Here is a 72,089-nt window from a genome sequence, read left to right as displayed (position 1 = left end):
GGAGCAGCCTCTCGACTCTCACCTCTCAGGCTCTGGCCTTCAATCCCCTTCTGCCCCACCATTACTCAGGGTAACAGATTCCCTCCCAGGCTCAGGGAATCCTGGCCTTTCATGCACATTGCCCTGACAAAGGCAGATGAACAGCCAGGCCTTCTCTGGAACCATGTAGGTCAAACCAGATAAGACACGGGGGGTTGTGGAGCACCATCTCCCCTGGTGGGCAGGGGACCAGGACTCCAGGTTGTCATGCTCAGCTCTGCCACCAACTCCCTCTGTGACTTTGGGAGAGTCATTTGGCCTCTCTGTGCCTCAGTTTGACAATCTACAAAACACGCCTAATACAAATCCGGGGAAGCGTGCTTTAAGGGTCAGCTCCCAGGCAGGAGAGGGGAGAGCCGCATTGAGAAGGCCGGAGGTTGTCGTTCTCTGCAGCAGAATCACAGGGCACAGCAGGGGCTTAGCGCTCTCTAGGCCTACAGGACTCAGACCAGGGGTCATGCTGGCGTGTCTGAGAGCTGACGATGATCAGGAGCCACATGGCTCAGAGAAGCACAGAGATCTCATGGACCAGTTTCCAACTGGCCAGGCTGCGCCTTCACTCTCAGAGCCATGAGCCAGGCCCACTGTGTCACTAAGGCAGGAGTGGGAAAACTTTTTGGCCCGAGGGCCACATGGGCTTGTAAAATGGTATGGAGGGCCGGGTAGGGAAGGCTAGGCCTCCCCAAATAGCATGGCCCCCACCCTTATCCACCCCCTCCCACTTCCCGCCCCCTGACTGCCCCCCTCAGAATCCCCGAACCATCCAACCCCCTGCTCCCTGTCCCCTGACCGCCCCCTCCAGAGACCCCCGCACCCTAACTGCCCCCGGGACCCCAAACCCCCCCACTCCCTGTCCCCTATCCACACCCCGGGGGAGGGGAGGCAGCGGGGGAGGGGCCGGGGATTGGCCAGGACGGTCCTGCGGGCCAGACGTCGTTTGCCCACGTCCTGTCCGGCCGCCTGAGCTCCCAGCCGGGGAGCGAACCCCGGTCCCTCCCCCGCAGCCGCTCGCCCTCTGCCCGCTGCTCCTGCCATGGAGCGTTGCAGCGGCGGGACCGGCTCCGGCGAGCGGGGGCGGGATTGGATGAGGGGCAGGGGTTTGCGGAGAGAGTCAGGGAGCCGGGGGCGTTGGATGGGGGGAGGGCGGTCGGGGGAGGGGCCGGGGCTCGCCTCCTTGGCCGGGAGCTCAGGTGGGCCGGACAGGCCGGTCCCGCGGGCCCTAATTTGCGCATGTTGGTTGCAGGCCGGGACTCAGAAGTGAGGGTTCCGGGTGCAGGGGGAATGGGACTGTGCAGGGGGTCCAGATGAAGGTGGTTGGGGGTCAGCAGGGGAGGCTGGGTGCTGAGGACTCAGCATGAGGGTCCAGGTGCTGGGGGGTTCAGTGGGATGGGGGGCTCATTTGGGATGGTCCAAGTGCAGGGGGCTAGTCAGAGCATGGGTCTGGATGCAGGGAGGGGGAGCTCAGCATAGATCCAGATGCAGGGGGGACTCTGTGGGGGTAGGTCTGGATGCAGGGGGTCTCCATCCCTGCTGAAGGCAGCACAGAAGTGAGGGTGTCAATCCTGCAATGCCCCAAGAGCAGCCTTGCAACACTCCCCCATCCCCTTTTGGGTTGGGGCCCCCACTATTACAACAGCCTGAAATTTCAGGGGTAAACTTCTGAAAATGTGAAATTGTCTTATTTTCAAATCCTATGGCCATGAAATTGACCAGAATGGACTGTGAATTTGGTAGGGCCCTAGTAATAACAGAAAGTTTATCGCTGCTGTACTCAGTCTCATAGTGTGCTCCATCGCAAACGTGATAAAACCCAATACAAGAATACACCACCAATTATGGGTTTTGCTCACAAGAGTGAAACAAGCCTAATCGAGGAAAGCATACACTCATGCCCACACAGCAGTCTCAAATAGATAGATTACTCTGCGCTTCACCCCACATGTAGTGAAGGTTGCCAGACATGTTCCATCCAAGGAACGCCAAATCCCACCCCTTTTACTTCACTACTGGTGGAGGAGAAGGGCTTCCTGCTCAGGTGTTGTCCCTGAATGTTATTTGAGACCTCCTTTGAGGCAAGATAGACCTCCGGCCCCACAAGGCACGGCGCCGTCCAGAAGCAAGCCCATGATGATGAAGCTCTGCTCGCCTTCCCCACGGCACCATCCTCCGACACTATCCTGCTTGGACCACCCTGCCAGATTGGCTGAAGAAGTTAGCTGCCTGGTTCTTAAACTCAGCCGCAGCAGTCGCTCGCTGGGTGCTCAGTGATTCTCTGCCTCCCTGGGCTCAGCTCTTGCCAAGCCCTGCTTTTGCTCTGCTCCTCCACAGCTTCAGCCCAGATCCTGTCCTACACCCAGCCTTGCTCCTTCCTCAGAACAAGCCCTGCTCCCTTCTTCCCTGGCCCCGGTGATCCGGTTCTGACCCTTGGCTCTGATTCCTGACTCCGACTCTCTCTTGATTCTAGAGTGACCAGATATCCCAATTTGATAGGAACAGTCCTGATCTGGGGGTCTTTTTCTTATATAGGTTCCTATTACCCCCCACCCCCATCCCGATTTTTCACATTTGCTGTCTGGTCACCCTACTTGATTCTTGGCTCTGGCATTTGGATTCTGACTCTAGTTCTAATCTTTGGACCTGCTTCTTGGTTTTGGCCCTGTCTCAATCCCTGCTTTTGGCATTTGGACACTCACCACTAGGTATGACTCCCACTCTGACCACTATGCCTGACCGCCTACAACCCGGTCTCCTGGCATGTGTTCAGTCTGGTTTGTGGTTTAACCATCTGGTGAGTTCCATGTAACCTTGTGCATGTCTTTGTGAGGAAACCAAGTATCACCAATAATCAGTGCATGTTACTGCACAGCGGTTCTCAAACTGTGGGTCGGGATCCCTTTTTAATAGGGTCACCAGGGCTGGAGTTAGACTTGCCTGGGCCCAGGGCTGAAGCCCAAGCCTGAGCCCTGGGCAGCAGGGCTGAGATTTGGGCTTCAGCCCTGGGATCAGGTTACAGCTCCCCCCGCCCCCTGCCTGGGCCTGAAGCCCTTGGGTTTTGACTTTGGCCCCTTCTGGCCCGGGGGAGCTGGGGCTTGGGCGGGCTCAGGGTTTGGTTCTCCCTCCTGGGGTCGCGAAGTAATTTTTGTTGTCAGAAGGGGGTCGTGGTGCAATGAAGTTTGAGAACCCCTGTTATAGCAAGTTCTTATCTTTCTCTATTATCGTTTGCCATCCTAATGCCATGTGGGAAGTGGTTTTGTTTTGCTGTATGGGGTGGCTTGCTGCATCAGGGCCTCTAGTGGTGGAGCACGTACGGGCTCTGGCTGGGAGTTCAGATGTGGGAGTTCAGTGGGGACACTGGGGCATGGCCACTAGGTAACTCGAGGGGATGGAAGACCACGAGTGTCGATGAGGCCCCCTCGCACTAGGTCCAGGTGTCCTTCCCCCCCTCCCCCCTGCCCGCCTGGAAGCACTCGCAGCAGTTATGCTGAGGATCTGCAACAATATGTTGCAGAGTCAGACTGCCTGAAACTAAACAAGGCCAAACAGGGCAGATATGGAAGAACAATGCTGACTAAAGCAGCTTTATGTATAGTTTAACAAATGATACAGAGAACAAGGGAACTAGCTGGGAACTGGATTGGCTGGCTATATGGATACTTAGGGCAGCTTGCTATTGGATAGGTATGCTGGGAAAAAGGATGTATAAAAGCCTGTGTAACTTCCTGCTCTGGGTGCAGGATTGGAGATTCTATTCTCCCTGTACCTTTTTGCAGCTGCAAATAAACTTTTCTGCTTCTCCACCCCGTTGTGATTATTGGGTGTAGCACAGCGGGTAGCGAACCAACCTCAGCTGTTGTTTAGCCTCTCGGCACTGGGTGCCGGCAACAATAACAATTATCAAAAAGTGTCATGTTTTCTCTAGTGACGTGCTAACATATTTTGCCACCAGGATAAATATGGACTAATTCCAATGAATTACCACAGATTTACATTGGTGTAACTGAAATTATGCATTCAATATCCTGTTTCAGGTTAGTAAAAATAAAAGAATGTTGTGGGTTTTGCGGACATGTACAAGATACAGATTTATAAAAACAACATGAAAACAGGTAGTTATGCTGGGGAAAGGGGAAGCCTTATTGAAGCTGGTGGGCATACCAGTTGTCCTTTATTCAGGATCAATGTAAAAACAATCAAGCTCTTTTGTGGAACAGATGGCTGACTTAATAGAAGTCACCATCAAGTAAAGTTGGACTAGGAGTTGAGCCATACAGTGGAAGTGGCTTTCACTAGGGTCTGAATGCAAATGCAGGGAGATGGGGTTCGGGCGGGGAGAGGAAGAGAGGGAGTGTGACACCGCAGAAGCACAAAGGAGCCCCAGAGAAGTATTTGTAGTGTGATCTCAGAAAAAGTTGAGAGAGAGAGAGAGAGAGAGAGAGAGAGAGAGAGAGAGAGAGGGAGAGAGAGCGAGCACGCGCGCTTTAGGGTAGACTGCTGGATAGAAAGAGGCTTGGAATTGTGAGCCAAGAAACTATTCCTGCTGTCGTTAGGGAAATAGAACTTTGTGTACATTCTTTGTAAATAAGCAGGATTGTGTCAAAAAAATACCTGACTCCATCACCCATTTCTCCCCCAATGGAAACAACTCACAAGACCCAAAATATTCACTAATTACTCATGTCAAAAGGGATAAGAATATTGTGAATTCTTTTGTTTTCCTGTTCTTCGATAAAGAATAGACCTGCTTCAGTAAAGAACCATAAACACTGAAAATACTGTTTTGTTCTCTCAGAGCTAGCTCTCAGTAGATCTAGAAAATAAGAGTGTTTGTTGTTACACAATCCTTAGAATTCAATTATTTGCACAAATCATTTTAATTTTCCTCTGATTAGGATTTAAAAATAAGCAATTAGATATTCTGTATAGTGTTTAGGAAATTTGTAGGATTAAGATCAGCATGTATTCTGTATACATGGCTTTACCACATATGCAACCTCACATCTACACTTGTAAGAGGACCTCATTTCCTGAAGCAGTTTCACACCACTTCAAGCTAGGACAGTTTTAAGCTACTTTATGTTTCAAATGTGAATGGTGTCCACTGTGTCAATTAATTTTTTTAAATTATGACCATGATCTAAGATCCACATTTTCAGAATTTTCTTACATCATTCATATGCTCGGATGAATAAGGCTGCTTTCCTGAACTGCAGTCCATATTTGGAACTGTCTTTATAGTTTAGACTCATCCACCCTTCTTATACAGTTTGGAAGTTGTTCGATACTCCCTTGGGACCAGATTTACTCTTCTTTACACAGATTTGGGCCCTAGTCGGGGAGCGACATACTCATGTAACGGAGGAGCAGAATTTGGCCCTCATATGGGTTCAGTCTCTCAGTTAGGCCTGTCTTTTTATCTTATCTATTGATATAGCATCCATCCCGAGAGTAGAAGAGCAGCTGTCCCATTTCAGACGAGATACATCAATACCTATATTGATTATTCACAATGTTTTTATCTTTGTTGTACTGTTCCTTTTGAGAAATAAGAAAATAGAGTAAAAGTAAAATGTACTTTTTCTCCCAAATCTATGTGCCATTCCTGATCTTGATTGAACAGGGGAGAGCGTCTTTCCTCTGGATTAAGAATCCAGCTGAGACAACTACCCCAGCCCCACACATTCTACAAGGGAATCCAAAGTCAGAGCAGTGGCGTTCAGTGAAGAGTAGCTGCTCTCTTTGAACATCCTGATAGATGAAATAAAGGACTGGGGGTCATCATTAAAAGTACCTTAAATGGGAGCTCAATCCCCAAAGCTATGATTGCCGAATCAGGAAAAAACAAGAAAGTATGTCGTCTCAGAGATTGGCATATTCAAGTTTACAAGAGAGACGATAAAGACTGGCCATGACGTAGAAAAATCAAAATTCAAGTTTGCCAGTAAGAAAAGAGCCTGAGTAATAGTCAGCTAAAGAATGGAAGGGACCAGTTTACCCAGGAAGTTACAAGAGCCTTTATTAAAATGGAGAACTACTTTTGTCCTTCTGTCTGCTTGCTTCTGGCAAAGGTTGACTCAGGAATAGAGGGGGAATCTCTTGGGGTCCAGCAGCTCTGCTGGCTTGGGAAAGTGTGCACTGCATCACCCACTCCTCCCTGTGTGAGACAATCTCTGTGCCTCTGTTTCGACAGTTCAAAACCCTTAAAAATATCTTTCTTTACAGCTCAATACAGAAATTGCCAGAACCTAGTCCTGTACTTTTTTCTTTAAAAACAAACAATGAAATGGGGATGTTTGCACGACAATGATATGAACCGATGTCTGTATTTTTATATCTTTAGACGCCCAACAAATACATAAAAATCTGCATGAAAATAACAATTAGTAAGTTTGCAAAACTGAGCAATGGAAAGTTCGGAAATGCCAGGATTCAGGGAGTCTGAGTACTGTGCACGTGCATTTTGACACAGTCTTGAATTGCACAATGGTAGTATTTTTTTCCACAGGCCCCTCATTCAGTGACCATTGAAGTGTTGTTTGTTGTTTGCCTTCCGACACTGTGTACATACTTCTGCAACGTGAACACATCAAGTCAGGTTCCAGGTCGCAGTCCTTCTCTTCCAGGGGCTCAGTGGCCAGGGCCCAGTATATCTAAAATATCAGGTAAATCCCTGGGATTAGGGGTGTGGCTGACAGGGCCTATTTCTCAGGCACCATGAAGTGTTCTACTCTAAGGATGAGGCTTGTCTGTGCAGTAGATAGAGCTTTCTCAGGGGACAGTCTGTGACAGGAGAACAAACTCCCATGTCATTCCGAGGCTATTAGAGAGACAAGGTGGGTGAGGGATAGGGTGACCAGATAGTGAGTATGAAAAATCGTGATGGGGGTGGGGTGGGATTGATAGGCGCCTAAACCCCGAATATCTGGACTGTCCCTATAAACTTAGGACATCTGGTCACCCTAGCTGAGGTAATATCTTCTGTTGGACCAACTTCTGTTGGTGAAAGAAATAACCTTTCAAGGACCTGAAGGAGAACTCTGTGCACTCCTTTCACCAACAGAAGTTAGTCCAATAAAAGATATTACCATGACAGATGTGAGTCATATTATTAATGTACTAGAGGAAGCTACTCAGATACTTCATTGATGAGAACAGTAGAAAAACCTAGATAGAATAAAGTGAAGGAGAAAGAGAGCCTCTTTCTGAGATTATCCTTTTCCTTCTCCCTAATGATCCTATTTGCTAACAAAGATATACATTCTTAGTGCTGTTGTGGCTTTGTGCAGAAGTGTGAATTGTCTCAGTAGATTCTGATGTATTTTATCTTTTAGGCAAAGATATCGAAAACAGGGAATACAAACAACACACGTTATGCAAACCCGCACCACTAGGTGGAAGCAGATATTTTGAGTTGTCATTAATTGAGAAACCATTTCAAAAAGCAAAGTAATGTTCTTGGAATTCTGCTTTAAGCCACAAGGCACACAGCTAAGCAGAGTCATCTTTTGAGTGCTGGATCTTTAATTTTTTTTCCATACAAGAACCTGCTTAAAATCCCATTAATAAACTGTATTCTCTTCACTCTCCTATTTGTCTGTGCTGTGACGGAAAAATATAATTGTCTGTCAATAATGGCTTCTATTTGAAGCAGAGAGTTAGAAAACATGTGTGTAAAATGCTTTGAAGAAGAAAATCTCTCTAGAAATGCAAATTATTATTATTGTTGTTATTGGGTCAAATTCTACAGTAGGTATTTAGGCTCCTAGCTTCCACTGATTTCAGACAGACAGACACAGACACAGACCCTTTGTTTTTTCTCCCTCCTCCCAGCTTTTGAAAGTATCTTGTCCCCTCATTGGTCATTTTGGTCAAGTGCCAACGAGGTTACCTTGAGCTTCTAAACCCTTTACAGGTGAGAGGATTTTTCCTCTGGCCAGGAGGGATTTTAAAGGGGTTTACCCTTCCCTTTATATTTATGACAAATGCATTTTCTGTATTTACCAGCTTTGTTTTCTTGCATCCTCAGTCATTTTGGGCCTTGTACATAATGTGTATAAATGGAATATTTATCATCCTCTCTGACTGTAATGTGTTTTAAGTGATGGTATATTGTCAAGCTGCATTCAGTATGGGTTAATCTGTTGATCCTCATTAGTGAGAGAAGTGTATGAATTACGAGCCCAAGCAGGATCCCGCTGCTCATTGCTGCAGCTCAACTTGCACTGCTGCAGAACACTATTTGCGTGTGTGCACAAGGCTTGTGTTGTGAAAACCTTGCCCCCTGTAAATACACTCAAAGTCAACCTCTGATCCAGCTCTTGTCAAATGCAGCCAGTTAACATCACAGTGACCACGGGTGTAAAGCTGTGGCCTCCTCCTTTTGAGGGTCTACTGTTGCCCAAGCTCTAAGTCAAGCTGAGGCAGTGTTGGGGTGATGATGTGCTAATTTATGAGCTCCTTGATGCCTGCACAGTGTTTGTCATGGTTTTGCCACACATACTCTTGTTCTGTTCTTGATCTTAATTTGTTCTGTGGCATGACATAGTTCATGGTGTTACTTGTCACATGCATGAACACTCTTCCCATCACTGGTCCATCCGTAGTGGACTTATATGTGGATGCCTTGCCCGGATGTTAACAGCTGCAATGAGCAAGCATTCTTACAATTATTTATGCTCCTACCTGATGCTGCATTTTTGAAAGGCCCGACTTTATGGAGCCAGGTGTAGACTGTGAGGGGTGCAGAACACCAGCACAGAGACAGGCAAACTCTCTGTGCTGAACATGCCCTTAGCTTCTTGCAGAGCGGCCTGCTGTTTATGTACTAAAAATGGAGTAGGCCTCAGCTGTGTGCCACTGGATACTTTCCATCTTGTGCAAATGTACGAGTCCCCAGTTTACACAATGGCATGGAACAGGGGCTGAGTCACATCAGACCCTAACTCAGGAAGAAAGTTCCCGAAATAGGTAGCACTATATTAGTTATCTGCTGGTACCTGGTCAAAGGGGGCTTTTTGCTTGCTTTATTATCCTCTTGTCTGTTTGTTGTGCTGTTAAGATGTGTTAATTAATTAATGACAGTTAAGGACCATCTTGTTCTCTGTTTGTACAGGTCCTAGCGCAATGGGATCCTGCTCTGTGACTGGGACTGTGAGGCAGTACTGCAATAAAATTAATCACATGCTGATCTCCAGAAATATTTTTATAGCGTGGCCATCCCCACTAGCTTAAGAGATTAGTCACGGTAAATGGAAGTATGTGAACCTGACATCTGCAGTTTAACTCAGTCCCCTTGTCTCCTGCACTGAGTGTTCTTTCTGCTCAATACACACTCAATGGTAGGCATGCCCACAGAATAGGGTTATGAAGATGGGTCTCTGGGAGGCTTTGACTTCCTCTACCATGGGATGCTATTGCAGGAAGGAGGTTTGCTGGGAAGAGATGGGGTCCGTCTGACCAAGAAGGAGAAGAACATCTTCATGCACTGACTCACCAACCTCAGGAGAAGAGCTTAAAACTAAGTTCAGAGGGGGCAGGTGAAAAAAGCCACCAGGTAAAAAAAGGTGGCCTTAATAGAGAACTAGCTGTGTGGGGAGAAGTAGATGTGGAAAATTGCAGTAGAATTACAGGAGAAACAAGAGGGAAATCCATGGGGGCATCCGCTTAACATCTTAGATGTCTGTACACACAAGCAAGGAGTAATAATAATGGGGAATAAGCAGTAAGAACTGGGAGTTTTAGTACATGAATCTTAACTGAGCTTAACTGCATCACAGATACTTGATGGGATAAATCTCATGACTGGACTATTGGTATAGAGGGCTATAGCTTGTTGAGGAAGGACAGGCAGGAAAAAAAAGAGAGGACATATTGCATTGTAAACCTGTTCTGAGGTCCAGAAGGAGGTGAGAAGCAGACCAGTTGAAAGTCTCTGAGTAAAGATAAAAGAGGGACTAAACAGGGGTGAGGTCCTGGTAGGGGGTCTATTACAGACCACCAAATCAGGAAGAGGAGGGAGGCGAGGCATTTCTAGAATGAACAACAGCAATATGCAAAACACAAATCCTGATCGTAATGGGGGACTTTACCTACCCAGACATCTGCTGAAAAAGGAATATGGTAAAACTCAAAATTACCCAATAAGTTCCTGGAATGTACTGGGGACAATGCTTTGTTTCAGAAAATGGAGGAAGTAAGCGGGGGGACAGCCATTTTAGACTTGATTCTGACCAGCAGGGAGGAGCTGGTGGTGAATGTGAAGGTGGAAGGTGATTTGGGTGAAAGGGATCATGAAGGATAGATTTCATGATTCTAAGGAAAGGAAGGAGTGAGAATGACAGGAGAAGGACTGCCAAAAGCAGACTTTAACATCCTCATAGAATTGGTAGGTAGCGACCCATGGGGAAAAAGTCTAAGGCATAAAGGAGTTCAGGAAAGCTGGCAGTTTAACCTCCAGGAGACAATATTAAAGGCACAACTGCCAATGCAAAGGAAAGACAGGAAGAATAGTAAGAGGCCAATGGCTCCATCAGAAGTTTTGTAATGACCTGAAAATCAAAAAGAAATCCTACAAAATGGGGAAACATGGACGAATTACTAAGGAGGAGTACAAAAGAATAGCATGTCCGTGTAAGGGCAAAATCAGAAAGGGTAAGGCACAAAATCACTTATACATAGCAAAGGACACATGTCATTGGAATTCTTTTTCCATATGGTTTACTGCAAAGAGTGTCATCACTCTGAATGCTTTGAAGGCAACATCATCTCCAAAATCAAGTGTGGCCTCTACCTATGGCCATACATATGACACCACACTGTATTAAACACAACAAAAAATAATTTAGTTGATTTGTTTGGCGGGACATGGAAATGAAGAATAAATTTCAATTCATTGTAAAACAATATAAAATCAATATTTGTAATACAGTCCAATAAGATTTCATCAAGCTTTTTAATCAACCGAATTAAAAAGCAAAGGAAACCAACCACCCACACTCAAGTGTCACTGTGCATTGCAACCAACCAATCACACTCAAGTGTCACTGTGCATTCTCCAAGGCAGTTTCTTCTCTTTCTTTGTTCGGTGCTTTTATTTTCTATCCATTCAACCAGGAGCAGATTTTCCAATAAAACCAATATTGGAAAGTGTGGCAAACTGAGAGAGGGACGGAACCAAAATTCAAAATGATTTAGAGCGAATGAGAAATTCTACACTGGAGCAAATTTAGCCACCTATTGGACTGCGTACATGGATGGGCCCAGATATTGAAATGTATTTAGGTTCCTCACATCTATTGATTTCAGTGCGAGTTAGGAGCCTAAATCCCTTTGAGGCTCTTGTCCATGTCATCACAGCACCTACCTGGTCAGCAGCAGTTTATGTGCTATGTCACAGTCACAGCGATGTCATAATAGTGCTTGCATAATCTGAACTGGCTATCCTGGACAGGACAGGACAGCCTGAGAGGCCAGCTGCCTATCAGTACTGGAGCTCTTTGGAGAAAGGACTGGAGGAAGTGTTGAGGAAAGATTAAAACATGAATAAATTTGTGAGTGAGCAGGAGGTAACCGACAGAGGTAAGGGTCAGCATTGTATTCTCTATATCCATTCTATATTCACACACACATTTAGAAAGCATAAGGCATACAGATTAGCTGTAATGTTCTCCTTTTGTATGAGCAGAACCTCAGCTGCTGGAAACCAGTGTCCCTCTGTTGACTTCTTTGTAGCTGTGTTGATTTACACCAGTTGAGGAGTTGGCCTACAGCCTCTGGACCTGGAAACTTTCCTGAGAATCTGAGTTTCTAGGGAATGTTATGGGGGAGGTCTTCCTTCTTTTCTCCCAGTTGTTTTATGTTTGTTATGGGCCCTCATTTTGTGTCTTCTGCATCCATGGAGCCAACTCCATCAGAGAGAGGGGAAGTTAGAACAAAAAAGGCAGAAGGACTTCTCCTCTGGCTGTCTAAATGAAGCTCTGCTAATATCTTAAATGCAAGAGAACAAACCATGGGGGTCACATTTCTTAGCAACACTAGTGCTCCTCATCCCACACGGATGGGCAGTGTAGGTTACAGTTATGATTCCGTTTGCATCTGGGTGTTACAACTGAAGGATGCAATTTGCATAACGGATGGGCAGTCTTTCCTGGGAAGGGGAAATCTTGTTAGTTCCTCCTTCATGCTTGGAATGCTGTTACAATGGAGACAGATAAATACGGCATTTCAGATTTCTTGTGAAATATTAAGTCTCCTGTAGAATTTCTGCCCAGAGCGAAGAGATACATGGGAGATCAAATCCTGGTTTTTTTCATACACTAGCTATTTCATTGTTTCCTAGAGTTTAAGGCCAGAAGGGACCATTAGATCATCTAGTCTGACTTCCTGTATTTCACAGGCCACTAAATTTCACCTAGCAACACTACCTGAACCCCAAAACTTGTCTTTAACCCCAAAACCCCAAAAACATTTCAGTCTGTAGGAGACAAAACTGTTGTGTGCCATCGGCAGAGGACAGGAGAGACTGAGGTTCCACCAATGCCTGAGGCCCTTGCAATGGTCGAGAATTGATTAGGTCAGATATACTCAGATTATCCTAGCAGGTGATCAGTGCCCCATCCTCCCACTCAAAGGTTCCTGCCAATCCGACCAGGGGGAAATTCCTTCCCACCCACAACTCTGGAGATCAGTTGGACCCTGAGCATGTGAACAGGACAGCTAAGGAAACAGATTCTCTGAACCATCTTAGAGCACTGGTCCACCCTACCAGGTGTCCCATCTCCTGCTATGGTCAATCCCTGATGCTTCAGATGAAGGTTGGAGGGACTCAGCCCACCCCACCCCACTCACAGCGTACACCTCGCCAATTGTGCATGCGGGTGGGGGGGGAGCGGGGGAATTCCTTTATGACCTCTACAGGCAACTGTACAGGGGGGAGGGATAGCTCAGTGGTTTCAACATTGGCCTGCTAAACCCAGGGTTGTGAGTTCAATCCTTGAGGGGGCCATTTAGGGATCTGGGGCAAAAGTTGGCGATTGGTCCTGCTTTGAGCAAGGGGTTGGACTAGATGACCTCCTGAGGTCCCTTCCAACCCTGATATTCTATGAACTGGATGAACTCTGTTCCATGAGTCTTCTCTGCAAGTATTTAAACTACCATAAAAGAAGATTAAAGGCTTTCTTCAAAACAAGGGGCCTAAAGTTAGGCTTCTAAATTCATACTGAGCTCTCCAACAGTGGCCTGATTTTCAAGAGATACCGAGCCCCAAAAGTTCCCAGCATAGCCAATAGGTACATCTGGGTGCTCAGGATTTTTGAAAATGGGGCCCTGACTAAGCAAAACTCTTAAGCATGTGCTTAACTTTAGCTCTATTTCTTGGTTTAGAGTTAAATTATTACTCTGTATGCTATCAAAACTCATCAATTGACAGTAAAGAGGGAAAGGAAGATTATTTTACGGGGGGATCTACTTGAAAGGAGCAAATTTGCTTCATTATGATTTCCCCCCAAGCACACTGGGTAGTTCAGCAAACAAACCTGGTCATGAGGAGGAAGGAAGAGGATTTCCACGATTCCCAGGTCTACTTCTCACAGTGTTGGGGCTCCTGCAGAATCTTGACTGGATAGTGAATTAAAGAGGCCAGCACCAATTTCTGCTATCCTTTTATTTAATTTCAGGTGTTTATAATGAGGTTGTCTCCCTCCTGGCACATATGGATGATCAAGATAAGGGCAAAATTGCCCTCAGGATTGCCTTTATAGCCGAGACCAAGCTGGCTATTGTTCTGACAGTTCTGCTCGAGAAACTGCAAAAGGATGAGGTAGGGCAGTTTCATGAAATTACATCCGCTTTCCAGGTGTCCACACCAAATTCTGCCTGACTTCATGGGGGTACAGGGGACTGCACGGGGATAATTCAGTGTAGAACTTGGCTTGGCGCACCATCAGGAGAATCAGTATTCGCCCTTCTGTCCTCAGGCGTAAACTCATCATGCAAAATGCTGTTCTTACAGATCAGGATGATATAATGCTCTATAAAGAGAGCATTGTCCTTTTACACACAGTGGAGTACATGGGCTGTAGACAGTAAAAGTACACGATCGGACTAGCAGTAATCTCTTCTAATAATACTTTGCCCTTCTTTCGCATCTTCATCCAAAAATCTCAAAGCACTTCCCTAATACTAATGAATTAAGACTCACAGCCCCCTTGTGAGAATGGGAAGCATTATCCTCATGTACGGATGACTTGTCACAGGGAATTAAGTAACTTGCTCAACACCACTTAGCAAGTTAGTCAAAGAATGTGAATAAAACCCAAGTGAACTGACTCCCTGCTCTAAATCCTAGCCAACACTCCTTTATTATGATGACATATTATTGAGATTATAGCATTGAAGGGACCCTTATCTATATATTTTCTACGGGGGGAATTCTGCAAGAAAAAAATAAAAATGATGCGTACAATATTTTAGAAGTTCTGCAAAATTCTGCATATTTTGTTTGTCAAAATAATACAATATAATTACACCCGTTAAAATTATTTTTGGTTATTTATTTCAAAATACCTGTCAGCAAGTATGTCTGTTTGAATACAGACAACAAAAAGGATTCAGGAAATGTTTTTTTGACAAACTGATTCCTTACTATGCATGTTAATACAGAACTCAAAGTAATAATTCATTTAAACTCAATACAGAACCATATTTCTTGCACCCCTTAGGCGCAGTGCAAAGGCTTGGTAGAGTCAGGGGTAATGGAGGAGCTGAGGGAGAGGGAAGTAAATTGCTGGGAAGGAGCCTGGGTGTGAACTTGGAGCGTTGCTGGGTATGGGTGGGAAAAGTATGGAAGAGTTTTTTTGGGAGGGGCGGGAAGGAATTGTTAGGCAGCTCCCCCCATGCAGACCCTGTCTGACCCCTAACCTCTCCCATTCAGTAAGGCAATCTGCCCCTGTCTCCATGTGTTCCTGCACACCCGTGGGTCCTGGCACCCCCTGTCCACATGTGTCCCTCCACCCCCACTCAGAAACCCACTCCCGTGAAGATCTAACGGCAGAGCTCATTGCCCCTGGGAGCGGTTGAGGACTTACTGCAGGAGTTGGGTATTTTATATTCCACATTTACAAATTCTGCCTGGAGTGGCTAGAGCAAGGGCAAGGTGCTCATTTTTATTGTTTGTTCTGAATAAATGAAACTAGAGAAGGGGGCAGTGAAGGGCGCTTCCTCTGGCTCTTTTCTCTCCAGGAAGATTAAACGATGTCAGTTGCTCGGCTGCTTCTGAAGCGCTGCTCAATGCGGTGCTTGTGGAGGGCCGGGCACGTTTTACACCAATTAAGCCACCAATTAGGGCAGGGGCTTATTAGCCACATTGCTGTCTGGTCGGCAAGAAAGAGTTTTCCCAATTCTTTTCTTTTATGTTTTGTCCCCAGCAAAACAGAGTAGACATTTACTGTGTCCTGGAGAAAGTCTTACAGCAGGACACCCAGGGCCTGGAGAGAAGGCTTCTGAAGAAAATAATTACACTAGCCTCAAACCACATGAGAGAGACTCAGGTAAGTTAGTTCTCCCGAGATACCAATCAAAGGATCCAAAGCTTTAACTCATTCAAACTCTCTTTTGGGGGGATAAACTATATACTGAAATGAAAATGTATTCTTCTGTTAGAGGCCCACACCTTCCTCCAGACCAAAGCCCAGGTCCTAGACAGCACTTGTGCACATGCATAAGATGGGACAACTCATATGCTGAAAGTTACACATGTGCTGAAGTGCTTTGCAGGATCAGGACCTGAGACACATGATCTCAGACCCAGAGACAGGCCTATGGTGTCTTAAGGAGCAAGTCTTTCCCGAAGTCTACTCAGGATTTCATTATTGATACTGATTTTATGGGGAAGGCGCTCTGATACTGTAGCGATAAGTGGCAGTATAAAGCCCCAAGACAGACAGAATCTGAGCTATCTCCAAAAGAAGCAGCATTGGATTTAGAATCTAGTTTGCCAGCAGGAAACCCCATGGAAAAATCCCTCTCTTGTTCCAAAGGAAGTCAGCCTTCTTTTGGGGGACAGTTTATTCCAGGAAAGCTCTCGGAATATCTTGAAGCTGCCCAGTCTGTGTCTCACTTACCGCCTCAGGGAAGGGCAGGGAAAATATCATGTGACTATGGTGACCAGTCACCCACCACAAGTAGCTAACAGTGAATAGGCTAACGAAGCAGCTTGCAAGGAACTCGAAGGCTGAAAACTGTTTAGCCAAGTGACTCAAGGAATATTTATGACGAATGACTCTACCCTCAGAAAGTTGGGTTGGTTCATTCACAACTTGTGCACAGAAATAAGGACTTGACTCATGTAACCAACTCTGGCTAGTGCAACCGGCTTCAGTCACCTCAGTCTCTCTCTTTTGGTTTTTGTTTTTAGGAAGCAAGAAATGAACTAAAAGTGGCAGCTAGCAACACCTTAGTGACTCTGGCACGCTGCTATTTCAGTGATGTCATATTAGAGCTGATATATCATCTGGAGCTGCCTGAGGAGTTTATTTTCATTACGTTGGGCAACCTGTCATCCGCCTATGGTATGGTCACTTCCCTCTTTTCTTTCAAAGTGATTGTTTTTCATTTAAGGACAGGGGATTATCTCTCTACCTAAAAATGTTACCGCTAAACAGAGCTCTGTTTGAGTGTGTGTGTAGAAACACAAGATTAACTGCTGTTGCTAGTTCTGGCCTCCAGATCATGAGCGATCCAGCCGGAGGTGCAAGCTCTAACTTATGCTCCTGAGTGAAGTACCTGAAGGATGGGAATGAGTGGAAGATCAGGTCTAGTGGAGCTCTTCTCCACCCCACTTCCCATCCCGCCCCAGTGCTCTCTCCCCTTACTCTGGGAGTGAGTTGGGCATTGGGCACAGCTGTACACTTGTGGAGGATTCCCCTCTTCAGGGTGAATCCCCCACTGGCTTTCAATGGCTGCTTTAAAGCCATTCTGCTCTGCTTACGCAGCGCCAATGGCCTCGGAGCCCATAGCATCCTGCCCCACAGTGTTTCTAAGTGTGTTGTAAGAAGGCAGAGAGCAGCTGATTGTCTGTCTTCCTTCTCTTCTGGTCTTTCTCTGCAGCACTTAAGTGTATCCCTTTTGTGGGAATGATCCTGAACGTCATGATCTCCATGTTGGAGTTAGTCGAGGACAGCAGGATGAGACAAGCATTTTGTGGTGGTAAGTGCCAGCACTTCCTGTAGGTGCTCCAAATGGATCATAGAATAGAATATCAGGGTTGGAAGGGACCCCAGAAGGTCATCTAGTCCAACCCCCTGCTCGAAGCAGGACCAATTCCCAGTTAAATCATCCCAGCCAGGATATTTAGGGGGTCTTGGTACAGATTTAAGTGACTGAACAAGTCTGCAAACAGGCCCTGAACTGTGCTCCCTTCCCTGGATTGCACCAGGTGCTGCGTTACTTGGCTCCCGTGGCACTCAGTGAAGTTGAGAATGCTCCTTACTTTGCAGGAGGTGCTGAGCATTTGTAAGTTCAGGCCCTTTGTGACTCACGCATATCGTTTAAAATAAACAGACACAAAGGCTGAAGCTGCCCCTCTGCCAGGAGGCTCCTGGGGGAGGAGGTGAAGGGAGCAGATTTCATTACTGTACATTTAAAAATCCCCTGTTTCCCACTCCTCCACCCATTCTCTCTCCTTAGTTTCTTCATCATCATCATCATCATCATCTCTTTTCACCCTCTTTCTCTGTCTTCTCTTCTTCTCCACTTCTCTCTTCCTTTGCTTTTCAGGTGATGCTCAGTAAGGGGTTAATCCTGTGCCCTTGAGGGAAATGGGAATTTTGCCATCCACTTCATAGAGAACAGGATTGGGCCCTAATTCCTCTTAGCAAGGACACTAGATACACCTACTTTTAGGGCAAAGTGCTCCCCACTACCTTCAAATCCCACTAAAGCCAATGGCAGTTAGGGGCACTGAACATCTTTCAGACAAACTGTAACTCAAGATGAAATCATACAGTGTTCGGGTTGAATAAACAACAACTGCAGAGGACGCGAGTCTTCAAATGATGGTAATTGAAAAAAGATGGAGAGATGTACAAAGCAAAAAGCCTTTTAAGAAACAAGAAATGGAATGGGGGAAAGAGAAATAGCTCCAAATTGATATGGGATTTCAGCATCTAGTCCTGATAGGAGCTGCCATGGAATTGGAGTAAACGATAGGCCTGGGTGTCTTCTCTGAGAAAGCAACTTCTCCTCATTATTACTATGTCCTTTTCACATTGCCTGTCTTCTCTCCTTCCGTGCAGTTCTGGAAAAATGCTCAAGGGCAGTGAATGGATATTTTATGAACTGGGAAAAGTGCTCATTCCCCAGAATGGGTGAATCACGATTCTGCAGTCAAATTCTTCCTTTATATTGTCATGTGACCAGCAACTGGCTGACCTGTGAGGAGCTGGAGGTGAGAATTGCTGACTTTCTAAAGCTTACATTCTGTTCTGATGTTACATTCTGTGTGTCTGGCACTCTTTGTGATGATGGCATTTAATGGTAGGTCCTTTTGGATGGAACAGAGTGTCATGTAAAACATCGAAAACCCATACGTTTATAATGTCACCACATCATGGAAATTCGGTCTGTACCTAGTGTACATGGATTCTAGTTTTGTGCACCTAATGTGCAGATGAACCCGGGATAGTGGGCTAAATTAATTCCTGGTCTAAGTCCATTCAGCCCCAGTGGAGTTACAGCAGGGATGAGTTGGCCTAGAATGCATATTAATCTGGGGAAATATTTTACCTGCTCTAGTTGTGAGGTGCATTAGAATATAATCCTGACACCAACCCTACGAGTCCTGGTTCTTTACCAGGAAATATTGGGATAGGACCGTTCCGACAGTGGAACAAGGGAAATTGCACTCATTAGAAGCAGAAAAGGTGTGCCTATTGGAAGATATTGAATGAATTCATAGGAACATAAATTCTGTGTCTCATCTATGCAGCTCAAGCAGGCCATCATCAAAGCCCTTGGTCCCATGATGGGCATCCTACTACACAAAAAGGAGCCACAAAATCCAATATTTAAGGAGATCTCATGGCTCCTTGAGCAATATAAGGAGGAAATTGATGTTTTTCACGTCACCAAGGTGAGGTACCACTCATTAAGGTAACTGTCTCTGTGTGTGCATGTGTGAACTGCAGGAGGAATTTGCTACCAGTGGGGTTTCCTGGTCTAGATAGTGACTTGTTAGATAATAAATATGCACACAAGTTCTGGCTTTATACACATGGTGACCCAGGCAACAAGATTTGTAGGTAACTGCCTCTGATGAAAAGCATCCTCTGTTTCCTGGGGAGGAGGAGAAGGAGATAAAAAAACAAAACACCTGCACAACAAGATACTCTCTCCTTGTGATTTCCCAAAACATCCTGTCAACTCTGTGTCTCTCTTTTAGATCATAAGCTCCTCAGAGCAGGGGCTACCATATGTTGTCTCTGGTCGGTACCAAGTCAACTGTCAACGGTTGAAAATTAATAACAAGGAGGCTTGAGGGTCATTGCTTTGCACTGCAGAACTAGATAGATATAAACTCATTGCCTGTCTGTTTCATCTACTGTTCTATGCAGTGCTGTTGTAGCCATGTTGGTCCAAGATATTGGAGCGACAAGGTGGGTGTGATAATCTAATTGAAGATATTGTCTCACTCGCCTTGTCTCTCTATTTCATCCACCCTCAGTACCACATGAGCGAGAAGTAAGGGGCCATATTCTGTCTTCAGTGGGGCTACACAGTTGTAAATGAAGTCATGAGACAGCTATAACTTCTTGGTAGTGATATTTACTCACCGTCTATGTTGGTTGAAGCTTTCTAGTACAGAGTATGTGGTCACTTTGGGGGTTGAAATACCCATGATTTGGAAGGAACCAATGTATCATGGACTTGTTTGATAGCATCAGGGCACTACACAACTGTGTAAACATAGTAAAGTATGTAGATGGCATCCGAGACATTCTGGAAACTTCAAGCAGCAACGGAGAAAAGTGTGTTAGATGCAGGAAGGAATTAGATTTTCACCTTTTTTTTAATCAATAACCTGGCAGAGGACATAAAATCATCATCGATAAAGTTGGCAGATGAGATAAAAATGGGGGAGTGGTAAATAATGGAGAGGACAGCTCACAGATTCGGAGTGATCTAGATCACTTAGCAAACGGGGCACAAAGAAACAATATGCCTTTAAATACGGCTGAATGTAAATGTATGCATCTAGGCACAAGGGATTTAGGCCACACATACATGATGGGGGATGCTGTCCTGGGAAGCAGTGACTCTGAAAAAGATTTTGGGGGTCATGGGGCATAATCAGCTGAACATGAACTCATGCTGTGGCCAAAAAAGCTAAAGCTGGGATGCATCAAAAGGGGAATCTCAAGGAGGAGCACAGTGGTTATTTTACCTCTAAATCTGGCACTTGTCTGACAACTGTTGGAATCCTGTGTCCAGTTCTAGTGCCCACAATTCAAAAAGGGTGTTGCTAAATTGACAGAAGAGCCACAGTGACGAAAGGATTAGAAAATATGCCCTACAGAGGGAGAATCAAGGAAGTCAATCTATTTAGTTTAATACACAGAAAGTAAAAGGGTGTGTGATGGGGTTTACCTACCCCGCATTGGTTCAGCAGGGGTTAATCATGCTTTGTGGGCCGAGGAGGTCATGCCCCCTCATCTCTGCTCGGCATGCTTCAGCTGGACCCAGGATACAAAAGAGAGCCGCTCAGCTCAGGCTGGGATGGCTGCCAAAGGGAGCAGAGGCGCATTGCAGGCTCCTGCAGAGAGACTGCCAGTGCTCCAGGATTCAGAGGCCAGCCGGACTGTGGCTGCAGCTGACCCCCAGCCACCCAATGCCAGAGATGGAGGAGAGACCCCAGAATCCCTGAGACTCCCAGCTGCGGAAGAACGGGTGGGAAGCAGCCTAGGTGGATGAAGCATTGATTCAGTTGAGGTAGCAGGCTTGACTCAGCATGCTTTGGAAGGATCCCCGCTGAGTTGGTGGCAGATACCCCTGCGCCCTGGGCTGGGACCCTGTGGAATAGGTAGGACCCAGTGGAGAAGGGCTCACCACTAGGCAACACTACCCTGCCGCAAAAGGTGGTTCTATCGACTCTGGCCACTAGGCCGCATTGCCCTGCAGCCAAGGGTGGGTCTACTGACTTTGGCCACTAGGCCGCACTGCCATCCCGAGAAGGGCAGCCCAAGTGACTCAGGCTGTTGGGCCGCGGTCCCTCACCCAAGGGCTGCTGCACTGATCCCGACCATTAGGCGATGCTGCCCTAGGAGCCCGGACTGCTGTGGTGGCTAGGGAGACTAGGCCAGTTGGGCCGCTCCAGATCTACTTCAATTCCTCCTCAACCTGATACCACCCTGACGGGGTGGACCTATCCTGTGACAGGGTGACTTAATTACAGTCTATAATATCTTACATGAGGGACTCCTATTATCTAATGGGCTCTTCTGTCTAGCAGAGAAAGGTGTCACTTGATCCAATGGCTAGAAACTGAAGCTAGACACTTTCAGACTGGAAATACGGCGTACATTTTTAATGGTGAGATAATTAACCATTAGAGCCATTTACCAAGGGCCGAGGCAGATTCTGAAGATTTTTCAATCAGGATTGGTATGTTTTTCTAAAAGCTCTGCTCTGGGAATTATTCTGGGCAAGGTCTCTGGCCTGTGTCATACCGACCGGAGGTCAGACTAGATGATGGCAAGAATCCGGTCTGGCCTTGGAATCTAGGAATCCCCTGAATCTGCTTCAGTCACTACATATGGCTCCTTTGTGTGCCCACCATCTGACTTTCGCCCTCTGTTGCAGAGTCTGAGCCAGCTCTTGGAGGTCTCTGTTGAATATAAGATCCCTCTACCTAAAGGGAAGTTTCAAGCCATCTGCAGTGCTCTGCACAACCAGGTGAGGGGTGGTTTTGCTTGGATCCCTTGAGCTTAGGCACAGCAGATCTGAAACATATTAACACTAAAAAATCAATGGAATGATCGTGCAGAGCCTGGGGACCTCCTCATGCCTTACTGATTTCTGCAGGCTCAAGAGTAAGCAGGGAGCGGTCTCATTTTCTTAGCTACTATCCAGCTCAGTTTGTAAAGCGATTTCACCATAAGCCGATTACCAGGGGGAGTCAGAGTTGTAAAGTAAAAACTGTGGCTGTATCTTGATTAGGTCAGCTCTGCTGCTCAAAACACTTTAGCTTCTCTTATCTAATGTATTGGTCATTGTCTTGGAGTCTTGCTGTGCATGCAGGACCATCTCCCTGGGGTTCAGACCTCTAGTTGGACAAGCAGGAAGTGGAAGCTTAGAAATGAATTGAACATTTTTCTTTTCCATTGCTTCTGATTAGTTTTTCTTTCACCATTTCCCTTCTTCCCACAGATCTGTTCTCCAGCTAAGCAGCTCAGCATAGAAAACCACCAAGAGCTGTTCCATTGTGTACTTCTGCTAGGTAAGGGGAAGAGACTCTGAGTTACACAGTGGTTTCTTTGTAACTTCCTTACCTTTGTGAGGTACGGTAAGAAGAAGAGTTCTGCAGACAGTGAGGATGTGATTTCTTCCCTTGCAGCCCGTTCTTCTCCTGATGACCTGCTAGCATTTCTACACGAGCAGCTGGAGATTGAGCATGAGGCCGTTCGTGTGGCGTCTTTAGATTTCCTGAGAGCTATTGTTGGTGCTGACTGTAAGTAACACAGGAGCAACTGTGCCAGCTGCCCTCTTGGCCGACATGCTGAGGGTTGAGTTGAGGACATCCAGAGCTAAAAGCTTGAGCTACTAGAGATTGAGCTAAAGAACCAAGGCTTTGTAGGCACGGCAGGGCTGCAGCAGACTCATCACCTCTGCAACTGGGGCACAGAGGCTCTAGAACACACAGTCACCAGTGGTTTGGAGATCCCCTAAGGGACCAAATGCTGCCCTAAGTTACTCCCATATGGCCACACAGAAATCAACAGGTTCAACTAAGTGCTGAATGTAGCCCAAGATATTTGTCAAGGTCTTTTTCAACTTCAAATACAGAAGTTAACTTGGGGCTAATGCATGTTAACAATAATCAGATAAAAATAGAATAATACTCCTGACTCGAGAATCCTCAGTATTATACACTCTAGACTAGATTCTGAGTCCTGTTATGCCGGTGTAAACACAGATTAACTTCAGTCACCTCAGTCTATCAAACTCCTTTATAATATGTCCATCATGGTAGTAGGATGGCACTATTTAGAGAAATGGAATTACTTTAGATTTACATGGGTGCAACTGAGACCAGAATCTGGTCCTATGTTTTCCCCACTGATTCTGTAGAGGAGAGAAGCTTGATAATCTTCTTAACTAGGGCCCTTTGAAATCCAGGATTAATTCCAATGTGGAAAGTGAGTGTGTGTGGAACAAAGAAGCACTGTACACCTCTCCTTATCTTTCAGTGCCTGAGACAAGAGTTAAAAAGCTTCTGATTGTGAAGGCAGTGAAATCCACTCTCCGTGATCAGAATGCTACGGTAAGATTGTGTGTGGAACAGTGAACTATTTCAACTTTTTCAGTGTTATGGGATGAATGGATATCTGGGTGGAGCTTTCATTCCGATCCAGATGAGAGACTGCAGAATAGAGAAGGCATGTCATTCTCCTGCCGGTGTTAAATGTATCCATGTTTCTAATCCAAGGAGACAAAATCAAAAGCATAAGGACTCTCATATCATATCCTAGCTCCTATTTCAGGCAGAAGGGCTAACAAGAAGTGCTGTGTGTAATCTCTACCCTTGCAGGTGAGGAAGGCAGCTCTTCATTTCATCAGGACACTGCTCAGTTCAGGAAGTGTGGAGAATTGTGCAGCATGGGATCTGGTAGCATATGTTTTCAGCGAGTTCAGTGTGTCCGCCAGCAAACTGGTAAGGAGAGTTCTTAACACTTAGGACTCGGTCCTACCATTCTTGCATGCTGATTGCTCCCCTTGACTTCAGTGGGAGTTTTGACTCCAGGACAGCTGGACTGAATGATTAGAGCCAGAATCGGATCCGTTATATTGGTGTAAAGTCAAGGTAACTCCACTGACTTGAGTGGTGTTACTCTGGATTTATACTAGTGTAACAGAGACCAGAATCTCACACTGGGTATTTCCATCTAACAGAGTTATCTATGCTGCTCCAACCTCTGATGAGTCATTGAACATTCAGAAAACACCATTTTTCAGTGAAATGTTCCTGTACAAGGAAGCACATCTTTTTGTTTTAAATCGACTCTCCAAAAAACAGAACGATGCCCCGTTCTGTGGCTGTCAAAGCAGACCTAAACTATCAGCAAAACACTCAGGTTATGCAGGTTGCATAAAAATCTCTTCAATCCGTATTTCTATCCATGGACACAGCCGCGGGCCCCAGACACTTTGTGCTCCATGACTGAATCCGTGATAGGTATGAACATAAACAGTTCAACTTGACAGTAAGTTGTGGAAGATCTTAGCTCTGCCTGGCCCCTTTTCTACAAAGTTGGAGCTTGTGGCAATACACACACACACATCTCTCTTAAAGAAGGCTGCTTTTTCTCATCAGGCCAGTTTTGGTCCCATTGATAGAATCACACTCACTACACACAGGATGACCAAGCTGGTTGGGGCATCAGAACAAAGAGATTGGATCCCCCTGGTTCTGCAAATTTATTTCCCCTGGGCAGAATCGGAATGTTTTTCCTCAGAGATCAAAAGATGAAAGAGTTTTTCAAATTTTAAAAAATTGAACACTGTTGGGGGAACTCTTTTGTGTTCAGTGAATCATTCCCTTCATTTTAGTGTTTTCCTAAGCCTGGGATCTGACCCACCAGTTCGGAGTTTCTATTATTCTCTTCCCTTCAGACGTTTGTGCACTTCCAGTGCAGTATAAAAGCAGGCAGAGGTCAATGCTCAAGATGGCTTTGTAAGAGAAGGACACTGGTTCTATTGCCAGTGTCTTACTACTAGCGAATAAGTCCTATGTAGCTATCTCACAGCAGGGTACAACACTTCTCACCCAGGATGTTGAGGAAGAAAGCACGATCCAAACCCTGTGCATTGACATCCTGCAATGTCTGGACACCTCAGTCAATGGAATGACCCAAGTAAGTGACCTCTTGCTACTGCTTCTTGAAATAGGGACGTTCTTCCTTACGTTCCTTGTACCCCTCCACAAGGAAGCCTTCTGCACAGTCAGCATAATGGAGGATCAGCATGTCACATTCATGTCAGGGATGATGTGACCCCTTCATCATGGAGTAAGCGGTTCACAGTAGAGAAAAGATATAAAGCAACTTAACTGGAAGGAATCATGTTGCAGAGATCGTCTCTTAATTCTTTCCACTGTCTGAGTACAACTTCCCCTTAGATCCCCCATGAATACTTCTGAAACGTAGAGTTGGTGATCCTAGATTTGAAGAGATATTGGGGCTGGGACTGTGCCTTATATAGGTCTGTCAAGTTCTGGGTAAGCTTATGTTACGATCTAAATATCTCCATAATGCTCTAATGCTGGGAAAGAGGATTCATCTCTGGGTGCGAACCCAATTGCTCACTGTTAGGGGGCTTATTCCTTCACCCACTCACTTCCCTGGTCCTTCTCTCATGAACAGAGAGCAACAATACCCAAAGTCCAAAGGTGCAAACAATTCGATGTTTATTGGGGTGAACTTCCAGCAAGCATGATTCCAGTTTCCTTCCTTAGTATCCTCCTTCCCAGCTCTGACACCACAGAGCCTTACACCTGTGTCCCTGTTCCCATTCCTGCCCTTAGCCAAACATGATTCCAATTTCCTTACCCCCATTCCCTGTTCCCATTTCCCCCACCCCCCTACTTCCTGATTGACTGCAGACTATATAGTAAAACTTGAGTTCTGCTTTGCTCTACCTTAACCAATCATGTTCCTGAAATTTAACTAACCAATCCTAACATATTGTAAGATGATTATGTACCCAATGATATCCCACCACCTTAATTAGTTTACAGCCAGCAAAATTAATTATACAGCAGACAGGACCAAGCACAGAACCAGACAGAGATTATACAGACAAACAATAGCAAAGTGGGAACTATAATGGGGGGAGGGATAGCTCAGTGGTTTGAGCATTGGCCTGCTAAACCCAGGGTTGTGAGTTCAATCCTTGAGGGGGCCATTTAGGGATCTGGGGCAAAAATTGGGGATTGGTCCTGCTTTGAGCAGGGGGTTGGACTAGATGACCTCCTGAGGTCTCTTCCAACCCTGATATTCTATGATAATGACAAGACAATACAGAAGTGAGGATTTCACATCCCAGTATTGATAAGTGAGTTCTTGCCAGACAGGATGCTATCAAACTAAGTTTCCTTTTACATCTTCTAGGCCCTTCCCTTTCTCTGGAGGTGATAGGCACTATCAGGACAGGATTGTATTCCTAACAGCCCAATAGCACCTGATTTCATTGTGACTAGTTTGGAATGTGAGGATGTGACTGTTCGCTTCCTGGCTTATGGCTGCCTCTGCTGCTTAGCCAAAGGCCTTAGCCTAAGAAGAGGGCCTCAGACTGTCACAGTAAGAGAAGGCTCTTACACCAGCAGACAGTGATTTTGATTCTTTCTTTTATACCTCTATAACTAGCCAAGTGATAAGAATACACCTAAATTCTTAAAGTACAGGCCTTTGCAGACAGGCCTGAATATCTATATCCTAGCACTCACCAAACAAGATAGTGTCTTTAAAAGACAGAGTGAGGGGGCACCAGACAGGTAGAGTGAGCTAATGGGGAGAGAGAGATGAGGTGATAGGTTAGGGAAGGGTCCGTGAGGAATCAAAGGAGAAGCTACATGGCAGGGAGGGATTCAGACAGCAGGATACTGGAGGTGGGGGAACGGAAATAGCTCCGTACTGAACAGTCTCGCTCTTCTCTGCAGGTGTTATGGCCAAGGCTGCTGGAGTATGTGGTGCCAGCTGAGTACACCGGTACTTTGAAGCCTCTTTGCAGATGCCTGAGGGAACTGGCTGAGAAAAAGCAGCGGGAAGGAGAAGCAGCTGCTTGCCTCGACTCCAGTGGACGAGGTTTATAAGAGAAACTCTTTCATTTCTTCTCTCCAGGCACTATGAAATGAACAGGTTCAGTCTGCTCCAGTTCTCTCATCTGCAATCAGGAGGCTAAAATGAATGAGGGATGGTCTTGTGATTACAACACGGCCATGGGAGGGAGCTAGGAAATGTGGGTTCTGTTCCCAGCTCGCCACCAAAATTCGGATGTGACCTTGGGGAAATCACTTGATCTTTCTCTCTCAGCTTCCCCACTTGTGAAATGAAGGAGTAATTCATGCCAACCTCACAGAGGTGCTATGAGGTGGAATTCATACATGTTTGTAGAGCATTCTGAGATGCTCAGACTGAAAGCACTATGGAAATGCAAATTATTATCAGCTGTATTCAACATTGGTGGGCATGTTGGAAATGGATAGGTGAAGAACATCAGCAGGACTCTCTGCAAAGCCTGGCATAATTAACGCTATTCTGTTTCTTTCCCTAGTGCAACTCCCTACACCCCAGGGGCTGCTGGCGCGACTCCTGGTGAGTAGACCATGAGAATAGGTTTTCTGTGGAATGGGACAGTTAACTCTACAAATTGGTTTTGTAGCTAGATGCTTGACTTAGGCTGAGGAATGTGTATGACTGGGTCTCTCTCTCTCTCCGGCCTCTCCTGAGACACACTGTCCTGCATCCTCCTACTAGCTAGAATGCTTTCTTCTTCAGGAAGGCACTGCAGTAGAAGCAACAACTCTCTTGGATTGTCTCCACAATGAGTCTCTGAACTATTCCCTCCCTCAGGAACAAACTGGTATTGTGCTGACAAAACTTAGCCTGTTCTTTCTCTCTCATTGACAGGTAGTAGCCTCATCCCCTTATGAAAGAGAAGGACACGGATGTGCTGCCTTGCAGTTACTAAAGGCCCTGCACCAAACTGTCCATGCAGCAGTGGGTCAGATGTGGGTAGTAAAGATCCCATCTCTGCTGCAGTACATTGAAGGTAAAGTGTTAGTTAGGAGGAGTGTGGTCCATGGAGAATAGAAGGGAAGCCAGAAAATGCAGCTTCGTATTGACGTGTGTTGTGCCATTCCTGTTGCAGTACGTGGGAACAGTGGGGAATTGAAATGGGGCTTCTAGGCCCACACTTTTCCTTCCTCTGGATAACTGTGAACCACTGAGGCCAATTCAAACAGGGCAGAATCAGGCCAGGAAGGTTTCAGCTGAATGGAAATGTCACAGCACTTTCCCCCACACCTTTGCTAGGTTATTTTTTGGGAAGGTCAATACGCATGAAGCTGGAGGTTAGTGAAAGATTTTGGGGTTACATATAGAGTCTGATTTTGCAAATGGACTTTTTCTGAAAATTAAACCCCATGCTTACTTTCAAGGGGGATTCAATTAAAAAACCCATAAGAAACCTGTGCCATAAAAGCTAGGTTGGCCAAGTGGGTGCCCTAGGGAGAATCTAGGTATTGTGGGCCTAATAATGTCTTTCACCAATTTTACAGTGGTATGACTCTATTGACCTCCATGGAAAAAACCCTTCAGTCAGCGCAGGCTGCGTCTACACGATGGCGTTATGCCAGCAGAGCTCCAGTGACGTAGCTGCACCTGTCTAGTCTCTGGGGAGCAGGACAGACCCTAGGTGCAGCACAAGCCCGCTATGTTTCTCATGAACGTTGAACCCCCCAATGGACAAGCGGGTTTGATATTCCAAAAAAGATTTTAAAAAATGAGCTGTATCTTCCCTCCTTGCTGCGGCTGTACAGAGTCCCCAGCACTACACTGTGCCGCCATTAAAGAAGGCTAGGTTAGAGCTGGACACTCAGAAACAGGGCCAGATTCTCAGCTGATGTAAATCAGTATAATTCCATTGACTTCAGTGAAGCTACACCGATTTACATCCAGTTCAGATCAAGTCCAGAATCTCTGATTCTGCAGGAAAAGTTTGTATTCCTACTAAACCCAGTCTTCTGATGTGCTGAAGAGTTTTGTGAGGTGCTCAGCACCCTCAGCTCCCATTCAAGTCAAGAGGAATTGGGAGTGCTCAGCATCTCACTCCTGGTGGGTTGACGGACCCTGAATAAAAATGCCAGCAGGGTACGTAACATCTGACGAAGTGAGCTGTAGCTCACGAAAGCTTACGCTCCAATAAATTTCTTAGTCTCTAAGGTGCCACAAGTCCTCCTTTTCTCTTTGTGGATACAGGCTGAGACGGCTGCTACTCTGAAACAGGACATTTTCTGTTGGTCCAACAAAGAACGTTGGCGCAGGTCCCTGTGACGGCGCAACGACTCACCCCTGCAGCGCCTCCTGCTGGCCATCTGGGAATTAGCTCTTTCCAGCACAGAGCACCCTCTGCAGGCCCGTGTCCCTCTCAGACCCCGGTGCCCTTTTTACCCAGGGTGCTGCACCCTGGCAGTACCCCCTCAGTCTCTATGGGTCTCCCTTCTCTGGGGAACGCCCAACCCTCTAATCCCCACCTTGCCTCAGTCTGGGCTACTGCGCATCATCATTATCAAGCCCCTGCACCTTGGGGCAGATTGCAGTGTAAGAGCCAGTCACCACAGGCAAGGGGGTTTGGGTCTGCTGCCTTTCCCTGCAACCCAGTACCCCTATGGGCTTTGGACCAGGCCCGATAGCCTGGGGAGTTGCCAGCCTAGAGCTTCCCTGCTCCTCTGGCCTTTCCCCAGCCCAGCCCACCCTCATTCCCAGTACCCTTTCTGCAGGCAGGCCCTACTCCCTTCAAAACTAGAGAGAAAGACCTTCTCCTACTGGCCCACGGCCCTCTTATAAGGGCCAGCTGGGCCCTGATTACCCTGGCTACAGCTATAGCTGCTTTCCCTGTCAGCCCAGCTCTTGTTAATCCCTTTCATAGATTCATAGATATCAAGGTCAGAAGGGACCATTATAATCATCTAGTCTGACCTCCTGCACAATGCAGGCCACAGAATCTCACCCACCCACTCCTGCGAAAAACCTCTCACCTCTTTCCCTCCTACAGCCCTCGCCCAGGGCTGTTTTAAGCCCCTCAGGACAGGAGCAGGGTGACTCTCCCAGAACCCAATAGGTACAGTCCCATTTCGCCTTGAAAGCCCAGGTATGTTACAGCTTGGCAGACCAGGAGTTTTAGAAGGACTGATTGCAAAGGAGATACCTGGGATGACTCTTCTTGCTAATCTAGGTGACATTATTGTTTTGCCTCCTGCTTTATAGGAAACACAGAGAATTCCCTGGACCATGCACGGTGGGAGCACATGCTGCTTCAGGTAGAGGATGGCTTTCAGATGTATTGTCACAGTCCTCTCTTCCCCCTCCAAATATATCAGCTGGGGAAAAAATTAATGATAAATTATTCATTATAAGCAGAGCTGGTCAAACCATTTCATTTGCAACTTTTGTTCAATTAAAAACGGCCTTTTTATTTTCATGGGACATTTTCAAATTTTTCAGGGTTCTTTTTTTTTTTTTTTTTAAACACACACACAAAAAAACCCCAAAACAAAATAACCCCAACCCAAATAGAAAATGTTTAGTTTTTTGAAACTGAAGCTGATTTTTTTTTCCAGTTGCTTTGCTGTTTGTCTCCTTCTCACAGCCCCCCCCCCCCGCTTTTCAATCACAAAGTGGAAGAGGGGGAAAAAAGCACGGGGATAAGGGATAAAGGGAAGGAAATGGGGAAAACAAAGAATTGAATAATGGTCATTTTTGATTTTGAAAAGCAAAATATTTTTGTGTTTTCACTTTTCATTTGTATGTTGAAAAATCAAGAAAACAAAAAAATCCCACTTGTTTTGTGAAATGGCCTTACTATTGTTCAACCAGCTCTAGTTATAAATCCCTCTGTGTTACCCCTGGGAACAACACAAAACTTAACCAGAAACCCAGCATGCTAATGGTGCTAATGCATCACTGGGGGACGTCTAAAGGATTTTTTTTCTATTTGCCACTCAAAAGAAAACTTGCTCTGAGAAACCCAAAGAGGAAAAGAGACAAGACAAGGTTTGGTGTCTGTATCTCATGGAGAAGTCTTTGTGGTCAGAAAGAGCTCTTTACAGCCTCATGTAAATCCAGACAAGGAAGATTTTTATGGCGAGGGCTGAAAATGAAAGGAAAGGACCTAGTGACAAAGAAGCCCCAGAAGGTTTGGAGTTCCATTTGGGGTTGGATTACACTCTAAAATTTCCCATTCCAGATCCAGCCTCATTTGAAATTCTTTGGGCTCCAAAATCAACTAAGATTAGGTTCTCTTGTGAGGTTTCTGATATTTCCTGGCTGCTGTTCAAAAGTTGGGCCTGAAACAGCAAAGTGCTGAGAGTTACTAACCTCTGGCTGACTTCAATGGGAGTTGAGGGTGTGACCCCGGGTCCTTTGGGTACCCACTGGCAGAGGCCACAGGAGTGCATAGGGTTCCCAGGATTCCCTGGATCTGATCTCTATATCATCAAAGGGTGTCATGTAAAGCCTTTCCTAGATGCCTGTGCCACACTGCATAATCCTCATAATCATTGCTCAGTGACTGGATGGATAATATCTAAGGCATTATGGTTGTCTACTGAAATTGATGCTTTGAAGGTCTGTGCGTTGGGGCAGGTCACCAGAAGGTGATAAAGAAGTTTCTTTCAGGCAGAAGATGCTTAGCTGCTTGAATGGCTGTATGTAGACTGAGTAATTATTCACAGTGAATGCTAATCAATAGAGCAAAATTCTAATCAAGTGATTGCAAGTCTCCAGAGGAGATTCGAGACAAGAAAAACAAACAAACAATAGGGGGTACCCTGTTTACAAGCAGACAATGGATGCTTGGAACTATATCTGGAGGTCCAGAGGTATCCTGCACCAGGTATCCTTCACCTATTGGACAAATTGCCAACTGGCTTGTCTTATGAATGGAGGATCACATTTGGTCTGGGTGTTTCCTGCTGGGAGAGAGATTTGGGGGAGCTATCCCTTGTGAGACAGGGGACTGTTTGGTTCTTTAAGTTGAAGCTCTAGAAGTGTGTTAGGATTTTATTTTTATGTAACCATTTGTGTACATTAATTATTCTTGCTGCTTCTCAAATCTCTGATCTTGGTGAATTAAACTCTACTTCTTTTCACTGTCAATGTATCGAAGTGTGTGAAATGGAGCGGTGATGCTGAGGTGAAACTGGTAAGGTGGTGTGTAGCAAACCTCTGAATTCTGTGAGTGTCCAGTGGAACAGGGGCTGGACATTCTGGGGATGTCCAGAGGACGAGCGGTTGGAGTGTACTGATTGCTTATCTGTGGAAGGACAGTGGATCCTGGACGGGGTGAGAAGGGTGTGCTTGTGTTTCCTGTGACTGGCAGAGTCAGGAGCTGACACTTGGCAGGTACAGAGAAGGCTTCCTCATGCTAAGGGCAGGTGGTAGTGAGGTCCCTCACAACCCTGGGTACCTTGGGAGGTGTCATAAAGGGTCCATAGCACTTCAGAGAAGGTGCCTGGTCCTTCGTAGTCCAGGGCCCTTTGCTCAAAGTTGACTAGAGCCATCGTCCATCCACTGGAAAATCACTCCTCGATGGTCAGATGTCTTGGCTCCATCTCATTCTCCAATTCACTGTCCATCTGGGTTTGGGGACTGAGAGGAATCCTCAGGCAAAGGTTCAAGAACAAGAGGCAGAGGAAGTCTGGGTTGTCAATGTTTATAGTTCTCAATAGGGAAATAATCTTCCCAGGACACCTGAATATTGGAAAGTTTACAACAGAACAAGGAAGCAAAAACCAACCAACCAAACAAAACCCCAAACCCCACAACAGCCGACCATCTGCTTTAACTCTGGTTTTACACGCAGTTCCTAAGAACATCTCTGGAGATGATAGATGACAGTGCCTGGAGCAGCCAGATATCCCTTGAGTTGAGCTGGCAGATGGCCGGCTATGCCAGCCCCTCCAAAGAGAAGGTTTGTTCTCTGTTAAGGTTTAGTTTCTAGTTACTTTCCCCTGAAATTCTGATTGGAGGGCTGCATAAGGCTTCTCTCAAGGTTTCATTATTTGATATTTTATTCTGCGTATAAAATTTGTTTGTACTTATTCCCTGCTCTCTTGCCCCCCTGCCCTTCCAATATTTGCTTGGACAGGCTGCTTGTCTGTACTGTATTGTTGGTTCTCTGGCTGGGCTAGACGATGGGATGTTTCTGCAGCATGGGTGCTTGGACTTGGCTTCTTGTTCCTTCCTGAGTGTTGCTGAGCTGGGTCTGTACTGACAGGCACGTTGTGTTTCTGATATCCCAGGGCTGGTCTCTTTCTTTCAGAGTTTCCTGTATAAGGCGCTAGGAACGTCCTTAGCAGCTTGTCAGGACCTGGTCCATGTTAAATCACAGATTCATACACTTCTGACGACAGCAGATTATATGGAAGCCCCTGAGAGACAGGTGAGGCCTCTGTCCCTCTCCCCATTTTACCAAGTAATCCCTGAATGCTCCCTGTGGGGCTCAGCTCTGAGTTGGCCTGGGACAGATGCCATTTTGCTTCCTATCCTCTTGATTGCTATTTCACTCAGCGCCCACTCCCCATGTGTCTCAGGCCTGATTGGCACTTTACACCACTTTGGGTGAAAGGAATGGACTCGTGGGCTCTATCAGACACCTGGTTCGATCCTAACCTGTATTTCTCTTGGGTGACAGGGAGTCGTTTCCATCCTCGCAGTCTGTGCTGCGAGCCACTTGGACCTCACCTTGAAGGCACTTCAGGAGTTTGGGGCTGCAATGAGCCAGGTTAAGATTTCTGGGTTCGTCAGCCGCCTGAAGGTAAAGGAGCCAGGGGGTTCTCTCAAACTTCCTCTCCCTCTAAAGCAGGGGCAGCAGCCCCGCGGTAGTGTCTGCTCCGGTCAGCTAGCATTGTCCCCCAGTGTATGCGTTCCACGTGATGCCTGCCGTTAAGCAGACAGGAGCATGATGTGGAGCTGGGGTTCTCTCAAATGATTTTTACCGTCTGATGTCTCATGGCTTGAGCGCCCCTCCCATGCACAATGTGTGGGAACTACATCAGTTGCTTGCATGGAAAAGCATTGAAGGTATTTTTAGCTGTTTTTTATTCCAGGTTAGTAGCTGGAAATGAGGAGGTGTTGCAAGCAACATGTGGCTAACCAACCCGCTTTAGGTAGACCACCAGTGGTCTACGGATGACAATTAGGGAACCTCTGATTTAGAGCAGTGGTTCTCAACCTTTCCAGATTAGTGTCCCCCTTTCAGGAGTCTGATTTGTCTTGTGTCCCCCAAATTTCACCTCACTTAAAAACTACTTGCTTACAAAATCAGGCATAAAATTATAAAAGGGTCCTAGCACATTATTCCTGAAAAAAAGACTGCTTATTTTCCCATTTTTGCCCTAGAATTAGAAAATACATCAACTGGAATCTAAATATTGTACCTGCATTTCAGCGGGCAGTATATAGAGTAGTCTAAAGAAGCCATTGTATGAAATTTGAGTTAGTAACTTTGCAAGTGCTTTCTTTGTTGTCTGCTGTAAAACTAGGCAAATATCTAGATGAGTTGATATACCCCCTGGAAGACCCCTGCAGACCCTCAGGGGTACAGAAGTCCCCCTGGTTGAACACCACTGATCTAGAGGATAGAGCAGGAGACTAGGCCTCTGGGCTCCCATTGCTGGCTCTGCCATTTACTCACTGTGCAGCCTTAGGCAAGACATTTAGCGCCTGATCTTGTACCCACCAGTGTCAATGACTAAGCTCCCGTGTACTCCACTGCTGTCGGTTCAGCCTTTTTCGGCTCTCTGGGTCAGAGTTACCCAGTGGGAATGATGGCGATGGGGTGGCGAGTTCTATGGGCTCAAGGTGCCCGGGCTCCAGCAGTATTCAAGGCTTGGGGGCCCGGCTCCACCAATGTTTGATTCATTCCAAGGCCAAATGAATCAGAAGAACTTGTCTCTAGTGATGTTTCCTATTGTCTAGGATTACCACCATGGGACAAGAGGCAAGACTCGCCGCACCCTGATGCTGACATACAGCAACGTGGCTGTCCATGCTCCAAAAGAGCAGCTTCTCTCCCGAGTAGAGGCAGACATCACAGGGAACGTCCTTCACCATTACAGAACCAGTTGTCAGGTAAGAGCCTTTGCATGACAACTGTGAGGGGCATTACCCTGAAGTTATAGAATTGCCTCTGAGTTTATAGAGAGAGGGCTTGTATTTTCTAAAACTCTCCTTTGAGCAATAATTTGTCACATAACTGAAATTTAAAACTGTAATGGATGGAGCGTGAGCTGTCACATGTTGTATCACTTTTGTTGCTCTTCTTTGTGTTTTCTCTAGTTTTTCTATATTCTTCTGAAATTCTGTCGAGCACAGCTGCACAGTAATTCACACGGAGTCACACTCAGGCTATTCAGAATAACACTCTAACTCCCCTAATATGTATGTGTATCTAGCTCTATCTTTTTCTAGCCAAGAGAGAATGGTGCTAACTTGTATTTAGTTTCTTTGCTGTCACTCTGTTTCTTGGACTCACTACTTCCCTTCCCTCTTCTCTGTCGTCTTGTTTGTCTGTGTGCTCGTTATTTCTGTTCCCTAGGTGTCTGACTGCTGGTACTGACTCTCCTCTCAGTGCAACCTCTCCACGTCACTTTGCCATTCAATTCTGCCCTGTCTAAGTGAGAATCTCATTTAGCCTTTGTCAAAAAAGTTGATCACAGTTGAACCAAACGGATATCTTCCAGAAGTTCACAAATGCAAATATTCCATAGGATGGCCCCTGATCTTGACCTCTGCAAAACACCCCCTCTGGATACATTTCCTGCCTTTTGGAAGATTTAACAATCATGATTTCTCTCTGCTCCATATTCACCAGCCAGGCCATTTTGAGGATGTGTGTTATGTGGGACTATAGACATTGCTAATAGCTGTTTTGCATTTTGTTTTTCAGGTGCTGGGCATTGCTCTTACAAACAAGGTAAATTCTAAATAATCTGCCCTCAGCTCTTGCCTTTTCTATCCACAAGTTGCTTGTTTAAATTGCACAGAGCTTGATTTACATCAAGCAGGAGTCCTGGCTGCTCTGGTGTAAGTGGCCCTGGATTTCTTTCATGAACCTGGGTTTTCTCTTCTTCTGAGGTGGGTGCAGAGCCAGGGTCCTCTGCCTTCTTGGGTCTGTGGACACCTCTCTCCTCTCCTGGGGCTAGATTTAATTCCTGATCTTTATCTTCTGGACTCTGGTTCTTCTCTCCGTTTCTCATCCACATCCTCTTGTTTCTCCTTCTGGATTATGTAGGACATGCACCTAAAATTAACCCTCATCCAGAATGTCACGGAGATTAGCTGTGCCATTTTGGAGACCAGAGACTCCCAGGAGTTCGAATTCTCTTACAAACTGGAGCTCCTTGGCTACATGCTGGTGAGTGATGAGGAGCTTTGAGGACTGAAGTACAAAGGAGTTTGTTGTAATGTCATCAGACTGGGTTTCCAGGTAGATGTTGTTTTATCCATTGGCTGTGACTCTACCACTGCAGTCTCATGAGCTACCTGCACGGCACCCAGAATGCTGCTGGGTCCACTCTGAGCTTGGCAGGGATGCCGACCTATTGTGGGCTGTAAGTGGCAGGAATGGCTTGTGTCTGGGGAGTTACCTTTCTGTCCTCCGTATAGCCTGCAGATGGCCCTACGGTCCATTTCTGAGGCAGAGAGCCTGCCGAGCACGGTGTCTGTTTATTACAGACCTGGCATATGGCCCTGTTTCAGGGTGTGAGAGGAAAGCCTCTCTGCCTTTCAAATCCATTTCCCATTTTTTTTAATTTCCCTATTCGTGCATTTCAGGACTTCATTAAAAAGGAACCACTGGATTCCCTGGCATCTCCAGTTCGCTACAAGGCAATTCTTGCCATTAGACATCTGAGGTAGGCTATTTTCTGCCATATTTCCTGGCACTGTGATGTCGGCTTTGTTAGTTCATGAGTGCCAGGTTGGGAGCAGTTTGATGCCTGCCGGGTTTGGCTCACATGCTGCTCACCAGCAGAACTTTAGTTCTTGAGGGTTTGAATGTGTCCATTTGGAGGTTTGTGCTTGAAAGACACAAACTTGGAGGTTGTGGGGCATGCAGTCCAATGCAGGAGAGTTCAGATGGGGAGGGAGGTGTCTGGCTTGCTGGCAGGGGGAAGGAAGCTAGTGGGTTTCTCTAAAAAGGGGACTTGAAGCTTTAGCTTTACTTCTCAATGAGCCAATACTTAATAGAGGTGCAAAGAGGTGCTCAGCTGCAAAGTGAAGGGTTGTTTGCATTTAGGGTTTTAGATTGAGACAATCTCCAGTCATTGGACCCATTTCTTTTACTTGGAGCTGGTACTGAGTCTAATGCATGACTTTTCTCTCTCTCTCTTTCTTCTGCCAGCAAACTCAAACCATCTTTGACCTTGAAGGAAAACCGTGAGCTCCTTCACCAGTGTTTCAAAAGTTTGTTTCCCCTCCCTCCCCTGGAGAAGATGATGAAAGAGACAGCAAAGGATGCTCTGCCTATACAGGTACGTGACAACAATTCTCCTCAGGCACCATCCACTGTATTTCTGCCCAGCAGGCACTGGGTGATGGCAGTCACACATGGCCTCCCTGGCAAGGTTATGGTTAGCTTTCCCCAGCCCCCAGTCGTCCCCCCTCCCCACACACACACAAATTATCTGTGCTGAGCCTCACTCCTTCTCTTCTGGTTTCAGTCACTGTACGTAGAGTCCTTGGAAGCCCTTGGCAAGCTAATGAAGACTTTGCTGGAGGAAGAACCAACCGCACACTGGTTCCAGGAAATGTTTCAAGTGAGTAGACCATTGAACCATGGTGAAGATTGTTTGTTGTTGTGTTACTGCAGGGAAGAGTCAGAGATTTAGGGGGTCAAGCTTCAGTTGTGGAGGAATTTTCCACAGTGGAGTGAATTGTCGGGGGGAAAAAGCACCAAATTCTTCCTGGGATAAGCAGGCATGTGCCCCGCTGAAATCCACAGAAGCTATGCCATTTTATGCCAGGGCTGGATTGGGACCAACTTCTTACAATGTAGTTGACACTACTTGGACCGGCAAGAAAATCACCACTGCAGTAGCCAAATCCAAGAGAACCAGTTGAAACTGATCACTTCTTCAAAGAGGAATTCATTCATATTGAGTTAAGCCCTGTGTATGGAAACTCATCCAGAGGAGACTTCCTCTTCCTCAGACATCCACGTACACAGACCCAGGTTCATCTCTCATGTAACTCCTTTGTCTTCAATCACTCAGAGGTGAATCTGGTCCCTGGCACTTCCATTAGACATGTAATTCCTTCGCTCCATGGAGGTCCGGTGCTTTGGAGAGGGATTTTAGTGACAATTAAACCTGTTTAAGAGGAACTTTTGGGAGGGATTTTCTGGTACTAACTCTGTCCATTCCCCTGCTCTACCAACAGCTACTAGAGACATGGCTCCATTCAGAGAAGGAGTGGGAGAGAGAAAGGGCCTTGCAGGCCACCATTCAGCTTCTGACTGCCTATCAAGAGACAGTTCATAGCACAGTGAGTATAGCCTTCCTCTTCCTTGAGCTGACTTCCCTGCTTATATCCGATCTGACACTCAACGCAAATGCATGAAAAAAGCTTCCAGGGCAGCAGCTGGGATCTCAAAGTGACTAAGATCCGTCTGCTTCCATAAGAGAGAGGTTTACACAACAATGCTGTGACCACACTCTGGGCAGACTGCAAGAAGTAGAGGGCAGACAATCCCCCAAACTGATGGCTTATTCTAGAATTACATGCACCAACTCAACAGTAAAAGAGCTTCCACCCTAGTTTACAAAATGCCAAACACGGTCCCTTTTGGCATTCCAGACCTAGTCTCCCATCTAAACAGCCCAGTCTAATATAGTGAGGGGTTACTGAAAACCTGATTCACCATATGTGAGGTTCACCCATCATAAAGGACCAGATGCTTATCCCCAGGTCAAGGTGAATCTCAGGTCTTTCCCAAATAGCATGCTGCCAGCCAATCCTTAATAACGAAATTGAAGATTTCTTCTTAAAAGAAAGAAGAGAGTTACAAATGGTTAAAAGATCAATATCCATACAAGTGACTGTCAATGTTCATAGCTCAGGATCACAACAGTGATGGAATAAACTGCTGGCTTGTACAAGTCTCTCTGGAATCTTCCCAACAGATCAGAATCCAAAGGCAGCTTAGATGTAAAGACTGTTAGTTTTTCCATGCATTTTCCAGGTTCTTTCAAATGGTGATTTGGAAGCTCTCTGTCCTATGGCTTACACTTTCCCTGTTCAAAGTTTCAGCAGACTAAAGATGACAGGATGAGGCCCGAGCCTTCTCTTTTCTAGCTATTCTAGCAGGCTGACAAGCCTACCTCACAAAAATGGTTACATCAGGACCTTCCCCCGAGAAAGACTAGGCAATGCAGATCGCCTCCTGTACTTTGCTTTGAAGCTAATCTTCTATTTCCTGTGCATACACAGTAAACTAGTTACTCATTCGCATAAGGTGATTAGCTGTTCTTCCATTATAACACAGAGAGTTAAGCTGAAGACAATGTAGAAATTATTAGTTTCCTGCAGTATCTTACATCTTTGATTTTAAGGTTAACTGAACACCTTGCATACATAATGAAGACCTGAAAGGGAATGAGCATCGACAAGCTAATTTGGTTACATTGTGAAACTTCTAACCGCGTATAGATCAACACAGACAAATAGACTTAGCATCTATTGTTCATTTTTGAATGAGTTGAGGATTGCTAGTCTAATCCATCTCTTTGAAATTCACATGCAAGTGAACTGTCTTGATACAGTGGAAGTGCCTCTTGTTAAGTTATTATGGGTCATACCCAGGTTGCCTGGTCTGCCAGTGTCACAAATGCATTCTTGGTTCTTATGCTCCCAGGGTGGTAAAGGAAAATTTCTATTTAACCAGCTAAGAACATAAAACATAAGAATGGCTAACCTGCCTCCCGCAAAAGAATGGTTCATCTGGCCCAGTATCCTGTCTTCTGACTGCATTGTGTGAAGATATGCTTCCTTTAGTTTGTTTTAAACCTGCTGCCTATTAATTTCATTGGGGGACCCCTCAATCTTGTGTTAGGTGAAGGGCTAAATAACACTTCCTTATTGACTTTCTCTACACCAGTCATGATTTTATAGACCTCTAGCATATTCCCTCTGAGTCGTCTCTTTTCCAAGCTGAAACGTCGCTCTTTTTTTAATCTCCCTTGGGTGAGAAGTTATCCCATAGGCCTAATTTTTGTTGCTCTTCTCCGTATTTCTTCCCATTCTAACACATCTTTTTTGAGATGAGATGACCAAAACTGCACGCAGTATTCAAGGTGTGGGGGTCCTGTAGATTCCTATCGTGGCATAATGATATTTGCTGTCTTCTTATCGATCCCTTTCCTAAGGGTTCCTAACATGTTGTTAGCTTTTTTGACTGCATGTTGAGCGGATGCTTTCAGGGAACTGTACACAATTACTCTGAGGTCTCTTTCTTGAGTGATAACAGCTAATTTAGACCCCATCCATTTCTATGTACAATTGGGATTATGTTTTTCAATGTGCATTACCCAGTACAGTACAGGAATCAGGGGCACAATGTTACCAGATGTGCCTGTTACTTTGGGGTAGGCTCATTGATTAGGGTTACTCTTCTTGGGGAGGGTGTCTGTAATTATATTGATGTGCTGCTTATGTCACTTGTGTGTTCATATGGAGCTCTACTCCTTCCTTCTGCAAGTGCCCTCCCAATGGAGCTACCCTGCAGGCCCTAGGTTCCCCAGGGCTGGGTTCCTCCAGCCCTAGAACTAGATAAACACGCACGCACGTACGCTCACACTAGCAGAGCAAGTCTGAGCGGACCAGGTCAATCAGCCCTCTCCAGCTGATCCTCTCATATGTCCCTGTACTCAATGGGCTGGGTTAAGCAGCACTTTCAGCTGCTCCCCTCTTATGTGCCCCAAGTTTAACACATCCCTATCCCACTTCCACATTACAATTGTACTGGTAGTAACCCACTTCATGAGCAAACCCCACAGTATTTTTGGGCGCTACCGGGACCTTTAGCTTAGGTAAAAGAAGGGTTGCTGCAGAGTAAATGGGGAAAGTGGAAAATACAGAGTAAAATTTGGAGAGCGAGAGAGAGGGAGAGAGAAGCAACCAGCTGAACCATAAAAGTTATTTATTGAATCATAGTGATAACTACACAAGGAGGGCTAAACAAATATAATGGTTACATTTGAAAGGTTAATACCTGAGGAAGAAAAGAAAACGGAGGGGCGAGGGGGGGCGGGAATCTCATCCACTCCATGAGGCTTGAACTGGGTGGGGTTCCCAGGTAATGGTGGTAGCTCAGGGTCCTGAGTGCTGGAGACAGGCAGAGCCCCCAGCACAATCAGTCAGGTAGCCTGTTTCCTCTTGTTTTTTCCTACCCCCCCCCCCGATGTTCTGGTTTAACTTGGATTTTAACTTGAAGAGCGGTCAGTTTGGATGAGCTATTACCAGCAGGAGAGTGAGTTTGTGTGTGTATGGGGGTGGGGGGGATGTGAGAACCTGGATTTATGCAGGAAATAGCCCAGCTTGATTGTCATGCACATTGTGTAAAAGTTGTCACTTTGGATGGGCTATCACCAGCAGGAGAGTGAATTTGTGTGGGGGGGTGGAGGGTGAGAAAACCTGGATTTGTGCTGGAAATCACTTTAGATAAGCTATTACCAGCAGGACAGTGGGGTGGGAATAGGTATTGTTTCATATTCTCTGTGTATATATAAAGCCTGCTGCAGTTTCCACGATATGCATCTGAGGAAGTGAGCTGTAGCTCACGAAAGCTTATGCTCTAATAAATTGGTTAGTCTCTAAGGTGCCACAAGTCCTCCTTTTCTTTTTGCGAATACAGACTAACACGGCTGTTACTCTGAAACCAGTCAGGAGATGGAATCCCAGTGGAACTGATGCAGAGTTTGGGTCTATACATCAGAACCCTTACTTGGGCATAGGTAGGGGGTTTTGTAGAGAAAATACAATGGTTCAAGGGAGAACACTAGATTTGTTTATGGGTAAACTAATGGGTTTTCAAGGGTTTTCTTTAGGCTAGACAATAGGAGCTGATCACTCTTGGCTATGGGTGGTGGTTTTTTCCAGGGAGCTCACAAGGCAACTAGGCTGCTTCAGTATTTTAGGATAATAAAGATTTATTACTAGAATTGGTCTGATAATTGCTGAGCTAGGTGTGTGCAGGCATAGGTTCATTAGCATCTGGAGCAGGGATTCCCATGATGCAATGCGTCCCTGCTTTTCTGGTCCCAGAGTTCAGTGCGGTTCTCTGTTCCTCATTCTTCATGCTAATTCCTATCCCATCTTTCATGCAGATGAGGCTAGGGGAGTTGTCTCTGTTCTTCATTCTGTATGCAAATGGAGATGTCTTAATCTTGTCACCCTTCTCAGGAGGGGTGTAGGTGTGTCTCCCAACACCCTTCATTGTTCTCTGCAAGCCTTTTCTCTGATGGGTTTTGGTTCAGAGACTGGTGGGGGCGGGGGGTGTCTTTCATGAGTCAGACAGGCTAGATACTGTGCCCTGGTTCCCCAAAAAACACAGAGCTGACTGGTCTGAACAATAAGCATGGCAAGTGAAGTCTAGTCCAACTGGAGACCATTCATTCTTCGTTCTTTGTTCTTTTTTCATTAGACTCAGGGAACTTTTGATCAGTTTGGATCTCTGATTGGACTAATAGCACCATACAGCTGTGATTCGCTGGCCACGTCCCGTCAGTGGGTGGTTGACTGTATCCGCTGCCTTCTCTGTATACAAGGTGAGGAGACCATTAGCAGGTATAAGGAATTCTTCACCTTCTTTCGCTGTTGTAATGTCCATTTGTCTGCCTATCTAGTTCTTTCTGTCCTGTCTGTTGTCGCTTAGATAACAGAATGGTGGGCATCTTGTAAATACCTCATTAGAAGAGTAGATTCTGATATGTAAAGAGCCTAGCACACTTTTGGGAACTGTACAACTAATAAATGGTCTGCATACAGGTAGATAAGGGCTAAATTCCTTAGGGCTTGTCTACACAGGGACAGTAAGGAAAGTTAATCCAAATGAACTAAAGGTGTACATTTCAAGTGCATGAGGTAAATGGCATTAAACACATGTGTGGATGCTCTGATTCTGAATTAAAATGGGCCTTATTAATTGGAGTGAATTCCATGAATGAAACTAACCTGAATGAAGGCCACTTTAATTCTAAATAAGTGTGTCCCCACAGGTGTTGAATGAAGTTTAACTAATGCATTTTGAAAATGAATGGGGATTAGCTTTCTTGAATATCGCCATGGAGACAAGCCCTTGGTACTAAACATTTTCATTCTCTTTACCCTGCCACTGGCTGGATTGGAGGGGTTTCCTGGAATAATTCCGTAAACAAAAAGTTCTTCCAGCAGCCCTCTGGCATGAGCATTCCGAGCTACTGGAGTAAGTAGAGGCCATTTTTCCCCTTTGTGAAAGAGTAGGATATTCTTTTCACCTAATGCTTAGATGTTAAGGGATAGAGCTTGGTTATCGTTTAAGGCCATTTCCAATGAGGGTGACCAGACAGCAAATGTGAAACATCGGGACAGGGGGTGGGGGGGTAAGAGGAGTCTATCTAAGAAAAAGACCCCAAAATGGGGACTGTCCCTATAAAATCGGGACCCCTGGTCATCCTATTTCCAATGATTCTTAATCAGTCCTAAAAACAGTGTTGGTGATTCAGAAACAGAATAAGGGACTCCAACCTTTGAATGTACAACATAGTAATCCCAGCATTGTTTAGAAGTGACTGATGATGAGCCTGGGTTTCTTGCCAAAGTTTTTTGTCTATCCCCGTCTCTTTTACAAGGAGAGTTTGGTGGAGGGATTCACCTCTAAACTGGAACCTCTGATCTACCTGCATGAGTTGTACTTGAAGAGGAGCTTAGATGTAAATAGTGAGAGCAGAGAGACTACTGAAACCAGACACACACACAAAGCTGCTCCAAGCTGAATACAGTGCTTGTTCAATCCTGGATCATTCACAATAACATACCACTACTGTTAACGTTCAGACATTTTCGGGTGTAATCCCGACTCCATTCCAGTCAACAGGAGTTTTGCCATTGACTTCAGTGGGACCAAGATTTTACACTATGCTGATGACAACATAGCACATGGATCCTCCCGTATGAAGATCCATGCAGTAGGGATTCAGTTTCCTTAATCCTTACAGTACTTTTTCTCCTTTTCTCCACTCCAGGCCAGTCCATAAACCTGGGCTCAGCAGAGGAGGAGCTGAGATGTCTCCGTGAAGCACTAAGAGCTCCAGACCCCGAGGCTCTGTTTCAGGCATCTTCCAAAATGGCCAGGGTAACGGACTCAAAAAGCTTGTGCGGATGTGCGAGTGACCGGGCACCGTTCATTTGACATTTGCTCTTTCATGATGCCTTTCCGTACTCGGAGCGAGCTGTGGGAGCGGGGCGTTGGCTGCTAGTAACCAGCAAGATGCTTTTCATAGATGTGTGCTCTGAATGCCACGTAAAAACCAGATTCCACAGAACGTTGCACGCCCATGAAAATGCGCACGCGGATGCACACGCATGTACCTATCCAGCAGGGCCAGCTCTTGCTTTTTCACTGATCCGGAGCGGTGAAGCACAAAAAATAATGAAATAAAAGAGCCCCCATGCCGCCCTAAGATTGGCCGGAACACGGCCCCTTGCAATCTGCCGCCCCAAGCACGAGCTTCCTCGGCAGGTGCCTGGAGCTGGCCCTGCCATCCAGCCATCCAGGAGAAAAACTGTGTTAGTGGAACATCAAGCTGAGAAACCACCCAGGATTCATTCCGTCACCTTGTGGGTTTGCCTTCGCCGATATTTGTGTGCATGCCTCTCTTGACTGACTTCTATATGCTGTAAAAAGATGCAGTGTATGTAAGAGACTACAAAGGGAAACTTACCTCCTGCCTATCCAGTACAATGTTGTGCTAACTATGCAACAGAGTCTTTGCCTCTAACCTGATATCATTAGTGTAGAATACAAAAATGTAGTCTATAGACTAGAGAGAGAATTGTAATCCCAAATGGCGAGCTAGACAGGAGGCTAATTCACCATTTGCTGATGCAGGTATATCTTTTTTTCCATTTTTAAAAGTGCTGGAGCCAAACATCATGGCGGTCTCTCCTGTTTTTGATTTGTTCCCAGGTTGTTAGTGAGTACTTTCCCTCCGAACAGGCCACAGACTTTATTGCAGCCACATTGGGTGGTCTGCTGTCTGCTAGCCCCACCTGTGCCACGGCAGCTGGACTATGGATGAAGATCATCCTGAAGGAGTGTGGAGATGCCATGCTGGACAAGGTAAAACTGGGAACTGGAGAGCTTTTCTGCCTAAACTCTAGGCTTTTTGATCTTTGCCCTCATGTGTAAGGAAGAAAAATCTTGCTGTTTCTCCCCCTCGGACATAGAGTCGATTCCATCTCTGTTCCTATCCTAAGATAGGCAATGGCAGAATCAATAGCAGTAGACCGAGATAATCCAAGGGAAAAGGAAGATGGTTGGTTCTTTATTGGTCTAGCTTGTTGCCACAGTATTCAGCCAAGAAAGGCTTGAGAAAACAGACTCTAGGGAAAATACAAGAAGACAGAATGACTGGCACTTGGAGACCTCCAGGTATTAGGAGGCCTATGGCTAAGGGCTACATGGATTAAAAAGAGCACTGGGCTATTGCCACCCTCTTGCCAGGTTTCTGAGCCTGGCCTCCAGCCCGAGCAGGAACAGCTCCACTTTTAGCCCCATGGTGCAAGCCCCACAGGCCCAGGTTGATCTGAGCTCTGAAACTCACTGCTGTGGGATTTTTTTGCTGTGTAGACCTACCCTTTAAGAAGAGAAGGAAGGAGGGAGAAAACTCTAGTGTCTTTGGGATCCACTATTTATATGCCTTATTCTGGAGCCCAGTACATCAGGGCTAGATGAAAGGAGCACTCCACAAATCTTCTAACAAGGCTGGTGAAAGGCCTCAGGACAGGGAACCCTCGCAGCAGAACTGCCATGTTTGCACAGTGTTTTGAAGATGTGAAGGGCTAGGAATGAATATGAGAGGTAGTCACCTGTTGACAGTCCCAGGCATTTACACACTGTCTTTAAAGCACTTGCATATTTTGTGCTTGTGGTTGTTGATGAGCTCTGCATTCTTCGAGGGAAATGGTCAGATTTGGCTGCTTAAATCACACCTGTAAAATCTGGGCAAGCAAAGCCACCTTTTGTGCATGTGAACTGGTTTATGTAATGCATAGCTGGGCACCACCACATTAAATTACCTGGTATGTCTATGTGTGTGTCAGTGTTAATTTTTACAGCCGTGTGTGGGCAATTTGTGTGGGTTCAAGTTACGCAGACGTATTTGAACATTTGCTTCTTGAAGTGAGGCATTTCTAAAAAAGCAGCAAATGGCTAAATAAAGGTTTTGATTCTGTAGAGTGAATGGAGAGAAAGAAAAAGGGACATTTCTTTCTGGTTTTGTTCCTTCCAGGTGCCAGATATCCTGGCTATACTATATCGCCACATGCCTACTATCCAGGAGGGCAGCTTGAGGCAGTTCCTGGTGGAGGCAGTGTCCATTCTAGCTCACCATCACCAAGAGGCAGTGATCTCCAGCCTCCTCAGCAAACGTCTGCCGATGGACAGGTATAAACCGCTACCTATTGCATTCATCTTGGTAAAACATGGATCCCACAGCTTTACTAGGAGATGTAGGGCTTCATTTAAGCCGCAAACAGTTTGGGATCATTCCTAAGGGTTAATAGCCTGGCTCTTTCTGCAGGAAGGTCCAAGAACATGTTAAGGTGGGGTGCGGAGAGAAATTAAGTGTCATTCTGTTTCCATTCATGAATAGCTCCTTTGACATCCTAAAGATCTATCTTTACTGGTATAACTGGAGTGTATTGTTGGAAACATCTACCTCTCTAGACGCCTGAATTGAGCTCACTCTGGAAATGAGCAGTGGCTGTTGGTTTCCTGGTAGCATGACAGCTTCAGGTGCAAATCCCTGGCTGATTGCAAAGACTAGGGCCAATATTATCATCAGACCTCTGCTTGGTATCAGTGAGGGTGTGGCTGCTAGAGCAGAGTTGCCATCCTTGGTACTTAAAAGTGGACTGGAAGCATATCCATCATTTCATTTCAAGATCCCTAACTGAGGTATCAGTTATCAGTGCTGGAATCTAAGACCATAAGAACAGCCATACTGGGTCAGACCAAAAGGCCATCTAGCCCAGTAGTCTGTCTTGCGACCGTGACCAGTGCCACATGCCCCAAAGGAAATGAACACAACAGGTCATTGTCAAGTGATCTATCCCCTGTTGCCCAGTCCCAGCTTCTGGCAAACAGAGGGTAGGGACGCCATTTGTGAAGGGGACCTAGGATGGCCATGAACATTCGTTCTCAAAGTTGTATGTCCATCTAGTAGGAATCTGGCTTTTCTTTCATCCACTTGCCTTCCAAACCCTAGCTCTTTGGGAGCCACATGCTCATGATTCCATATTGACTGGGAAGTGGAGAAAAGAGGAAGTGAGGTTGGCGCTCTGTGTCCTGTCCTTCTGAAGTCTAGTATTAATGGTTAGGCTGCAGGAGGACTAGGTCACTTAACTTAGTTCTGTAACTGGAAACTCAATATTTAAACATGAGGAGCATTAAAGGAGGACAGGACTCCTAACTCTCTCATCATAGGCAAGGAGAACATTTGGTCTTTGCTAAAATATGACACATTCAGGGTGAGCCACAAAAGTGTCCAGGGCTCACCTGTAACTTCTGTTAAACTGCAGTGACACCGCTGAGCAGTGGAGATCTCTGGGGGGAGACCCCTTGCTTGCCACTCAAGTCCTACGAGCCCTAATGGAGAAGATAAAGACTCCAACAAGAACAGAAGGCAGCATCACCTCAGAGACCGAAATTGACAGGCATTTGGCAGCTGCTGAACCTCTCTTAGTAAGTTAGATGGCAGACACGTCTTTCAGGCTTTCCTGTGCCCTGCGATAATCCTGCTGATGGAAAGCTGGAAGTGTGGTATAATATTGCTGTGTGGGCACTTCTCCTCTGATGGACTGTTTCCCTGAGTCCAGCTCTGCTGCCTGTGGAACAAATACGGCAGCTTTAGATACGTTACTGATTTACTTCATACTATCTGGCCATTAGAAAGTCTTTGGAGCAGGTTTCTTTGCAAATCTTCCTTTGGACTCACAGCATGCCTTGGGAGGTCATACACATTTGTACAGATGTGGGAAAGTGAGTCACGAGTTAAGCAAGTTGCTCGCTGTCATTCAAGTTACTGGCAGAAGGGAGAATTTCGTACAGCAGATATCAGACGGGGAGAGAGGGTGTGATGGTGTTGGGAAGAGATCTCCTTTTTTACCATGCTCTCCTTTCAGGCAACATGTGCCATCTTTGAGGTGGTGTCAGCCCTGCAGTCGAGCAAAGCTGTGCGGGAACTGCTCCCAGAGTTGTTTCCTGTTCTCCTGCAGCAGGTCAGCCAAACCCTCGGACAAAAGCTGCCTTTGCCAACGAGAAGCAGCCCGAGAGAAATCCGAAAAGGGCTACAACTTACTGAGGGCAACCCTTGCCGGTAATTAGAAGGAAGGGAGAGAAACCAAGAGAATTCCAGGAGAGTTGTGTGACGCTCCCCAGGAGTTCCCAGGGTTATGAGGCACCTTACCACCACGTGCCTTTGAAGTGAGGAAGTCTTGTCTGTGCCTGCTGTGGGTCAGTTCCCTAAAACGACCAGGCTCTGGCAAAACAAACACTGCCACCCAGGCCTCCTCAGACCTCAGTCTCTTTGTACAGGTTAATGACAGGCACACACCCACCCCCGAGTCCTCTGACCATTCCGTATAGTGTCCAGCCCTTTATCCACTGAACTCCCACAGAATTGTCAGGCCTGCTGTTCCCAATGGAACACTACACACCCGTTTATTACTTCTTCTTTAGACTCTGTACTCGATACTTAGACTCTGTACTGCAAAACACACAGCACTTAGATATATTTCTAGTGAAAACAAGAAGGGAGATTATCAAAGAACAGAGATTCCAGTGACCGTCAGTAAGAATGCAAGCAAAAAATGGTTACATTTCAAATGAAATCATAACTTGCTCCTAGAAACTAAACTTAACCAAGAGGTTAACCTCCTGTCTAAAGATGTTTCTCACCCAAAGTTCTCAACCAAGCCTGATTGCGACCCCTCTTTCATGAAGCAAACTCGCAGTCCATCTACTTCCGAAGTGAAAGATGTCCCCCAAATAGACTAGAGCAAACCTTTGATGTGTACCCCCAAATTGGGTCCCCACCCCCTGTCTACTTCCTGCTATTTTTCTTTCTTTAAAGTTCTCACAGTCCTTCTCAACTGAATGTACATTAAGCATGTAGGGTTCACATGTAAACAAACAGATGGATAAACATTTCTTGCCTGAAAGAAAACCATTTTGTCACCTTTCCTGGTGATTAGTCCCGAGACACAGATCCTAAGAATGTAATTTTCAATGCATATCCATGACTCTTTACACAGCATCTGTACATGCATTTCACAATGATATTGGTGACATGGGCTTTTATTTGAGACTCATGGGGCAATCTTTTAGTGAACTAGAATGTACGTACCAGGTCCCTCGGCACCCACTCTGTGCCCCTCGCCAGTTAACACTAAGATTCCTGAGTCCTCAGTTGACTTCAGCTCTGGTAGCACATTAATGTACATTTCCCACCAATCTCACAACATGATTAGTTTCTCTTCTTGTTGTGTTTCTTTATTCCATGCCAACAAGGTGCTCAAATTACAGACTTCATGGTTTTATAATGTCTCTGAATTTTCCTAGGAAACCAGGATCTCAGCTCTCTTCACGGATGGGCAGCACGTATCAAATAAACATAAGGAAGTACTATTTCACACAACACACGGTCAACCTGTGGAACTCATTGCCAAGGGATGTTGTGAAGGCCAAAAGTATAACTGGGCTTTTTTTAAAAAAAGACTTAGATAAGTTCATGGAGAACAGGTCCATCAATGGCTATTAGGCAAGATGGTCAGGGATGCAACCCCAAGCTCTGGGTGTCCCTAGGCCTCTGACCGCCAGAAACTGAGACTGGACAACAGGGATTGGATCATTTCATGATTGCCCTGTTCTGTTCATTCCTGCTGAAGAAGCTGGCATTGACCACTGTTGGAAGAGAGTGTACTGGACTAGATGGACCATTGGACTGGCCCAGTAAGGCTGATCTTAGGTTGTGGCCACAGTGGGTCAGGTTTTCAAGATGGGTGCCTCAGTTTTGTCCACAAAACTTGAATTTGTTCAGATGGATGGGTACCTAGCTATGTGATTGCTGGCGCTGCAGACACGAGTATAGATTCTGCTCATGCTGTTGGCCCATGTGCAGGCCCATTTTAGGTACCTATATGTGACGGGGTGGTAGGCTGTGCCCCGGCCTCTTCCATGGACACAGACTGCTCCGAGTCCCTCCAAAGTGTTCTAGGGATGCCTGCTCCTGAGATCCTGGTGGTAAGGGCTCTGATGACTGTTTGACCCCAACGGATGATCTTAAGTCACCTTTACGCTTGACCTTTCTTTTCTTTCTCCTCCCTCTTGTCTATACTTTTGTGTCTAGGTTTCTCCAGACCCTTTACATATATTTCCTCTTTACCTGGCCCTTCAGGTTTTATTTCCACCCTCCTGGGCCTCCATACCTGCCTTGGTGTTCCTGTTAGAAAGGGATTCCAGTCCATGCCCAGTAGAAGGCAGTGGGGCAATCCATCCACTACCGCTACATGTTTCTGCCTAAACTTCCCCTTAATTTTCAGAGTCCTTAAAATTGGGCAGAATTTCTTGTCCCATGGACACTGGGCAGAATTTCTTGTCCCCATGGACCTGGTATTCAGTTTTGATCCTACCTCTGGGAAGTATCCAGTGGGGTTTCACTAACTCCTGCCTGATTAGCAAACAGGATGAAGCTGTGTCCATTAGTCCCTTTGGTGGCTCCTCCCTACCCAGACCGATACGGTAGGTACTTTCTTTTTTCTTTCCTACCTGGGAGTCTTGTCCCAACCACAAAACTGGGCAAACCCACAGTCCATTTTAGGACAGTCTCTTTTTAGATGTCCTTCACGTCCATGTCGGAAGCACACTGTAGGCCAAGCTCCCACTACAGTTCCTTGAGGCTCCTCCCTCTTCTTCTTGCTGCCCTTCCCAGCTGTAGGCACTCTGGTCCTTCTCAGATCTAGTCCCTTAAACCACTGACTCACTCTGGGAATGTCCGCCTCTGTAAATTCCTCTCACTTTAACTGTGGGGTCCAGATGAACTGGCTGGCGCCACAGAACCCATCCTCGGATATGCTCAGGGAGACTCTGAAGAAACTTCCAGAATCATGCAGTCCATGATCTCCCCCACAGTCTGAGTATCTGGCCTTACCACTGAGTGGCCCAATCTTTTAATTCCTGTCCAAATGCACAGAGGCATAATCCCTCAATCCATCTTTCAACTCTACATTTCTGGCAGTACTTTTCTGTGGACAGGCCCCACCTCGTCCAGCATGGCTGCCTTAATCATGTCATAATCTCTTGCCTGCTCATCACTAAAAGCCCTGTATGTGCTTCCCCGGTTAAATAGGGTGTCAGTTGAAGGGCCCACATTGTTCTGTCCCTAGGAGGTCTCACTGCTGCTCCTTGAAGAGTAACCAAAAACACATCGGGGTTGTTCACAGGTCCCATTTTACAGTCTGATCTCCTGTTCCTGGTTTCCATTTCCTGTCACAGGACTCACCAAACTTTGGAGGAGTTGTTGCCAGACCTGGGCTTGCTCCCGTATAAATTCCTGATGGCTCTTTTGCTGTTAAACCTACCAGGCAAGGAAAGGCTGTTTTTCTGCCTGGTGGGATTGTTGGAAGGTCTGTCGGGTCTTCTACACCAGTGGTCTCCAAACTGGGGTGCACGGGATGATCCCGGGGGGAGCGTGGCATTAGTAGCGCCGCCGGACAGCACTCTGCCGTTTTTTTCCTTCGGCGGCAGCTCTGCACGTCCAAAGCTGGTGCTCCCCTTTGGCGGCCCGCCTGCGGTAGGTCTACCATCGGTGTCGCGTCTGCGGCAGGTCACCCTGGGGGTGCGTGAGCCAAAACGTTTGGAGACCACTGTTCTACACCAGCAGTTCTCAACCGGGCCGGTTTTAGCGGGTCTGCCAAGCAAGGTTGGCTTTAGACTAGCTGGGGCTCAGGGCAGAAAGCTGAAGCTTTGAGCCCAGCCGGGCTGGAGCCCTGAGGCCCAGCACCTGCACTAAAGCCCTGAGCCCCTGCACCCTGTGGGGTTAATCCAGAGCCAGGAGCCCCAAACTCTGATGCCTGGCAGGGCAGAGGCCTGGAACTGGGCCATGGAGTATTTCTAGCATGTTGAGGGTGGGGGGAGGCTCAGAAACAGAAAGGTTGAGAACCCCTGTTCCACACTTCTCTTTGCTGCTTCATCACTTGTTTCAGTGTTCCCTCCATCACCAGACTGCCAAACCTCTACACCGGCTTCTCCAACAGGCTCTCCATTTGCACAGATAACAGGGAAATCCCTGATGAGCCCCCAGCTGTGACAGAGAGGGGAGTTGCACCCCCACATCTTCCACAAACACAGACCGTGTTGAGACTTTTTTCCTTCTAAGCACCAACATATAGTCTATTTAATCCCCCTACCAATACATAGCACCTTTATATTGTATCTCAACTTTCTAAACTCTTCTCCAAAAGTCGGGTGGGGGGTAAGGTGTTTCCACTCAGAGACCTCACTTTGTCAGGCTCTCCTAGCTTTTTGTCTTTCTGTTTCTCTTAGGGTGACCAGACAGCAAGTGTGAAAAATCAGGATGGGGGTAGGGCTGTGGGGTGGGGGGGAGGGAATAGGCATCTGTATAAGATAAAGCCCCAAATATCAGGACATCTGGTCACCCAAGTTTCTTTCTCTGCCTGTTCCCCTCAAAGGGCTCCTGCCCATGTCCTTTTACACAGTTTCCCTGTTAATGGAATGATTGGTTCCTTGACTCACTAGCCCCAATCTGACCTTGTAATCAGGTACACCTCTATCCAATTAGTCCTTCTGTGAGGAACGGAATTAGTAGGAATAGTGACCAGAGTGCTGACTCAAGTGCAAACCCTCAGCACTCTGTCACCTCATATCTGGAGATATGACCCCAGAATGTCCATTAGTGATCACCACACTCGATGCCCCCCGTTTATGGGTCCTGATCATGTACCTTTTCCATATCACTTTACTCTGCTAGTGCCCATAGTCCTTGCAGAAAGAGAAAAAGGACTGCAAAATTTTGTCCCTAGCAAAACTAGTCCTATGAGATGTATGAGACTGAAACTTACCTCCCAGCATCAAGTCCTTCCAGGGACACTGGTGTCCAGGACATTGCCAATGGATGAACTGCCGATTGAACAGCAGACCTGAGAAGTAGCCGGGGCTTCCTGACTCTCTGTTCAAGCTGCACCTTCCTCCTGATTGCTGCAGTTCTGTGCCTCTCTTTCCCCAGGCTTTCTATCAAAGCATTCGAGTCTGTGCTTTTCAAGGGTGGGAATGAGAGACTGGTGAGAGCGCTCAGGAAGCAGAGAACTTGGATTCTTCTGGAAAACCCCAAGACTCACCATGAGGGAGTGTGTCTGCTGGTGAGGTAAGAGATCTAGGAGGCATCATTTTATCCTTGGGAATCAGTAGCCAATAGAGTGGCTGAGAGGGAACCTCCCGTTTATAGCTTTGTGGGTGGGTGGGGGGGTGTCCTGGGTGGAAACACACAGCTCCTACTCCTAGATATCAGAGCTGTATGCTCAGAGCAGCTGAGTTTTTTTGAAGTGTGCAATCTAGCCCATGAGCGGTTTCTTTTGTCTTCCAGGCTTCTGCTAAGATCTGGACTCATAACACCTGAGATCATACAGAGCCTCCTCCCCTGGGTGAATTCCCCCACAGAAAACCACCGAGTCACCAGCACAGCTTTCCTTGCCCAGGTAAGACACAGGGCCCTGAAGAGTAGTTTCACCATTAGACTGTTGTCTGCCTTTCTTTCGGGAGTTGTACAGTTCTGTTCATAGGAGTAATTGTCATTTTAGACAGTAGAATAGGTCCTCCTTTATATGGAAACCTCACCAGGAACTTCACGATACCTTTCTGAGTCCTTCTCTCTCTGTGTTTTTATTGCCGTCATTGCCTATACTAGCTACACAACCACAGGTGCTGGCTGAGAGAGATACAGACAGAGTTTGGATGACTGGACTCTTCTGCCAAGTCCTAGTGCTGATCCTAACCAACAGCTCCTGATTTTGGTTTCGCTCAGCAGATCTTCTGAATGAACCTAGTGTCCTAATACTACCAACCAAGCAACCTACAACTACATTAATGTCTATCTTAGGTTCTCATTACTCTAGTATCTGAGTACCTCCAAACTCTTTAATGTCTGTATCCCCACCACACTCCTGCGAGGTAGGGAAGGACTATGTTTCCTATTTTACAGGCAGGGAACTGATGCACAGAAGGGCTAAGTGACTTGCCCAAGGTCACACAGGAAGTCTTTAAGGGAGCAGGAAATGGAACCTGGGTCTCCTAAGTCCTAGGCTAGTGTGATACCTGCCGCAGCATCCTCCCTTTCCACAGCCTTCCTCCAACATCTGCATCATATTTCCCACTTATGCTAAGAACTATCTTCGGGGCTCATCCGCTTCTAAGAAAAACAACCTCTCTGTGCCTGTGATGGGCTGTACCTGAGCTTTGAGGCTCCTTACAAGAGGCCCCGTGGTCCTACTACACCCTGCCCCAGGAAAAGAGCCCCCAATCTGGGTCTGTCTAGAGAGGCTTCATGAAAGCAGCCAATCCGAGCCCATGAGGCTCGGCTAAAAGGAGCTGAAGGGCCTTAGCAGGTCAGTTCCTGGCAGGAACTGGAGGGGCAAGAAAGGGCGCTGCTCTCTGGCCACAGAAATTCAGGGGACAGCCAGAGTTTGATTCTGGCAGCCTTTACTTAAGCTGGGTTTTCAGGAAGAGAGTCCCGAAGAACTTTAACCCTGAGGTGAGGGTGAAGCTAAAAGTGGCCGGTAGGAAGAAGCGACAATGAACTGAAATCAAGAAGTGCCTAGCTCCTGTTTATAGGATCCATGGTTTGGAACCCAGAGTTAGGGGCAGGCCCAGGTTCCCCTACCACCAACAGTGGCATAAGCCCCATGGAGGGGACAATGCTAATGGAGAGCTTGAACAAAGGGCAGAATGTAAAGGACCCAGAGTTGGGGCTGGAGACCCAAGTGAGGGCAATGGGACTGTTCTGGACTACCCCAGAAGGGGTTCATTTGGACTTTGGGACTCAGCCAGAGGCCTGAGCCACAGAAGGCTCACTGAGGACGGCTGGCAGGGTGCACCAGGGGTGAGAAAAGGACTGTGATACCATACCCAGCCACTAAGAGGCTCTCAAGAGGTGAGTGGATCCCTATTCTAGTGCCCAAAAGGAAAGCTCCGTGTTTTGTAGACCTTTCTCATTTGTGTGGAATACTAAAGTTACAGTGTATTATGTGCCAAGTATCAGAGGGGTAGCCATATTTGTCTGTATCCTCAAGACTGGGGCTGTAGGAGGACTCCTTGTTGTTTTTAGCGTATGACATGTCTGCTCAAATTCTATTCCCAATCTTAATGATCCTATTGGGGCTAATGGACAGGTTGATTTTCTTTCAGCTAATGAGTGATCCCATGCTCAGGGAGAAGAAGTTCCTTAAGCCAGTCTTACACATCTTGGAAGAAAGGTCACAGGATAGGAACAGCATTGTCCGGCAGATGGCTGTAAGAGGCCTGGGAAATTTAGTCTATGGGGCACCTGAGAAGGTAAGAGAGAATACTGACTAGAATGCAGCATAACTAGAGAAACCAAGGGAAATAGTTCTTCGGAGTTTACAGAGGCTGCACACAATGCACTAGGCCAAATTCTGCTCTCTCACATACCCGAGTAACCTCTTTGCAGTCAATACAGAGCAAGCTAGATCCTTTGCTAAGCTGGGCATAAGCAAACAATCTGTGCACTTTAATATGACCATGTGTAAATGTCTCCATCTAGGAATAAAAAATGCAGGCCTTACTTACAGGATGAGAGACTCTATCCCAAGAAGCAATGATGCTGAAAACCACTTGAGTCATGGCAGAGAATCAGTTGAACATAAGGTGTCCCAATGCGAAGTTGTGGCCAAAAGGGCTGAAATGATCCTTAGAGGCATAAAGAGAGGAATCTTGAATAAGAGTAAAGAAGTTCTTTTCCCTCTGAATATGATGCTCATGTGAGCACTGCTGGAATGCTGTGTCCAGATCAGGTCTCCACAATTCAAGAAGGATGCTGATAAATTAGAGAGGATTCAGAGGAGTCACAAGAATTCTCAAAGGATTGGAAAAGATACCTCTAGTGATAGACTCAAGGAGCTCAATCTATTATTTAGCCTTACAAAGAGAAGGTTAAGGAGTGACTTGAGGACAGTCTATAACTGCTCACATGGGGAACACATTTTGAGAATGGGTTCTTCCCATTAGCAAACAAAGGTATAAGAAGATTCAATGGGGGAAAATGAAGCTAGACTAATTCAGACTGGTAATAAGGCATTGATTTTTAATGGTAATTTTAATTAACCATTGGAACAATTTACCAAGGGTTGTAGTAGATTCTCTGTCACTAGCAATTTTAAAATCAAGATTTAACGTTTTTCTAAAAGATACACTCTAGTTCCAACAGAGACTATTTCGGGGAAGTTCAGTGTTATGCAGGAGGTCAGGGCGGATAATCACAAGGGTTCCTTTTGGCCTTGGAATCTAAGTAACTAGGAATCTAATGATAGGATGACACAGGTGTATTATGGCACCAAGTTTGGCTCATTGTAGCTCGAACCTGGTCTGAAATATAGCTATAGGTCTCCGGGGGTGGGAGGGGGAGATGAAATTCCCACAGCTTCATAACTGCTAAAGAAAACGTATTAGAAGTGTGATCAGTGATCAGTGTTCTTTAATGTCATATTTTTGTCCAGGTGAAAAAGCACAAGAAGTTTCTTATGGTCATACTGATCAGGGCCTTAAGTGACCCTTTCAGTTCTGAAGTCATTGGCGAGAGCATGAAAGCAGTGGCCAAAGTCCTGAAGGAGCTGAAAGAGAAGGACATAGGTTCTTCCTTCAGAGACCTCACCCAACAGATCCGGACCTACTTTGACAACGTATGTGACCAGAACTCTCCAGCCCCAGTTCAAGCGATCTTGATTAGACTCCATTTACTCCCTGGGCATTGCTCATGTCAGAGAGAAGAGATGTTTCGGCCCCAGGGAAGAGAGGTGTTTTACGGAGGAGGAGAACATTAGGAGGATGGGGATGACATCCCTGCTTCCAGAGTCTCCCCCTTCTGTTCTTCTTTCTTGCCACTGAGAACCTCAAAGAAAGTCTGAATACTAGATTGGGTAGCTAGATAACCATGAAAAGGGGGTTTCAAGGTACAATAGAGAGTGTTGGGCCTGCTCTATACCATTTTTATGTGAGAGGGTTGGAATGATTCCGTTTCTGCAGAGAATTTTGAGATTTCAAATTTTGGTTTTGTTCCTATTTGTGGGACACCCTCTCCCCAAACTTCAAAACTCTTTGTGAAACGGAATTACTATTCTCAACTGAGATCTATTGAAAGCCTTGGATCCGGGCAGTGTGCTCTCGGTGCTGGGAACCCAGGTGCTGGGAACCCAGGAAACTGTGGGAGCTAGAAGTGCCAGGGAGTTGCAAATTTGAGAGCCAGGGTCCCAGACGCTGGGGGTTTGGAAGCCCACGATCCCAGTCAGCCTGCTAGATCGGCTTCCAAGGAGCTGAATGGGTGCACTGTCAAGACAGCAGGCAGGTTTCTAAGGACCCCTGCCTAGATTCTGGAGGAATTTCATCAAAATGGAACTGTCACTAAAATAGTTTGATGAATCAGCAAATTCAAATCAAAAATTCGTTCATGAAAGTGTTTCCGACTAGCTGTAGTTGGAATCCCTCAACTTTAGCATAGAAGAGATGGCTGTGCGAGGTACGTGATGTGATTGTCCCTTAGTTACTAACTTGTGGGGCTTTCTTGGCTGTAGGAGGACGATGCTCTTCGTTTATTGTCCTTTGTCCTATTTGGCATCCTGGCCCGCCTGACCAAAAGAAAATGGAAGGGCTATTTCGCCGAGCAGGTTAGACAGAGCTGGGTCACACTTCTGCTGCACCTGCAAGACCCGAACCCCAGGGTTTCAGTGGTAAGACCGAGAGTGACTTATTTACTAAGCCAAAAGAATCTTCCTCCCAATGCCAGGGGAGCTCTGCTATTCCTGCCTGCTGTGGAGGCCCAAATTCTCCCCTTAGTTCATTGCCCTCCTGCTGAGTCAGTTCCCGCCAGGTTGCTCCATGGCTGCCTCAGCAGAATCCAGGATAGGTCATGGGTCTGAGCCCAACAGCTCTCTATTCCTGTCTGTCTCTGCACCCCAGGCCCCTGCCTCCCCAGAACAGAAGAGAGACCTGGTGAAGCAGCTTTCATAGGTAGATCTGTTCCAAAAAGACATTGATGCTACCTCCAGGTTGCAGTGGAAGCTCTCCCCTCTATTAGTCATTCCCGCATGTTTTCTGCCAATTAGATCCAGATGAATCTCTTTTTATCCTGGAATAGATGAGCAGGCAAGCAGATAAGTTCCCTTTGAATGACCATAGCACTCAGTAGGGAACAATTAAATGGTGTGACACGCTTTCTTTTTTTCAGGAATGCAGAGCTACGTTTCACCTCTGTGTCCCGTTTTTGGGACTGAAGAGACTCCAAACTGCAGTGAATGAACACCTTGATAGCACAGCTGAGCTGAAGCCTGAGGAGCTCCAGGTGGACATTTGCAGACACCTTGTGAGTGAGCTGTTGAAGTGTCTGAGATTCTTGACTGGAGTGGCGTGTGGTGGTGTAGAGATGTGTGATGGGTAATGGAAATAACGGTCAGAGTGGGATATATGACTGAGGGTGATGGAAAATGTAAATCTGCCACAGATCCCCATTTTCCCACGTCCACCCAGTCACCTGTTCTTTCTCTGATTTACCTGTGGCTCGTAAAAGCATGTGCTGGCAGTCAAAGGGCACTTCTAGCCAGAGAGAGCTCATGTGTCCCTGATTTCCTCTAGGCCAAAGAGAATGCCGAGCTGCTGGAGAACTTGTACAAAAGCACCATCACATACTTCTGTAGCAGCTGGGAAGAGATGCGGGCAGTTGCAGCCAAGTTAGCTGGTGAGAGATGATGCCCAGTGTCCCTTTTGGTATTCCCATTGAGGGAGAGAGAAGAAAATCCCACTTTGCAGCACTGAGCTGCCATTAATCTCTCTGTGCCTCAGCTTCCCATACATAAACGGGGATGTTAATATCCCTACCTCTCCAGTGTGGTGGTCGGAGGAAATCATGACTTGCTATAAAGTGCTTTGGGATTGTTGCAGGGAAAGCATGGTGCAGTCATTTAGTAGTAAAGGCTGGGACACTGTCTCGTAGGGCATGTTTACACTTGGAGCTGGGGGTCTAATTCCCAGCTTGATGAGACATACCCGCACTAGCCCTGAGTGCTAAAAATAGAGAGTAGCTGCGATGGCAGGAGCAGCAGGAAGTTTAAGCACCCCAAGTATGATCCCATCCAAACCCCAAAGTCGATTCTCAAGGTGGCTAGCTCCTCCCACTGCTCGTGCTGCTTTAGCTACATTCTAATTTTAGCATGCGAGCGCTGTCCGAGCTAGAGTGGGCCTGTCCCATTGAACTGGGAGTGATCTCCCTCGCTCAAAGTGCAGACCCACCCACAGTGTTGCTCAGTGCTCTTCACTACTACTTCATCATTGGGAGGCATGCAGCCCACCTGCCCTCAGCGCCTGCTGTTTCAGGTTGCTGGCCACACCACCTTGTCAAGGAGGCAAAAGGTTCCTCCGCTTTGGCCCTGTGCCCTCTTCTCCCAAGCATACCCAGGTGAGACAGGCAGGCGTTGTGCCCTAAGTCTCACCTATCAGTCACCTTGTGGGATCCCTGCTTAGAACTCACTTATTCCTGGCCCCAGTCCTTTGCTCAGACCACTAGACCAAGACACTAGCTTAGTATGTCTCCAATAACTGACAGCAGTGGCAAGAGGAACACAGACTCTTTAAAGAAAATGGGTTTTGTGTAAACATTCTTAAAAAAAAAAGTCTTTCTCCTTCTCTTCAGTGTGGACTCTAAACTGCACTAGCATCCTCTTGCCCACTGCTCACCCTTAGGCCCACAGTAGGAGAGGCCAAAGACCTGTCTAGGGGCTGCTAATATCACTTTGCACTCAACAAGGGAAGGTTTTATTGTTGTTGTTTGTTTTCCATTGTGTATTTAGGCATCATCCTGGAACACACAGACAGGCAGCGTATGAAATGGCTGGACCTGGAACATCTGCTTATGTGTAAGTAATAAATACAGCTGAAGTTCTGCTCATCCGTTTGTTCTAAAGGAATTTAGCTGACAAGCAGCTGTAACCGATAGCACTGGTGCAAAGTGCATCAGCCACACGTCAAAGGACAAATTCAGTCTTGCCCAGTAGAAAGTCAGCTTTAATTTCCCCTGAAGGAGGAAGCTGCAGAGGGTGTGATGTGAGTCCGTGCATCTCCTGGTTGTCCTGGCAAGGCCCCCTCCGCAGCCAGTGCTATCCACTCTTTGGGCTTTATTGGCTCTCTGTGGACTCCCCAGGTGAGGAGAAGTTGTAGCCACTTTCTGCTACCCCAAATTTCCCACCAGCAATTTTTCTTCCAGTAGGTGCCCTGCATCCTGCACAAAGCAGCTTGGACCTGGCCTCTGTTCAATGCCAGGGTTATTGGAGCTCAGACAGTGGCTCCTGAATAGAGATGGAAAATAAACTTAAAAGTGGAAGCTATTGAAACAATGGACCTTCTTCCATTTACAGCAGAATGGATGACTTTCTGGTCGAGTCAGGGTCTCCCCGCTTGTTGGGAGCATGGAAGGAAGCCAATGGAGGAAGCTAAAGCTTTCTTTGTATTGGAGAGCTTCTGTAGCGTGGTATTCAGAGGTAGTAAGTCTCCAGCTATTTCCGGCACAGGTGACAATATGAAAAGTGAGGCATATTCATCTCTCATGTATTTTCCACCCCAATAGAAGGACTGAGCCTAGTTTCACATTTTACCATGTGATCATTCTGCTCTGGTACTTCAAGATTCTGTGATCACGCTTAGCTGTGATTTGACAGTCTGTATACTAACATGTTGTCCTGTGTCATTTCAGCTCTCCAGGTCCTCAAGAAAGACCCAAGTCCCTCTGTCCAGCTGGTGGCAACGGAGGTCATAAGTGACATCTGTCCTGGCCGAGTGCTTGGGGACTGAAGCGGAACGGAGACAAACAGAAGAAGGCGCTCCAGTAGTATAAGGGCCCTACCGTCAATCAAACATTAACCCCACCCTTGGCCCTTGTAAGCTTTGCCCATCGGTCACTGGAAGTCCCAAGCCATGAGGTATTACTTCCAGGGTCAAGGCGGACAAATGACCGGAAGCAAGGTGTGTCATGTGACCCCTCTAAGAACTCCTCCCATTGTCCTCTACCAATCGGGATGGGTTTCACCCTGATAGGAACGCCCCAAGAGAAGATTTGACCAATCAGGGGGAGTTCCGGGGCAGGATGACCTGTCTGGAAGTGGTTCGTGTGACCCCTCTGAGAATTCCTCCCACCACCCTCTACCAATCAGGAGGGGTTTCAGCCACTGGAAACCACCCCGAGAGGAGGTTTGACCAATCATGGGGAGTTCCGGGGTGGGGTGATCTGTCTGGAAGTGGTTTGTGTGACCCCTCTAAGATTTCCTCCCACCACCCTCTACCAATCAGGAGGGGTTTCAGCCACTGGAAACCACCCCGAGAGGAGGTTTGACCAATCATGGGGAGTTCCGGGGTGGGGTGATCTGTCTGGAAGTGGTTTGTGTGACCCCTCTAAGAATTCCTCCCACCGCCTTCTACCAATCAGGAGGGGTTTCAGCCACTGGGGACCACCCCGAGAGGAGATTTGACCAACTGGGGGGAGTTCCGGGGTGGGGTGACCCGTCTGGAAGTGCTTCGTGTGACCCCTCTAAGAACTCCTCCCACCACCTTCTACCAATCGCAATGGGTTTTGGCTGCAGAGGACCGCCCCGAGAAGAGATTTGACCAAAATGGGGCAGGTTCTCGGATTGGGTGAACCGTCCAGAAGAGGGTCATGTGACCCCTCTAAGAACTCCTCCCAACGCCCTCTGCCAATCAGAGTGCAGCACCATCACCCCATAAGTCCCAGCGCTGGGCAGAGGAAGCCATCTCTTACCAAGAAGACATGTTTTAGAAATTGTGGAAAGGCTGAGAGGAAACATGGACTCCTTTACCACCCCCGTGAGACCTTCAGATTTTGTTTTAGCTCCGAGGACCTTTGGAGTTGCGTGGAGAAAGCGCTACAGCAGTGACAGTTCCGAGGAGGGCCCTTTGACTCAACCGTTGATGGCTACGTCGGAACCTGACCCCAAAATCCAAACCTTTGTGAGGCACCCCAGTGAGTGTGACAGCCTCTCATTGTCCATGCCCTAAAGTTGGAAGGCGATTGTGGCTTGGGGGAGTCACAAGGTGAACGGGAAAGATGGCGCTCAGGTAAATAAATGATTAAGAAGCGACTGTCGATCATGGGGGTGTAATGGGGTTCGGAATCGACCTGGCATTGCATAAATCTAAAAACAGGCAGTGGGGTGCTTACACTGTTTTTTGTCTGAAAATCTCTCAACAGCTCGACGATGCCTTTCTAGAGGCCTTTGAGAAGTTGCACATCGGTAGCCCTGTGGGAGTAAATCCATCGCGCATCAGCTGTTTTTGCTCCTGTCTGAGACCCAGATCTCAAGAGGAAAATCCAGAAAAGGACAAAAATGGAAGAATGAACCAGCTCAGACTCCCTCATGGTAGGGGTCATGGCGTCCTTTGTTTCAGGCGGCTGTAAAAGATTGTGTTAAACCAGGCGATTAATAAAACTTATTTAAATGTGTCAGAATGAACGTGTCCCCCTCGATACTTGTGTTCGTAAAAGACAGTCCCAGGAAGAGTCATGTCTCCACAGACGGCTCTGTTAAAGAAAATCTGTTAAACCCCCAGGAAAGTTGGGGGCTTTGACGGGGTCAATCTTCTTTTTCAAGTGGCCAAAAAGCATCATAAAACTTCAAATAGAAGACAGGTAGGAGCTTGGCTTTCACACCAGGATGCTTACACTTTACACAAACCAGCTCGAATACGTTTTAAAAGAACCAAGACCATTCTTTCAGATGTGGATGCGCAATGGCAGGCAGATTTGGTCCGTATGCACTGGTTCTCCAAACACAACAGCGGTTTTAAGTACATCTTAACAGTGATAGACGTTCTATCCAAATATGCCTGTGCCTTAGGCCTAAAAGACAAGATGAGTGGTGAGGTATCCAAGGCCTTTAAAGCTATTTTTAGCCAAGGTCGCGTGCCTCAAAAATGACAAACTAATCGGTGGAAAGAATTTTGAAACAGACCTTTTAGCAGATTGTTGAAACGGCACAGCGTTAACGCTTTTTGTTACTGACAATGAAGTCAAAGCAGGGGTTGTGGAGCGATTTAACAGAACTTGAAAAAGATGCGGAGGATGTGGCGATATTTTACAGCCCATAACGTCTTTCGCCACCTTGACCTGTTACCTGACTTTATGAAGAGTTACAACCAGAGCTTTTACAGAACTCGACGTACCAGACCCACTGATGTTAACCCTTCCAATTCTCTGAAGATATGGAAACTGGTTGATCGAGATGGTTTTAAAATAAAACCGGTTGTTGCCCCTTTTAGAAAAGGCGACCACGTGAGACTCTCTCTAAAACCAAAGGAGCTTTTGAAAAAGGTTGTGAACAGACGTTTACCAATGAGATATTTATAGTGGATGAAGCCTTAACCAGGAGCCAGAGACCTGTATACCGATTAAAAGATTACGAGGGTGAGACAGTTACTGGATCTTTTTACCCTGAAGATTTACAAAAAGTAAACCCCAAAGGAGACAGGATTTGCCGGATCGAAAAAGTTCTAGCGGAGAAAGGAAAAGGGAGAAAAAAGCAGCTACTGGTGAAATGGTTTGCCGGGGGGACGGGGACGATAAGTTTACCAGCTGGGTGGAAGCTTCTCAATTCTGACGTTTAGACACAAACAAACAAAAAGATTCCTCCTGCAAAGACTGAGGGAGAGAAAAATGAGCGACGGCAGGTGTTACATGACTTTGCCCAGCAATGCCAGCTCTACAGTTTTTCCTCAAAACACCAGCTCGAACTTTACAATACAGCTAATTAAGCCCTTGGGTCTCCCGGGTGCCTGGAAGGTGGGGTTAGTGGAAATACAACACCCACACAGCTGGAACACTATCCGCGAGAACACCCCTTTTGAAATCACCTTTGAAGATATGGCCTAGAGTTTTATCCTACGACGAGGTTATTACTCGTCCATACCCGAATGATTGGATCATATGAACAGTACCGTGGCTCGTCCTCCCCCACCGCCTGAGGTGGTCATGAACTATGACCCTGTGGGTAGAAAAGTTAGCCTTAAATCCGCTGATTTTCCTTTTATGTTTTCTACCAGCAGGGAGCTAGCTAACATTCTAGGTTTGGGCCCCAAGCGCAGCGTCCAAAAATTCCCCTTCTGGGCAGACATCACAGGGGGGGTTAAGTCCTTGTATCTGCACACAGTTATTGTAGAACACCAGTTTGTGAGGGACTTTTCTGTTCCCCTGTTATGCTGTGTCCCTGTCTGAGGAAGGAACAATGAGTTTGTCACCATCACCTACGATAAACCTCATCACGTTCCTGTCAGAAAACACCACATCGATACCATTACCATTGAAATAAAGACAGATCAGAACAGATACGTCTCATTTGTTGAACGGAGTGGATGTGAAAATTAAACTGACGCGCAGTAAAGACACTTTCTGTTTAATGGGCAGTGCAGCCGAAGGCTTTAAATTGCGCATTGTATCAGCATCGCTTTTTGTGAAGAAAGTACGGATGGCCCTGAGCGTTCGTCTGGGGCTCGCGGAGTCCCTGCTTACCACAAATGCTAAATATCCCGTGGACCGCGTGGGAATGAAAGTGTTCAGCATCCCCGTGGGCAGCAGGGTCAATAACCAGGAGAACCTGTTTTTTGGGACAGTTACCCAAAATGCTTGTCCTAGGGTTTGTCCTATGCCTTGAGTGGAAGTTACACGAAAAATCCCTTTCATTTTAAACATTATGATATTAATTTTGTGGCCTTGTATGTGGCTGGTGAACAGATACCAACCAAGCCTCTGCAACCAGACTTGGAGGCAGGATGCTGCGTGAGAGAATACATGAATCTGGTACAGACGCTGGTAAAGACATGACAGATTGTTCTCTGTTAATCGACCATGAGAAGTTTCCACAGAGTTACATCTTGTTTGCCTTTGACCTGTCTCCCGACCAGGAATGCGCCGGTGGCTATTCCCTGATTAAAACTGGGAACCTGAGAGCAGAAATACGTTTTGGGAAGGCTTTAACCATCACCGTCAATCTGATCGTGCATGGGGTTTTTGACAACATCATAGAGAGAAATCAGAGGAGAGACGTTCTGCTTGACTATATGTGAACATGGACACCGTGCAGCTCTCATGTGTCTTATCAAGGTGCCATACACAAAAAAGAATTTCTTAGATGTGTTCCCTTGTGATTTGGCTCCCTGGCGACAAGCTGTCTCAGAGACCCCTAGGTTTGTATTGCACATCCACACAACCAACCTGGTGAACACTGGCTTGCCTTGTGTCTGGCGGAGCGTAACGTGGAGAGCTTTTAGACTCATACGGGCACCCCCCCAAAGAGCATGTTGTTTCCTAAAAGCATTATGAAATTTTTAAACAAAAATGCCACAGGCATTGTGTTTCACAATAGACAATTACAAGACCCCCGCTCTGTCGCCTGCGACTATCACCGAGTGTTTTTCTTACATCATCGGAGCAAGTGTTTATCTTTTGACCGGATTTTAAAATTGTATTCTAATGACTTAGTGCAAAACGACCAGATGGCGATGAATTTTGTAAAAAATACATTTAAATTCTTGGGCATGCCTAGCCTTGCTCAAAATGTGTTTCAACAAGCCCAGACATGTGTATCTTGCAATGCTTTTTATAGCCAGGTTATCCAATATTCTCAGGCATAACAGACAATGTTTTGTTTGGCATTATCCAACACATTTTTTATAAAGTAACTTTTCCCACAGTTGCTAGGCCCCGCGAGAATTGCAGAAAAGGGGTGTTTCCACCTCGTATCCATTTTAAAATCTGTAGGGCAGGGTTTTAAACCCTTCTCCTAGGACCCTCTTGTTGTAAATGATTTTCTGTGTTTTCTTAAGGGTTTTGGTCTCTATTTACCACTGATTTTTGTTCCTTATGATAGAGGGCTGCTGCACCTCTCTCTTTTTTGAGGTGTTTTCTCGCAGGCCCGTGCAATAGTCCAGGACTAGATCTTTCAAACTGTCAAAGTTGATCTATTGAGAGTTTGCCAAGTTCAGGGTAATACCTTTGACTTTCATACAGGCCTTTCCTCCCGACAGCTTATACCCGTATGTTTTCGGGCCTGCCGACACAAACTCGGTGATGTGTTGATCTGGCGGGATCTCACTCGTCAGGGAATTTAGAAAGAGTTTAGCGATTTGGCATTTAGCGGGGTTAAACCTGATCTCGTGTTGGCACAAACGCACGCCTTCTTTCTGGTAGAAATCGTTCATGTACTTATTTTGTTTTTCTTCGTCTGTGCACCAGCTGGGGTACCCTGAAGCCTCTTGTTTCCGGTGGAGGTGTCATTTGATGAAGTCTTTTCAGAGTACATCAGATTTTTCATTAAAAAGCCAGATTTCATATATTTTTGCCACCGCGTACGCCTTCGCTATGGCCGCGTTCAATTCCACCGTGCACCAAGTCCCCAGGATGGCCCTCTCCTCGTCAGTATGGATGCACATCTCCCGCTGCTCGGTTTCCGCACAGGTTCGGCATAGCGGGAACATAAGCTTGCCACCCACTCTGACAGGTAACAATGGGAAAAAGAAGCCTTGTGTGGGGTACACTTTAACTTTTGCAATTCCAAAATAATTTGCAAAGGGTCCAAATTTGTCATAAACTATATCGGAGTGTTCGAGAGGGTATTCTTTGGTTTTCTTTACAAAAGGGTAGAAGCTGGTAAAATCATAATAGTGGATTTCTTCCCTGGAGTTAAGTTTGTAATATAGGTGCATAGCGTTTGTCCTTCCCCCAAAAAGAGCATCCCTAGGCATGAGAGGCTAGGGCAACTGGCCTCCCTGTCTGTTTCTTTCATCACTTCCCACTCTTGCTCCCAAAGAGTCCTCACTACAAAACCAAGTTGTTTCAGATAGTCGGTCTTGAGCTGCGTCTTGTAATAAAGAAACCCAAAAGTTGTCCCCGTCATAGGGTTTTGTGCTTTTTCACAATGACAGGTGGCACAAGCATGGAAAAGAACACCCGTTAAACTCTAAGGCTGTGTGTACCCTGTCAACACTGGCATAACCGTCTAAAGAGTAGGAGCCTACCTGTAGTTCCCCACCCTGTAAAGCATGACGTATTTGTATAGTTTCTTTGTGAGAGGTATTCAACAGCTACTGAACAGATGGGGTCGAATATCTTTTTCCTGCCTGTGATCATTGTCTGGAGGGAGAAGAGCTACTGTGTTAGGCTCCAAAAACATAAATCTGTACATAGCCATGCAGACAGATGCCAGTGTTATGTACCAGAATGGATCTATACACAGTTTTATCTTGGTGAATTTACCAGGTTCTCTCTCTACTAGATCTCCCTTCTCCATCTTTTTCATAATCTCTTTTCTGTAGAGGATACAAGGCTGTCTCAAAATTTTGACATCCTGCTGACAGTAATACACGAGCTCTTTCTGCAAGTCAAACGTCTCCTACCTGTGGGCCTGCTACCAGTCGAGAAACTCTGCTTTTTCCCTGGGCATCATGCTTTCTACACCATAGTGCTCCACATCGGGCATAGGCCCCACGTCATTTTGATTTTCTAAAGTGTTCAAACAATGTGGAAAATACCCTTTGCACCCTTCAAACCCCATCACCTGCGGGAGCTTACCAAGCTTCATGGGCAAGAAGTTTAAAGAGTCTATAAAACGAATGCCCAGGACCTTACCTTCCACACACATTACTTTACTACCCTGAGTGATCAGTTCTAGGCACATCTTTTCCTTCATTAACTGTCTAATGATGAAGTATGCATCGTAACCTTTGGAATTGTGCGCCTGGAACGTGTAGACCCGGAACTCTTTGCCAATAAAGGTCTGAACAAACACAGAAAGACACTCATCACCCTTAAATTCCCAGGACTTTTCCAGCTTGAGGGACATAGCAAATATGTAATTGGGAGTGTGCAACCCAGTCTCCTATGTGTATTCAGAATCATAACAAATACACTTTTCTGAGGATTCAGGCTTTCTAAGGCTGTCCATAAAACCGAGGTGACCGTCTACATCACCAGCGATCAAAGCCTGACCCCGCTTATAGCGCCTCCCTTTACACCTGTGCCACTTGTCCACGTAAGACTGACCCTTATCGCACAACGTTTTAGACAGGCATTCAACTTGTTCTGTCGACGCCCAGTCGATGTGTCTGTCTAAACGCTCTCTGGACTGACAATACAGTCTACAGCGAGGACACCTCAGCTGCACGTCCACGCTGTCTGAGCATGTTATGCTCAAGCAGAGGCAGCAGCTGGACCTGCAAGAGTGGCCGTGACTGTGCACCGTGGGGCAAAACTCACCATAATTTTTTGCTCCAAACAACTTTTTCACAACCAGAACCCCCTAGTAATGCTCATCGTGCAACAGGATGAAATAAGTCTTGGGGTAAACTGCCCCCCCCCCCGTTTTAAAAAAGCCCCTTTCGCCGCATACAGCACCACCTGTATGTTGACTCCTAAATGCTGTTCAGACATTGCTACATCACAGAGCATAATCTTTTTTTGATCTGACCAGCCCAGTTTCTCATGCAACTTTCTCGCCCTTGCTAACGATTCCGCGTCCGTAGGTTTATGGTCGGACATGACAGCCAAGAGTCCACGCGCAAAACACAGATGGGTCCCCGTGTAAGTCAGGTCTACTAAACATTGTCTCTTTTTTATGGATGATTTGACTACTGAGGATAGAATTTAAAACTCTATGAGCGGTCCCCACCCCTATTTTTTTACAACTGTCACAACAAGGTGCAATGTCCCATTGACATGCAACTTTATTGCTCTGTGGCAGCTTTGAGGTCTGATTGAAGAAATCCTCAGCAGACAGCTCATCCCTAGTTCTTCAGACCAAAAACAATGGCTTAGTTAAATTACAGCTCTCTAAATGTAACTGAACATAATCATCAGGGCCTACCCTACCATTAACATCATCGAGAACTAACTGTATCCCCCTGTGTATGGCTTCAACAACCTGCTGAGCTGAATTTATTCGCTCAAGATTGACAAAATGAAATTCCTCACAATACACCGACCCCCCAAATGTAGGTAATTCACGTTGCCAACTTCTCACTCTCTCCATACACACCTCTGTATTTTCAGGGTTACTTGGGGGTTCCTTTACGGGACCATCAGCGGCATCTTCTACATCAGATGCTATTTGAGAGTCAGACTCCGAGGCGCCTCCGTGAGGGTCATCGGGAGAAGATGGGGACCCATCATTCTAGAGAGCCCTCTGGGGAATTTTCTAAACCAGACTCTGTGTGAGAGTCTGATTCCACCTCCCCATTTTCAGACATGCCAGTTTGAGAGCCTCCAGTCGAGGGCATCTCTTTTTGTCCCCCCTCCCCATTACCTCTTTAGCTCTTTTTAAAATTTTTACAGCGATCCTGGCCTGGAACTTTTTGGCAGCCATTTGTTTGTCCACCAAGCGCTATCCCCCCTTTTGTTTACACCTGAGCTGATGTGTATCCTTGCGGGTACCCCTTTTACCCAGGCCCCTTTCCACGACTAGTCACGCCTGCGCAGAGCCAAAAATTGAAATATTTTTCAAAAAGTCACCCACCAAAGCTTTTGCTTTGTTGATGTGCTTTCCAGCCCTCCGTTCTTTTAGACCCCCTGAAGATACACCATTCACCGGTATTCTGAACGAGGCATCATATTTTCCCCAAACCTTTTTTAGAATACCGTTCTTTTAGAACCCCCGAGGATACAACGTCCCTCAGTCTTCTGAACGAAGCATCGTAGGTGGGCGTTTTCACTCACGGTTTTCTCAGGGCTTGGTGTGGAGGTGGCCGCTGAGGAACTGGCGTTGTGTTTGCGTGGTTGGTTTTCACCAGAGTCTTTTGTTTTGTCCTTGGCTTTGACGTATTTGAGGTTTGGACTGTCCTGATGCTTCATCTGCACTCTTGTGCTGTTTTGAGTTGTTAAAGGTCTCAAAGCAGATTTCTGGTTCTTTGGCTGGTCTGGTGGAGGTGTCCCTGTAGCTTTGACTACAGCATTGTCAGGAGAACTGCACATACCCGATTAGGGGGGAAGGGACATATTACAAAACTTAACTTTACCATCTTTCTCACCCACACCGATGTATTTACTTAAAATACAAAACCTCATAACCTCACAAACACAATATATTTACTGGGTTTCATCCATCCATCTGGTGAATTTTTCTTTTCAGCTGTCTCTTTTCTTTTTCTTTTAAGCTTGTTTACGCTCTGGTCTAAGGGTCTCTCATGTTTTCACCGTACGGTGGAGCAGATAATATGATGATTATTATTATTATAAATCACATGAAACTGTCTTGTAAAGTTAAAAATAAAATATTCATTAGGGTGTTTTTCTATTTAAAAAGTCAGAGCTTTCAAACAAAATAATCCATTTCAGGCTGCACAACAAACAGGAGTTTTGAGTTTATTTCTACCACTTTAAAACAAAAAACAACAAACCCGCAAACATTTTTTTTAAATACACCTCATTTTGCAAAATAAAAACCAAACTGCTTTTAAAATCAACATTTAAAATCCAGTTTAAAACACATTTTGCACAGTAAAAAAACACCCTGTTAGTTTGAAACACACCATTACTATCAGTTTGCAGCCATATACTTTAAAAAAACCCACCTATGTTTTTTTTACACAGAGAGAGAGAGAGAGAGAGAGAGAGAGAGAGAGTTTAAAACACAAAAAGAAAAGGAGTACTAGTGGCACCTTAGTGACTAACCAATTTATTTGAGCATAAGCTTTCGTGAGCTACAGCTCACTTCATCGGATGCATACCGTGGAAAATACAGAAGATGTTTTTATACACACAAACCATGAAAAAATGAGTGTTTATCACTACAAAGGGTTTTCTCTCCCCACACCCTACTCTCCTGCTGGTAATAGCTTATCTAAAGTGATCGCTCTCCTTACAATGTGTATGATAATCAAGGTGGGCCATTTCCAGCACAAATCCAGGTTTTCTCCCCCCCCAAAGAAAAACAAACCCACTCTCCTGTTGGTAATAGCTTATCTAAAGTGATCACTTACATTGTAAGGAAACCTGGATTTGTGCTGGAAATGGTCCACCTTGATTATTAATGTGTGTGGTGGGGCTTTTTGGTTGGTTGTTTTGGGGTTTTTTTGGTAAATATAGTATTTTAAACTTTTAATGGCTTTGAATTGCTAGAAAGAGTGACCCATAGCATTCAAAACCACTCCTGGGTCATATTTAAACTGTCCAGTAGAGTTCTGCCAGTTCCTGGGTCCTTTAAACTGTCCAGTAGAGTTCTGCCAATTCCTGGGTCATTTTCACTGTCCAGTAGTGCTCTACCAACTCCAGGGATTATATTTAACTGCCCAATAGCATCTGCAAATTCCTGAGGTTTTATTTCATTTCATATTAATCTGAACTCACCCACCCACCTCCCTTACTATGGGTGCACACCCATCAAATTTATCCCTATAGCAGCAAGGGTAAGGAATCACAGTTACCTTCACTATTCAGTGGGGGTGTGGTTAAAACCATTCAG

General features: G+C 46.1%; 1 protein-coding gene across 1 annotated transcript; it reads left to right on the top strand.

Moving 5' to 3' along the window:
• Nucleotides 1-32,961: 32,961 nt before the first annotated feature.
• On the top strand, nucleotides 32,962-51,758 carry LOC311510450 (maestro heat-like repeat-containing protein family member 2B; the record flags this gene model as incomplete). The annotated part of the gene is made up of 12 exons (XM_084610115.1): nucleotides 32,962-32,994; nucleotides 33,346-33,465; nucleotides 33,718-33,840; nucleotides 35,004-35,156; nucleotides 35,974-36,000; nucleotides 36,319-36,441; nucleotides 36,861-36,940; nucleotides 37,429-37,558; nucleotides 37,748-37,843; nucleotides 38,466-38,570; nucleotides 45,250-45,402; nucleotides 51,729-51,758. The coding sequence occupies 12 exons, from the start codon at nucleotides 32,962-32,964 to the stop codon at nucleotides 51,756-51,758; spliced, it is 1,173 nt and encodes a 390-aa protein (XP_084466241.1).
• Between the last annotated feature and the right edge of the window lie 20,331 nt (nucleotides 51,759-72,089).

Source organism: Lepidochelys olivacea (genome assembly GCF_965140295.1).
Source record: "Lepidochelys olivacea isolate rLepOli2 genome assembly, chromosome: 20".
Taxonomy (NCBI): Eukaryota; Metazoa; Chordata; order Testudines; family Cheloniidae; genus Lepidochelys; species Lepidochelys olivacea.
This window is presented reverse-complemented; position numbering and strand designations above follow the sequence as displayed.